At 32.3% G+C, this 61,303-nt stretch overlaps 5 protein-coding genes across 5 annotated transcripts; 1 reads left to right on the top strand and 4 right to left on the bottom strand.

The window, feature by feature from the left end:
• Positions 1–8,541: 8,541 nt before the first annotated feature.
• LOC111614212 (epidermal growth factor-like protein 8) lies at positions 8,542–9,216 on the bottom strand (the record flags this gene model as incomplete). Its single annotated transcript, XM_023355595.1, has 3 exons — positions 9,074–9,216; positions 8,888–9,006; positions 8,542–8,817 (listed from the first exon to the last, which is right to left on the bottom strand). Coding segments are annotated over exons 1-3 (538 nt in total), but the record flags the coding sequence as incomplete, so codon positions are not given.
• A 1,275-nt stretch (positions 9,217–10,491) lies between these two features.
• LOC111614209 (1-acyl-sn-glycerol-3-phosphate acyltransferase alpha-like) lies at positions 10,492–20,349 on the top strand. The gene is made up of 5 exons (XM_023355592.1): positions 10,492–10,633; positions 15,673–15,854; positions 16,752–16,847; positions 16,928–17,000; positions 17,082–20,349. Exons 1-5 carry the CDS (start codon positions 10,510–10,512, stop codon positions 17,198–17,200), a joined length of 594 nt encoding a protein of 197 aa, XP_023211360.1. The 5' UTR covers positions 10,492–10,509; the 3' UTR covers positions 17,201–20,349.
• Positions 20,350–21,408: 1,059 nt separating this feature from the next.
• Positions 21,409–40,353, bottom strand: LOC111614208 (epidermal growth factor-like protein 7). The gene is made up of 8 exons (XM_023355591.1): positions 40,229–40,353; positions 24,598–24,729; positions 24,412–24,530; positions 24,246–24,341; positions 22,668–22,790; positions 22,508–22,590; positions 22,247–22,427; positions 21,409–21,840 (listed from the first exon to the last, which is right to left on the bottom strand). Exons 1-8 carry the CDS (start codon positions 40,345–40,347, stop codon positions 21,794–21,796), a joined length of 900 nt encoding a protein of 299 aa, XP_023211359.1. The 5' UTR covers positions 40,348–40,353; the 3' UTR covers positions 21,409–21,793.
• An 8,047-nt stretch (positions 40,354–48,400) lies between these two features.
• Positions 48,401–50,538, bottom strand: LOC111614213 (adhesion G protein-coupled receptor B2-like). Its single transcript, XM_023355596.1, has 8 exons — positions 50,353–50,538; positions 50,174–50,283; positions 49,991–50,087; positions 49,739–49,916; positions 49,583–49,652; positions 49,360–49,512; positions 49,104–49,281; positions 48,401–48,856 (listed from the first exon to the last, which is right to left on the bottom strand). The coding sequence occupies exons 1-8, from the start codon at positions 50,500–50,502 to the stop codon at positions 48,686–48,688; spliced, it is 1,107 nt and encodes a 368-aa protein (XP_023211364.1). The 5' UTR covers positions 50,503–50,538; the 3' UTR covers positions 48,401–48,685.
• A 2,562-nt stretch (positions 50,539–53,100) lies between these two features.
• LOC111614211 (fibronectin-like) lies at positions 53,101–59,188 on the bottom strand (the record flags this gene model as incomplete). The annotated part of the gene is made up of 6 exons (XM_023355594.1): positions 53,101–53,117; positions 53,366–53,584; positions 53,759–54,031; positions 57,659–57,949; positions 58,022–58,177; positions 58,967–59,188. Coding segments are annotated over 6 exons (1,178 nt in total), but the record flags the coding sequence as incomplete, so codon positions are not given.
• Between the last annotated feature and the right edge of the window lie 2,115 nt (positions 59,189–61,303).

Below are 61,303 nucleotides of genomic sequence, written 5' to 3'. Positions count from 1 at the left end.
AAAAAAAAAAAAAAAAAAAAACATTTTTCCTGCTGTATATCGAACTTTTCATAACCCAAATTGGTCTTTCAAATTGAAGATTTAGAGGTTTCGATGTATAATAAAATATTTTAAATTCTATATTGTGTTGATTAGCCCATTGAAAAATATTGCCTGTTGTATAGTTGGTTATTTGAATAAAGGGCCGATTTCTGTAAATTATAAATATTCGTTGAATATTTTTCTAAATGGGTAGAGGATATTATCGAATGTACTTAAGAGTTTGCGAGACGTTGTAATTTTATACACTCAATAATGATGACCTTCGAAATTAGAAACCTTTGAAGTGTCTTGTCAAATAAATCAGGTTTTACGAACTAATATCCGGGTCGATTTGACCCAAATGTACTTTAGAAGTAACTTTAAAGTTACTTGTAAACATAATTCTTAATTATTGAATTGCATTAAAGTTTTTGTTTACATTTTTATTGAGAGTATTAATTATAAAAATTGTTGTTTTGTTACATTTTAATAAAAGCATCATACTTCTACCTTCCAAATAATGAAACGATGACAGCAATCCTTTTATCTTTGATACGAATCAACGATACGTGGTAATAGTGTAATTCTATATATTAATTGAAAGATGATTTCACTTTGTTCGACTTAGTTTGAGTAAACGTCTGGGGCTAAAAGTACGGTTTAGGTATCAAATTAAAGATCGTATTCTGTAGATGATGCCGCTGGTGAGAGATTTTAGAAAGGTGCAATTGTTCGGGCGTGACGGAGTGGCAAAAGTTCGATGTTTAATCTGAGAGACAAACATGTTGGGCGATTGCAAAACCTCTTGCAACCTCCCGCAGCTTTTCTCAACACCAACACTTTATAGAATATAAAGGAACAAGTATATTATTCTAAACAAAACAGAAAAATCGTCAAACGTCGAACAGGTAAACGGAATAACTAATGCTAGTTAAATTCAGCACTAGGAAGCAATCGCTACTGAAGGTCTTTTAACAACGCGCATTGCAGCTCTAAAATGGCGGATTTCGATGAAGCTTTTGGAGTATTTTACAAATTATTTAAATCGAAGCATTTTAAAAGTACTGTAATTCATTTTTAAGATTCAATGCTTCGTTTGGGTGGTAAATTTAATGATTTAGTATATTCAGCTTCTTCCTGCAACATAAAATAGATGATAAAACATTTTAAATATACGGGTTTTGTCAAATCTGATTTTATTTTACTAATGAGTATTTTAAAAGAAAATTAGTACAAACAAAATACGGTGTTTAAAACCTTATAACTTTACTGTCACATCATATAAAAATTAAAGCTTTTTCACCGTGGAGACAGCTATCTCTGTTGCAGGGAGAAAAGCAGCTGAAACGAGCGTTATACAGTAGATTTAACCTCAACCAGTTAAGACCGCTGCGCGCAGCTCTTTAAGAAAATGAATGAAGTAACGCTATCGAAGAAATCGCTCTGCAGCGATGCTCGCAGCGCTTATTTTAACAACCCATAATATCCTCAAATCTCAACAAAAGCGTAAAGAAACTGATAACAAAGAGAAAATTAAGTGTGATTAATTCGTTATTTATAAATGATCGCTTTCTGCGAAATAATTTTATTTCAATTTTAGTTAATCTTCTGCATGCTTTTTTCTATTTTTCGGATTATTCTCCGTTAATTGTATTTTAAAATAAGCCATTTATCTTTAATTAACATACTAATCTATGTATTTAAAGAGGGTTTGAAACTGTAAGACTTGGTTTGAATAAACGCTGGGGTTTTAGCCCCAGCCTTTTATTCAAAAATACGGTTCTGGTATCAAATTAAAGCTCTTATGCTATAGTTGATACCGCCGAAGAGAGGTTTGACAATGGTGCAATGATTCAAGTATGGTGAGTGGCAAAGGTACAATGTTAAGACTACCGAAAGACAAACAACAAACATGACGGGCACTCTCACGCCATCTAGCGATTTGGTTTTTCTTAATCGTTTGAACAATCCGTTGCTCACCACTACTGTGAATTCCTGCTTTGTTTGCTAATTACTCGTTTAATTAAAAGAAATTTTGCAAAACTTAACTGTTATTCTTTCAGTAAATTAGTTTTTTCAATATTGACCACAGCACCATCTACCACTTTTAGTGTCAATCTGTTTTTATTCTGTAATTATATGATGAGACCAAAATGTAATTCTAACCGTCTAATTTGTTATTTAATGCCGATTGATGGCTTTTTCGACATATCTACCAACTATAAGAAGAAATTCGAAAATACGATTGTTGGTGCGTTAAGAGCTTTATAACAGTCACGAGATTGCCACGAGGCGAGCGGATACTATCTCCATTTATCCGAAATCCCACCAGTTGAAATTGGTCAGTCTTAAGAATGCTAAATTGTCATGGGAGCCTCGTGGTATCACAGAACAGGTAGACTAGAATCATTGCAAATGGCCCGGAAAACACTTGCCGTACTGATGATTTTCCCTTAGAACACCAAATTTTAAATGAGCTCCATGTATTTTAATTAAATAAAACGATTTCGACTGGTTCCTGCTAGTCTCTATATTATTTGAGAAAGGGTCTCGGTTTGTCCGTCTTAGTTTGAGCAATTGGCTGGGGTTTAAAATACATTCGGTTATCAAATTAAAACTCTTATCCTCTAGATCAGGGGTGTCCAATCCGCGGCCCAAGGCAAGTTCTAATGCGGCCCAATAAACGTGTAAACAAAACCGACAAAGTTTTTTATTTATTTCAATGGCATAAACTCAAAAAAGAAATTTCACAAAGCCGTAAACCTTTATAAACATTTTATTTTTGAGTGGAAAGGAAATATTTTCAAATATTTGAAAATGTGTGAATGAGGAAAGTATACTAAATAAAGCTGGAGTTGTGACTCAAAGGAGTATAGAGTCAAATTCGGGGAAAGGAGAGAAAGACCAAAAGATAAAAAGTAGTTAAAAAGGTTAAATAGACCTTCTGTTATGCGCATATTGACCCTTAATTTTTCAAACTTTCTCACTTCTTTACTTTCGTCCTTTCTCTCCTTTCCATGCTTTTGGGTCTATAATCCTTTGAGTCCCAACTCCAGCTTTATTTAGTAGTCCCTCCAGCGTTGCAAGATTTGACTACACTTTTATTAGTTTGGTATAAAAAATATCATTTGCCGCATTGGCTACTTTTTTGACTACATATTATTTATAGATATATTAGTTGAATAAAAATGCACTTTAAAATGGTTTTTCGTCGTTTTTTATTAATTAAAGACTCAAATAAAACAAATATTTGTATTTTCAAATAAATTTTTGTTTCTCTCCTTTATAATAAATGAATTTATCTATTTCTAAGTAAAAATTGAAAGTGTCTGTAGAAGTAATTTTTTAAAATATCCTTTTTCGTAATAAAGTTTTAATACTTATTACTATAATCTAGACATGTTAATCCTTAAATATACAAGTATATTTAAGGATTGGGCCAAAATATACTTGTGCCACAAGTACAGTATAGGCCTATATAATATACTTGTGGCCCAAAACTCCATGACTTCTTCCAATGTGGCCCAGAGAAACAAACAGGTTGGACACTCTTGCTCTAGATAATTCCGCCAAAGAGATATTTGAGAAAGGTGCAATGGTTCGGGCGTGGCGAAGTGGTAAACGTACAATGTTAAGTCTCTGGAGACAAACACATTAGAGTACCAGTCCATTAACTTTAGCACGAGCAATTTTTTGTGTTTTTCAACTTCATTGTTGTAAATACCAAGGTCAAATGTACATTTTAGTTACGAAGACCATTGTTTTTGCCATTATCTCGTCAATTTCCGCACCTCCTCAAAAGCCAGGCACGCGGCTAGTTTTCGAAAATTCCGAATGTTTTCGATCCTGTTAATGTGTCTTCTCTGGACATAAACTATGATTCGTTAAACGGATTGAAAATGTTTGCATTTCTCCCAAACTGCTGCCCATTGTTAAAGGCGTATTCTGTACTTTTTGATGTTTTTGTGTACTATATAATGAGTATATATAAAACACACATACAATATTAAAATTATATTTTACTTTCGGTTTACTGATACGAACTGGAATTGCGTGTCGTGTTTCGTACATTTTTATAAATTCTCTTCTAAAGAATATTTACACCAAAATAAAATTAATAGTGAATTATTATTATTATTTTTTAATTGTTATACTTAAGAAGAGATGGCGTCCCGCCTTCCTCCAAATTGCTTAGTAATTACTCAGCCTTAATAGCCCTATAAAGGAATCTGGCCATTCGTTTGTTGTTTAATAATAAATTATTAATAATGTATTTAGGCTATACTTTGAAATTTGAAAATGTTCTAAATAATTATTATTTATAGCCTTCCAAGAACTAATATATTTTATTTAAATTAATTTAATCGTTATATATTAGTAATATATTTTATTATTAATTTCAGAACGTTATTTTATTCGTACGTTCGACGATTATATTGATTATCTGCGTAAAAATTATCCAAAGTGGAATTATTTGTTGAAAAATCAATTGACTATTTTCTATTTCTATCGATAGATGGCACAACCAGTCTGAGAACAGTCCTAATTATAAAAAACAGTAATTGATTTATCCTTTTGTCTGGCTTCAAATTTCACATTTTCTTTAATTTAGATTCGTATTCATTTTTAATCTATTTTTTTCTTTTTTATAATGCATATAACTCATTAATAGGTCCTGAGGCTGGGCCTCTCTCTGTACCAGGGGTGTCCAACCTTTTTGTTTCTCTGGGCCACATTGGAAGAAGTCTTGGAGTTTTGGGCCACAAGCAGTAATATATTATATATACTTGTAGCCCAATCCTTAAATATACTTGTATATTTAAGAATTAACATATCTAGATTACAGTAATAAGTATTAAAACTATCACGAAAAAGAATATTTAAAAAATTACTTCTACACTTTCAATTTATACTTAGAAATAGATAAATTTATTTATTGTAGAGGAGACGAACAAAAGTTTTTTCGAAAAACACAAATATTTTTATTTGGGTCTCTAATAAAAAAAAAACAACGAAACACTATTTTAAAGTGCATTTTTATTCAACTAATATATTTATAAATAATATATAGACCAACAAGTAACCAATACGCCAATTGATATTTTTTACGCCAAACTAACAAAAAGGATAGCCAAATTTGGCGCAAAGTAGCCAAATCTTGCAACGCTGGAAGGAATACTAAATAAAGCTGGAGTTGGGGCTCAAGGATTAGAAACCCAAACGAGGGAAAAGAGAGAAAGGACAAAAGATAAAGTGAGGAAGGTTGGAAAATTAAAGGTCAATATTTGCATAACAGAATATCTATTTTACCTTTTTCACTACTTTATATCTTTTGGCCTTTCTCTCCTTTTCCCGAATTTGGGACTATGCTCTTTGAGTCACTACTCCAGCTTTATTTAGTATTCCTTCCTCATTCACACCTTTCCAAGTATTTGAAAATATTTTCTTTCTACTCAAAAATAAAATATGTGTAAACTTTGTGAAACTTCTTTTTTGACTTTATGCTTTTGAAATAAATAAATAAATACATAATAAATTTAAAATTTTGTCAGTTTCGTTTACACGTTTATTGGGCCTCATTGGAACTTGCCTTGGGCCGCATGCGGCCCGCGGGTTGGACACCCCTGCTCTATACCTTCTAACATGGTTCTGGATTTATCAGTTTCTTTCCTCTCTACTCGTTTAAAGTTACTTAAACTGATTTTCTAGACTTTTAACTAATATATTTTAGTATATAAATTCTAGTTTGAGCCTGTATACGGATGTGGGCCTTAGATATGAGGCTCCCACTCCCTGGCCAAATCACTTAAATCGAAGCCTCGGATGACGTAATCGGAACATTTTTAAAATAGTTTCGAAAAATTCCGGTTAACTGACTTTTATTTGCAACATTATTAATTATAAGGAGAAATTTGTAATTATTATTAACGCTATTAACCAGAAGAAAATCGTGGAGCATTAAATAAAGATGCGGCATAAACTGACAAATGCCATTTTGCGCTTCACGGAAGTGATTTAACATTTAAAACACCCATTAAAATAGGTAATGATCGCGCGTTATCGACTGAAAATCCAGGCCGTTGTGGTAAAAGGCTGGTTGAAAAATCCTTGTTTATTCACCGAAGGTTTCTAAAGTGTATTTTAGCGTATTAAAATTAGCAAGGAATTGGATCGTATCATTCGAGTGTATAGAAACTCGATGTTTAAAAGATAATGACGGATTTATTTCAGAAGAATCTGCTTCTTGTTAAATGAAGATTTTCTGGATCTTCGCTTACAAAAAAGAAAACTCCAAAAAAACGACAGAATTTTTGAATTTTGAGATTTATTTAATTAATGCCGAACGTACGAAACAGTTACGGGTGTTTTTTTTTCAGTATTGTTAAAATTAAAATCCTATAAGTTAAAAGTACTAGGATCGCATTAGTTAGGAACAGTATTGAGCCTAATCTGTCAAAATATACAGGATAATTTTGGTTGGTGATAGTTTATACGTACGCGATTTATGCTTAATCACTATACAGAATTCATCTGTAAGTGGTCAGAACCTCTTAACTCCTCCTCTAATTTGCTAGAAGTAAACATGAAAAATTTGGCTTAGGTTTAAAGAAACTCTTTTCAATCCTCATCTCCTATAAAAATTGTGTGGTAATTATTCATATTTAGCAATTTACGAATTGTATATTGTTTAAACCTTTCTGTGTCGGTACATTTTCAGGTATGATGCACATCTGGCCTTTTTTCCATCCCTGTTTGCCGGTGTTGAAACAGGAGCTTTTTTGGTCCGGACCCTTCGGAATCTTTTGCTGGTTGGCCGGTTGCGTGTTCTTGAACCGCTCCAATTCTGAAGAGGCCCGGAAACTACTCAATGCGAAAATGAACGAGATGAAAGAGAAAAAGGTATTTTGCTTCCNTGACGTATATCCGGTGTGTCGAACTGTCGCCTTTTTATAGCGTCAACATCGGACTCGATGACCAATTAGTGCTTACTGAACCGTAGCACTATGCAAATGTGATGTGACGTGATTCCCGGCCGACCAATTAGCCATCACAAACCTTCTCGGCCCCCGAAATGTTCGGTGAAAAAAATATGGCCCGCGGGCTATGATAAGTTGGACAGCGCTGGTGTAAAGCAACAAGACTACAGGCATTTGAACATGTGCTTTACACAGCATAAATTTCGCGGTTTAGCTGGTTGGAAGCTACACACCAAAATATTGTATAACGCTTCCAATGATTCTATCCAGGACCGGTTTTGAACTGTTAGCCGCCTGCCTGCTAGATATTTGGCCGCCCTCGCCCCATTATGTGAATCACGAGATTTATAACAACCCATCGATAGGAGTTTACTGGCATGTTTTTATTATAGTTCTGTATAGTTGACGAGGAGTTTTAAAAAAATTCATTAAAATATTTGATATATTTATTCTGCTTTCCCATCTTGTATTACTTATAAATTTCAATGTTAAAACGGTGATTTACTATGTCCCATCTATGAGGGGATGCAGAAAAAATATTACAATTCTTGTACAATGTTAAAAAATAACTGTTACTTTGACATCATCATTTACAACCAAATTTAATGAATGAGACGCACAAGGTATAAAAAAAGCTCTAGAATTTATATTCCTTAAATTTACAAGTTATGTATCTTTTGTCATAAAAATTTCTTTTTCCACTTCTTTCCCAAGACTAAACAAATATTCAAGTACAAAGTAACCGGTTTCAACTTAATTATTTAACTACTACTAAAATGGAAATAAGAGATTAGGAAATTAGGGACATGAATAAAAACCATGATGGAGCCAGAATTTTACTATAAAGCTTAACCGAACCAATCTCTAGCCGAGTACAGTTGGGACTGATTTCTTCGTAATATTAGATGTAATAAAGACAGAAATTTTTCCAGTTTAATGAGTGACCGAATAGTTGTAAATTTTGGAAATCTCCGTGGACACCTGGTCCTAAAACGAATTAGTTAGAAAACAAATGACGGGCAATCTATTAAGTTTAACATATTTAGATTTTTACTGCTCTGGTGAGAAACGTTTAAAATTTATTGATACAACAATCCTGTCGCGTCCTTTGAGGTATACTAGTGATGCGACAAAAGAGGCGTTTGACATTGACCAGTATCGGCACCCCGGGTTTTGGCAGCCCACGTTCATGCACGCACTGCACACCTATCAGGACCGTCTCCGATTCCATCCATTAGCCACTGGTAAGGAGCTATTTGACTAAGTGGATTGTTTTAAGATTTAAAAAGTAAAGAATATTTTATGCTATTTTTATGTACGTTTCTTTACAAAGCTATATTTAATTATAATTTTCTTTAAAAGTATATTCATACNATGAAAAAATGTATAAAAAGTTATGATTGTTGCAAGGAACATGTTTTACCTAATAATTTTTTAATACTATTAGTTTGTGATACATAATATATTATTTTTTCTGCTATAATAACTAACTTTTTTCTGTACCCCTAAACAACCTATCGCGTACCCCTAGGGGTACGCGTACCACAGGTTGGGAATAAAACGGTAGAAGCCATATTAAAACCATGTGCGATTCTTGACATTGTTGTGTCTTGTTTATATGTCATTTCGTTTGTCAGTAGTGTCAGTATGTTAAAGTATTCAGGATCATTACCGTTCGCACCTTTAGTAAAGTTTTCTCGTGTATTAATCATAAACGAATTACCTATATCGCAGCTTTTTCCAGTCCATCCCAGAGGACAGTGGCAGTGATCCGGTTTCTTACACTTTCCTCCATTTTTACATTCTTGAATGCAGATAGCTGCGAATCAAATCGTAACAATTACAGAAAAATAATTTAAGGATCGAACCTTTGATACTTAACTAAATACCTTGAGTACAGTCGTGTTTCGCTTGAGAAACCTGCGTCCAACCCGGGCAGCAAACGTACAGAGTTTCTGTCTGAGCGGCTATTTTGTGAACGGTCCTGAGAGCCTTTTCGTACACCACTCTAAATTAAAGCATTTTAATTATACATCAAAATCGTATTATTTAAATGTCCGGCGAGGTTACCTTACCTGAAAGAGGAGCAGAGGCGATATTTTTCCTTGTCGCACACATAAGTGTACGTCTTGTATACGGGTTTACAGTAAGACTCCACCTGTTTTATGGGACGAGTGACGACTTTATTCTGCACGCAGACGTGTCTCCTGTAAACCATTAAAGAAAAAGAATATAGTAAATTTTGGCTTAATCGATCTTTTTTTCGGTATTAAATAACTTCCACCTTAACAGTGAGGGGTGGCGATTTTAATCGCCGGACCATTTTCCAAGTAGTTAACAACTCTTCTGGCCAGCCTCATTAATGCAGTCTAGTGAAATTTATCATCCCCTAGACGAGACACGCATCCGTAATTCGGGTTACATCCGATTCATTGTAAACATCGATACTAATAACAGTCGTTATCTGTTGACTAATTAAGTTGTCTAATCAATCACAGAAAAAGGGTCGACTTAAAACTTTTGCTGGATAAGCAAACGTGGACCACACGCGTGAACTCACTTGCGGGGATCTCTTTTTGCAACTCTAAACAACGAACTCGATATTAAGAGCTTTATATATAAACAAACTCGAGTGCGCTCTTTACGGACACCATGTTTATTTTATTAATTAATATATTGTATCGATTCGAACGGGGCGTATAGAAATCAACAGGGGGGTCGAACTTTCCAGGGAATGGGCACCTGTTGATTTATTATCCAAGGACGAAATTCTGATCTTTTGTCAGGAAACGCCCTTATAGACGAAGGAGAACGACCTTCGATGTTTGTTTAAAATTCAAATAATCCTCAAAACCTTTTTTTTTTTTTTTCTTTCTTTCTTTCGGTNATGTTTTTTTTTTTTAATCAAAGCAACAATTGGCATTTAGAGGGCACCGGGAATATATTGAATCTAATAACAGAGGCAATTATATTGAACTTGTTGTTTTAATAAACAGATAAATAATCTATTAAAAATACATTTAGAGAAGTCTTCGGTTTTTGCTGTCTTATCGAACAAACGAATATGAATGGACCCTAGACTATCATTGACGCGCAATTAACTGATTGCCCCTGGAAGTCGGTTTCTGACAGAAACACAGCTTCCCTATCATCAAATGTCACGGCACGCCACTGCCATGTGGAGTTTTCCGGGTTTCCTTCATGTTTCTAACACCTAAATACGGATCAGTCTCATAGAAAGTCCTCCCGGTAGGCCTCCCCTTTGGCAGATCACCCACGTGTCGCGTTGCCATAACCAAATAAACCAAACTTTACATGAATAACTGAATTTGGGCCTCCCTGAGTATTTCAACTATGAAGATTTAAGCGGTTGAAATGTTAGTACATTACTATATTCGGGTGCAATGAAAATTAATCGATTTTCCTACACATATAAGAGATTTAATTTTTGAGATTTTTGTAAAAGTAATTTACTATGGCATTTTTTTTTTTTAATAGATACGCTACTTGGATGGTAGATAATCTCATCAATCCGGTCTTCAGCTTTCACTGGGAGATTCAGAATCCAGATAGGATCATAAAAGACCAGTCGGCAGTGATCGTGTGCAATCATCAGAGTGCTCTGGACGTCATAGGTAAGATTATTGATTTTCGTAAAATGAAAATTTAAAACTTGAAATTTTGGAAACAAATACAAAATACACCAGTTTTTTTTAAATATTTCTAAAATTCTACGCGGGTTGTAAATGATTAATTGACTGACCAGTTGATTTCCTTCTCGTCATTTACCAGAATGACTGGCAAAAATGCCATTATCACAGCGTGATTGTGCTTAATTTACTGTCTGAATTTTACTAAGGTGGAAAGGTGTTTATATAAGTTTCACTTTGTCTGAATGGAAAGGCTACAATTTTCATATTGAAAGTGTCTTGCTGGTACTCCAGTTTTGGAGAATGGTGGTGTAACTTTTTAATTAATTCACTTTTTCTGCTGATGCGAAGAAAGTTCATTTTTTAAATAAATATTTATGGAATAAGCTTTAGGAATTTTGAATAGATTAGCTTCTGGAATTGAATAAGTTCCTATGAGAAATAACTATAAAGAAACTTAATACCTGTTTGTTATTCAAATAGTTTGGCAAATAATTCTATGAAATATATATATAGGCCTATATAATAAATTTGTTTCAAATAATTCAAACTAAACAATATTCTTAATAGAACTTTAATACTATATCAAATGCTTTTGAGTTTCCTTGTCGGTAGAATCTAAAATTAAACTACAATATTTTTGAAAATAAAAATTCTTTCGACTTTTAACACTCTTAATTTTCTTGCCAAATACAATAAAACTTGTAATCGCTTCTTGGATCCCCGCGTAAACCGAATTGGATTGCTGGTTCCGGCGAACACCCAGTATAATGTAGTGTATTTTTCCACTCCTAAAGTCGAACGAAATTTCACGTGTCCCTGTCGCCCACGAGACAACTCGCTACGTGCCCACCAACCTATTAAGTTCAGCGAATCCTTAAGCACGTAGCCTGGGCAAATGACTTTAATACAGACGGATAACTCGACAGTGGAAAAATCTGCTAAATTTACCTTTCCTACAGCATCGTCGAGTAGCTTAAAACGTTACGTTCACCACCTGGTAGAAATGTTAGCAGTTTTTTTGTTTTTGTCACAGCGGCAGAGAATTGTTATTTAGAGAACACTGAAGTGGCTAAACTCTATTTTAGTCTTTTGTTTTTTAACTATCATTGGAGAGAACTGATTTTTCTCGTAATTCATATTTCTATTTAGGGCGGAGTTCTTCATTTGTGGCAGAAAGTATTAAGTAAAATGTACTGTACCTAAATTTATTTAAATATTTCATTATCACAGCTTTATGTATTTGTCTAATAATGATTTAAATAAATGTCATTGGTTTAAATATAGCACAGAATTACATCTTTTATTCTACTGTGTACAGGGTGTCCAAAAAGTTACCGTGCACTGAGAAATTCAAAATGACATTAAAGTTATAAGTACGGCATTCAGTACGAGATCCGTAAGTCGCACGTCTTGCATTTACACTTTCCGATAGATGGCGTTATCGCTCTATCCACATGTTCCGGTTTTTGGAAGACTTCTTTGCCGATCGCATAAGTTTTCGCGGAATCTGGCCTACTTGATCTCCGGACCTCACTCCCCCAGACATTTCCGGCATTTTTCGTAGGAGAAACTGCAGTATGGTAGGTAAAACTTTACTTAAATCTTCTCCACTGCACAGTAACTTTTCGGACACCCTGTACTTTGCGTTTGAATAAGTAGAAAAAAAAAAAAAAAAAAAACATTTTTCCTGCTGTATATCGAACTTTTCATAACCCAAATTGGTCTTTCAAATTGAAGATTTAGAGGTTTCGATGTATAATAAAATATTTTAAATTCTATATTGTGTTGATTAGCCCATTGAAAAATATTGCCTGTTGTATAGTTGGTTATTTGAATAAAGGGCCGATTTCTGTAAATTATAAATATTCGTTGAATATTTTTCTAAATGGGTAGAGGATATTATCGAATGTACTTAAGAGTTTGCGAGACGTTGTAATTTTATACACTCAATAATGATGACCTTCGAAATTAGAAACCTTTGAAGTGTCTTGTCAAATAAATCAGGTTTTACGAACTAATATCCGGGTCGATTTGACCCAAATGTACTTTAGAAGTAACTTTAAAGTTACTTGTAAACATAATTCTTAATTATTGAATTGCATTAAAGTTTTTGTTTACATTTTTATTGAGAGTATTAATTATAAAAATTGTTGTTTTGTTACATTTTAATAAAAGCATCATACTTCTACCTTCCAAATAATGAAACGATGACAGCAATCCTTTTATCTTTGATACGAATCAACGATACGTGGTAATAGTGTAATTCTATATATTAATTGAAAGATGATTTCACTTTGTTCGACTTAGTTTGAGTAAACGTCTGGGGCTAAAAGTACGGTTTAGGTATCAAATTAAAGATCGTATTCTGTAGATGATGCCGCTGGTGAGAGATTTTAGAAAGGTGCAATTGTTCGGGCGTGACGGAGTGGCAAAAGTTCGATGTTTAATCTGAGAGACAAACATGTTGGGCGATTGCAAAACCTCTTGCAACCTCCCGCAGCTTTTCTCAACACCAACACTTTATAGAATATAAAGGAACAAGTATATTATTCTAAACAAAACAGAAAAATCGTCAAACGTCGAACAGGTAAACGGAATAACTAATGCTAGTTAAATTCAGCACTAGGAAGCAATCGCTACTGAAGGTCTTTTAACAACGCGCATTGCAGCTCTAAAATGGCGGATTTCGATGAAGCTTTTGGAGTATTTTACAAATTATTTAAATCGAAGCATTTTAAAAGTACTGTAATTCATTTTTAAGATTCAATGCTTCGTTTGGGTGGTAAATTTAATGATTTAGTATATTCAGCTTCTTCCTGCAACATAAAATAGATGATAAAACATTTTAAATATACGGGTTTTGTCAAATCTGATTTTATTTTACTAATGAGTATTTTAAAAGAAAATTAGTACAAACAAAATACGGTGTTTAAAACCTTATAACTTTACTGTCACATCATATAAAAATTAAAGCTTTTTCACCGTGGAGACAGCTATCTCTGTTGCAGGGAGAAAAGCAGCTGAAACGAGCGTTATACAGTAGATTTAACCTCAACCAGTTAAGACCGCTGCGCGCAGCTCTTTAAGAAAATGAATGAAGTAACGCTATCGAAGAAATCGCTCTGCAGCGATGCTCGCAGCGCTTATTTTAACAACCCATAATATCCTCAAATCTCAACAAAAGCGTAAAGAAACTGATAACAAAGAGAAAATTAAGTGTGATTAATTCGTTATTTATAAATGATCGCTTTCTGCGAAATAATTTTATTTCAATTTTAGTTAATCTTCTGCATGCTTTTTTCTATTTTTCGGATTATTCTCCGTTAATTGTATTTTAAAATAAGCCATTTATCTTTAATTAACATACTAATCTATGTATTTAAAGAGGGTTTGAAACTGTAAGACTTGGTTTGAATAAACGCTGGGGTTTTAGCCCCAGCCTTTTATTCAAAAATACGGTTCTGGTATCAAATTAAAGCTCTTATGCTATAGTTGATACCGCCGAAGAGAGGTTTGACAATGGTGCAATGATTCAAGTATGGTGAGTGGCAAAGGTACAATGTTAAGACTACCGAAAGACAAACAACAAACATGACGGGCACTCTCACGCCATCTAGCGATTTGGTTTTTCTTAATCGTTTGAACAATCCGTTGCTCACCACTACTGTGAATTCCTGCTTTGTTTGCTAATTACTCGTTTAATTAAAAGAAATTTTGCAAAACTTAACTGTTATTCTTTCAGTAAATTAGTTTTTTCAATATTGACCACAGCACCATCTACCACTTTTAGTGTCAATCTGTTTTTATTCTGTAATTATATGATGAGACCAAAATGTAATTCTAACCGTCTAATTTGTTATTTAATGCCGATTGATGGCTTTTTCGACATATCTACCAACTATAAGAAGAAATTCGAAAATACGATTGTTGGTGCGTTAAGAGCTTTATAACAGTCACGAGATTGCCACGAGGCGAGCGGATACTATCTCCATTTATCCGAAATCCCACCAGTTGAAATTGGTCAGTCTTAAGAATGCTAAATTGTCATGGGAGCCTCGTGGTATCACAGAACAGGTAGACTAGAATCATTGCAAATGGCCCGGAAAACACTTGCCGTACTGATGATTTTCCCTTAGAACACCAAATTTTAAATGAGCTCCATGTATTTTAATTAAATAAAACGATTTCGACTGGTTCCTGCTAGTCTCTATATTATTTGAGAAAGGGTCTCGGTTTGTCCGTCTTAGTTTGAGCAATTGGCTGGGGTTTAAAATACATTCGGTTATCAAATTAAAACTCTTATCCTCTAGATCAGGGGTGTCCAATCCGCGGCCCAAGGCAAGTTCTAATGCGGCCCAATAAACGTGTAAACAAAACCGACAAAGTTTTTTATTTATTTCAATGGCATAAACTCAAAAAAGAAATTTCACAAAGCCGTAAACCTTTATAAACATTTTATTTTTGAGTGGAAAGGAAATATTTTCAAATATTTGAAAATGTGTGAATGAGGAAAGTATACTAAATAAAGCTGGAGTTGTGACTCAAAGGAGTATAGAGTCAAATTCGGGGAAAGGAGAGAAAGACCAAAAGATAAAAAGTAGTTAAAAAGGTTAAATAGACCTTCTGTTATGCGCATATTGACCCTTAATTTTCCAAACTTTCTCACTTCTTTACTTTCGTCCTTTCTCTCCTTTCCATGCTTTTGGGTCTATAATCCTTTGAGTCCCAACTCCAGCTTTATTTAGTAGTCCCTCCAGCGTTGCAAGATTTGACTACACTTTTATTAGTTTGGTATAAAAAATATCATTTGCCGCATTGGCTACTTTTTTGACTACATATTATTTATAGATATATTAGTTGAATAAAAATGCACTTTAAAATGGTTTTTCGTCGTTTTTTATTAATTAAAGACTCAAATAAAACAAATATTTGTATTTTCAAATAAATTTTTGTTTCTCTCCTTTATAATAAATGAANGAATTGTATATTGTTTAAACCTTTCTGTGTCGGTACATTTTCAGGTATGATGCACATCTGGCCTTTTTTCCATCCCTGTTTGCCGGTGTTGAAACAGGAGCTTTTTTGGTCCGGACCCTTCGGAATCTTTTGCTGGTTGGCCGGTTGCGTGTTCTTGAACCGCTCCAATTCTGAAGAGGCCCGGAAACTACTCAATGCGAAAATGAACGAGATGAAAGAGAAAAAGGTATTTTGCTTCCGCAAATACTTTTAGCACTGTAAATCTGGTGTTTCCGACCAAAAAATCGGGATTTTTAAAAAATTTTTTAGTAGACAGTATTTAATTTCACACAATTTTAAAAAATTAGCCATGAGTTGCGTAACTTTCCCGGCTGTTACGAGATTTTATTTTGAAAATAACTTTATTATTATTAATCGTAATGAATAAATTTGTGTGTGGCGCCATCTGTTACGAGATTTTGTTATAAACGTTTTATATTATTGACTATTATAAAATGGCAAAAAGCTTAATTCTGAGAATACGGACAAATTTTTTAAAAAAACAAAATTGCAAATGCTAATAACGTGTAAAATTTTCATTAAGATGCGGAAAGTGCTACAACTCTCCCCACTTCCACGACCTTTAACCTCCAAAATTTAACAGCATCAATATTCCCTATACACAAGCTACCGTGCCGAATTTCGTTTCTTAATATTTACCCCATTTTGGGGTATTAAACGAATTACACCACACACGAGCACGGAATATTTTTTCACCTTTTTTGGGGGATGTTTAGGTCTGTAAACGTGATTTTGCAAGCAACCTGTAGGATAAAATTCGACACGATTCCAACACTTGTTACGTGTACACAAATCCGGGAATGTCAGTCGTTTAACCCGATCAAACACGACATTAATATTTATATTAATTACTTTCTCGTACGATCGTCTATCGCGTCGCGAGATGACATTTCCAGTGAGTATCCAATTACATTTTAATGTTCTGATTTAATAATTCCGTTTCCTCCCCCCCAGCTCTCTTTTTCCTTGAAAAATACTAAGGACCACACATGAATTTATAAAGTTTTATTGCGGATAACTTAATAGTTGTCTTTTTTTGTTAACAATGACGAATTCATTTCAGATCAAGTGCTGGATATTTCCGGAAGGGACACGAAATAACGAGGGACACATTCTACCGTTCAAGAAGGGTGCTTTCCACATTGCAGTTCAGTCTCAGGTAATTTTACACGATTTAATTTATATCGTAAACTTAAATAAGAGTGAATTTAAAGAGTTTTTTTTTTCCTTCTTCCGCAGTTACCAATAATTCCTATCGTGTACACACCTTATTCCAAATTCTACAATCCGAGAGAGAGAAAATTCGAAACGGGTAAGTACACGATTAAAATGTGCCTTTATTTCATTTCATTTTGTGTGTTGTCCGGGTCTAATTTCTTTGTTTTTAACAAAGGAAAGACGACAATAACTGTTCTACAGCCGATATCCACGAATGGATTAACCATCGGCGACATACCCATGCTGACGGAGAGAGTGCGCAATCTGATGATCGAAGAGTTTAGTAAATACTGAAGAATTCCAGAACCTAAATTATATATATATATATATATATATATACATACATATACATAAACATAAACACACGGAGTTATGCGGATGAGATGATTTTGTACAGGTAAACGAGAATTTTCTAGTCTTACATAAAAAAAGCACATATAAAACAACAAATGGAAAGATCATACAAGGTATTCCCAACTATCGTATAATTTGGATTCAAGATAACTGCCATTTGATTAGAGATTTTGTAATTTCGAGAACGTATTTACAGTATACAAAAAACAACAGAAAAACAAACTTTAAAATTTGCAGGTTCATCTGTTTTGGACGTTTAAATATGCAACATTCATATTTAAAATCTACCGATTCTCTTTTAAATTTAATTTTGTCAAACATTTTAAAATCCATAAATAATTCCCATACATAATTTCGCGTATATAGATATATAACGAAGGAAACATTTTACAATCTGGAATTTATAATTAGACTTGTAGAGTAGTGTTTGCTTAACTATTAAACTCCGTTGAAATATTCATATCTGGCTATTAGTGCGTTAAATTTATTATATATATGAAAGAACACTGGATATTTATTATTATTATAAATAATTTACGAAATATAAAAAATAGCGCGACTTAAAATTCGATATATACTTAAAAATTTGCAATGTACAGTACGGAGCGGTATGTTTTAGAAGCAGAAATATGATACTTTGGTGGAACATTACAAATTTTATTTGTATCTTAAATTTTGTATATTAATTTACGATCGAGAAAACATTCCGAAGTGTAGTGACGAATGCTGCTTTACACACGGAACTTTAAAATGTCGAATGGAACTCCCAGAATTGTGGGATAAAAAGTCGAAAAGCGATTTATTCGACAATTCGGAATTCCGAAAGTTCTTACTTATTGTGTTTTCGGAATTCATTATGTAAATTAATTACGAGCCATGTTTTCAAATCAATTTTTTGCATATTTAAAGAAAAAGGATTCCCATGCACATCGTTATTGTTACGTAAAAAGTTAAAATTATAAATTCCAGATTGGCATTTATGAAATCGAAATAATTTCATAACTATATTAAAATCCATGCAACCGTTTTAACCGAAAGTCACCGACACAAATGTAAAGCCGTTTTTCGAGGAGCTCCTGGCTTTCGGATATAAATCCAGAACACTCTGATCTAGAATCTACCAGGCTTCTAGATAAGTGTGACGTAATGTCCTCGAGTATGTTTCTGGAGGAGCTATGGGACACGGTTTTATGACTGTGGTGGCGAATCTCTTGGCAAGAAGTCCGTAAAAATTTCGAATTCGAACACGAGATCGAGAAAAATGAAATTCTAGACAAATTTTTTAACATTAAATATACTGAATCTCTACATATTTAAAACTTAAATCGAGCATTTCCGTTTCGTCACCATCGCCTTCGGCAGCGACTGTCGATAAAAGTAAATACTCGTTCCGGCTTATTATTATTATTGATAGATACTAGTCCATTATAGTTTAATAATATTTATTAAATCGTTCTATATTTATCATTAGCGTTAATTTAAAAGTGCCATATTTGTCGTCGTGCGAAACCGGGGAAGATCTTTGCGTTAGGTTAGCTTTCGACACGAATTTACATTCCTTTAGTGTACAAAATACAAAGTTTGCCATTCCTTGTTATATATTTTGTAAATATAACTCCAAAGTTCTAAGTATTAGTTTTTCTTAGTATTATTATTTTTTTTGTGTGTGTGTTTGTATTTTATTCGTAATTTCCACCACTAATGGTTAATTATTGTTGTTAAGTTATTGATTTTGATGTTTGTAATTGTTACGCTCTTACCAAAGATTTTTTTCCCTTTATTTATAGTCTCTAATGCTAAATAATTGCATTTATGGTAAGTGCACACCCCAAACGTGTATGCACTTCCTTCGTGAACTACTCTCGTTCCTATCGTTTGTGTTCCTAAATAGACCGCTATTCCTATTTCCATTCATTCTATTTTTTCAAACATTAAGTAGTTTAGTAAATATTAATAAATATTCCATAGTTTAACGATCATTAAGCATCTTGTATAAGTAAGTGTTTTTGGGTATATTGTAAAGAGAATTCAAATTTTTGCAAGCGTTAAGAGTGAAACACGAATTTTCATCCACGGCATAGGTTATTAATGACATAGAATCTCCCGGCATTTCCAAATTCGCTAAATTTCTCGTTCTTACTCTCCACCTTTTCCATTCGAAAAGGGAAAACTGCGACTCTCCCCCGCAGCTTCCCTCGCAGTTAAAATTTATTATATTTTTGCAAGAAATTTAGACACTTCACAATTACTACCTTTTTGTGATATTTGATTTCAGCAATAATGTGAAATCTTGTGGTTTGTAATCTATAATATAATAGGAATGTCACGTGTAAACCTGCTGTAAAATTAATTTTAAGAGAGAGAGAAATCATTGTTGAATTTCTAACGGAATATGTGGAGTCAATAAAATTTGATGTAATAAATGTGTTAATTTAAACCACTTTTATGTTAAAATTATCATCATAAATGTGCGTGGTTTTAATGATGATGATGATGCCTGTTTTGTTATACATCGCTAAAAAATTACGTTTATGTAAATTTATATAATGTATACAGTAGATTGTTAATTTGTTTCTAATGTGCCATGATGATTTATATATATTTATTTATTTAATTATACTCCATTACTTTCTTCAGTATTACCGATGCCAAAGAGAGTGTTTATTGTCAAACCAGTATTATTAAGGGTATAGAAAGCCCGCATTTAAACGCAGTGTATTTTAATGGGTGTGAATGAAGACACATATCATAGTTTAGCGTAATGTTCCGTTACGGCACCTGGCTTTAAATCCTTTATTCCTGTGTCGTGGACTTAAATATTACGAACGGGCATCGTATTGGAAATGCGGGTGGCCCGAAAGTCGGTTAACTGACTTAGAAACTGTCTCTTCCAATGCTTTTGTTACTCTGCAGGCAAAGCTTTGCTCTTTAAAAATATTAAAATGCAGAATTTAACGCACGAAAAAACCCGCCGTCAACCGACTTCTGGGCCACCCCCCATTTTTAAAGTGTCAAAATATTAAAAATTCAAAGATCTTGTGTACTCTGGTATATCTGGAAAGTGATTAAAGGCTTTTAATTAAAACTCTCGTGCGTGGACTTACTCGTCATTATCGGAAATTGGAGAAATTTTGGAAGATTTTTCCCATCCGCAAAAGATCCCGATAAAATTTTCACGAGTGGTGGCATATTTATTGAATAATAAATCGCTTCAAATATTAATTGCATACTTGTAAAATCCTAGAACTAATTGAAACTTTTGCGTCTGTTGGAACTAACAAGTGCTTTTTTTTTATTATTATTTTTCTTTTTTAGTGGAGGGTCGTCTTGGATTTCAAATTCCACTATTTTTCTCGTATATTCTCTCTCTAAAACTTTACAAATCGATAAAGTTTAAGCGCGAGAGATCAAGGCTGATAGTTATCGGATAACTAGGCGTACTTTCTTATAAAGTTACGAGAGAGTTCGGCCGGCTGTCTGGTGGTAAGCTGGCTTTTTAAAAAAGGATCGCGCCCACCTCTTAGCGGCACTTACGCGTTTTTGGGTGTGTTCGCGTTGCGTGAAATCACCATAAAGTTGGAGCGCCGATCGATGGGAGAACCGTAAAATCGGAGGAGATTTCGCGACGTAGACGAACGCCGCTTTTGTTAACAAAAAGCGGAACCGACGAGAACCGCCTCCATTTTGGGAAGGCGCAGAGCGCACGCTCCCCTTCCGGTGTCCGGCAACAAAGGAGGGATGCTCCGGTCTGGCAAACGTGTTTACTTCGAATGCGGGGAGGGAAGAAAGGGGAGAAAGATAAATATCTGTTAGTTCGGAAGTGTGATCGGTCGCGGTCGTTAGGATCAACCCGTACCAGGAAAATACGCGAAGAGATGATTGGACCGGTTCCACGAATTGTGGGGATTCGGAAAAACATTAATAGCAGAAACAGATGTTGAAATCGGATGATGGTTGGGTGGAGTCCGTGCAATTTGCTTTACCCAACTTTGCCAAACGTTCTTTCCTCGGCGCTAGAGTTTAGGAAGAGGAGAAAGGAGGAGGAGGAGGAGAAAAAAAGGTTTCGAAAACCGATTGGTATTCGTCGCGTGCGAAATTGAATCTCAAAGTTTTCCGGTTCCAACATAAAAAAGCACATTAATCAGATATACGAAGCAGACTCGACTCGGAATAGTTTTATTCCCGTCCTTATTTACAATCCAACACGAAATACGGTGCCAAGACGATGACGTGTATGGAGCGTTTATTAAACAATCACATTTAAAACGGTAAAATCATCGACGACGGTGCGTGTTCCGTAGAAATTAGTCTACACCTTTTTCGGTCAACTGGACCGAAATCGGGGGGCAGTGTGAATTAAAGGCGGAGATCTCCTCCTCCCCGTTCGGTAAATCGGAAGAAAAATGCCATTGTGTACACATATATAAACGAGTTGACAAGTAGGAAACCCATGCCGGAGGCGACGATTAATACATGAATCCGAAGACTACGACGGCGATGACGATGACAAACGCCACGCTCTTACGAGGGGGATCAACCCCTAGGCGCGTAATTTGTTTCCAACTGCTGATTGCACAAACCTGAAAATAATTTTTCCTTAGATAAAGCGTTTTCGACTATTATAATAAGGTGTCATCTTTACAACTCGTGCACAAAAGAAACGTGCCTAAAGCCGGACGAATGGGGAGAGGTATCGCGACTTCAATTGTTTACTCGTGAAAAATCGCGTAGATTATAAGCGGCTATTGTACCAGTTTGTTACTATTTGCGGTAACCCCTTCGGATTATAAGGCTCGGGGTGAAGGATTGTCGCCTTTAAAATGATTGTCTCGAAGGCCGTGTATGGAAAACAATGTTTAACGTAAGTCGAGCGATTTTTTTTTTTTTAATAGAAGAAACTAGATCGACCGAGTTACTTAGAGGATGGTTGAGACTAAGGGGGGAGAGTAATTTCCCATTAAAGCTATCAATAACTAGAGTACTTACAACTTCCCAATCTCTCCTCCAGAATTGCGATTTGTTCGCTGAGGGAGTTGATTCGATCGAAAGGTGAATCCATCGATCCTAATGAGTTGTGAGAGGGTGATGGAGGTTTTGACAAGATGGCAACTGCTTTAGCCAACGAGTCGACTTTCTTGGATAACTCGGTCGTGTTCTGTTCTTGCAACTATAAAAGAACGCGAAATACCTTTTAATCCCGTGAAATTACGGTAGAAGCGTCGAAATTTATTCAAATTTCATAAATACCTTTTCTAGTCTCGCCATCCTTCTGCTCAGATCCTCGTATCCCTGAATCAGCCTCTGATATTCCGGAAATAATCCTAAATTAACTGATAATAGCACACCGTTAAGAACATCTCAATATCCTCCCCTCTATGAATTATTTCTAGACGAATTTTGGACTTACTTTTACACCTTCTACCGTCAGACTGAAGAACAAAGCCTTCGTGACACTTGCACCTGTAACTTCCGGGCATATTTACACACGAATGATCGCACTTGCCGTTGTCCTGGACACATTCGTTGACATCTGTCAAAACGATGTTCTCCGTTAGAGACGTTCCACCGCAAGAAAACTTAGTCCATTTTCATTTGTTATAAAAAAAACAGTAACTTTTCCGAAAAATTCTCGACACAAATCAAATTATGCCAAGGGATCCTACAGTCCTACGTGCTTAACGCGAAAAATTGCAGCTTTTTTCCGTCAAAATTACGTTGTGGCGACCTGATAATGACCCCTTTTACTGAGTTCATTAAGGTAAACTTGTCCCCGCACTGAGTCTAAAACAGTAGATAATAGGATAAAACGTTTATCGTCGGTGAGGTGTGGACCGCATCGAATTCCACCCGAGATTATCCTCGGAAATATTTATTGCCTCGTAAAAACTTATCCTCCTTCCATCAGCAAAGTTGGCATGGCGTGTTTTTTAATCCCGAGACATCTCGTGCCTACTGAATTTGTTAAAAGCGACAACTTTCCTCCATGCAGAATGCCTGGTGTCGGATTTATTTGCCTGTTTACTTTCGATCTTTATCGATTATAAATATCGCGTGTAAGTGTAGACTTCTTCGATTGTCTTTGCCGAGATCCCGTGGAGAGCATCTGCAATTTCATTCATCTCGCACCCCGGGAAATTACGTACAAGTGTATTAAATTGAAATCTTAATCATCGAAATACATAAATTCTAATAATTAGAAATGCGAAAACTGTGAAGGAATTAACAAACGGAATTCCTTTGATTTCCTATCAAATCTTTTGTCGTTTGTTAAATAATATAAGGTTCCGAGGAACTACTACAATTTTGAAGATTTCCCATATGTGCTAGAGTAACGCGCGAAGTTGCATTACTTGCTTGCGTGGGGTGAAGTTTTACCAGTCTATCAAATTACTCATTATGCTAATTTGCGTACTATATACTTTTATGTATCATCGGTGACGATTCGTGATTTTAAATAATACAGATTCCCTCAAAGGAAAATCTATTGTTCTAGATCAGTGGTTCCCAACCTTTTTTCATTAGCGTACCCCGTGACATGTCATATCTCTAGATTGTACCCCTCATTTAAGAAATTTAGTGAGTACCTGTATTGTTAATTTTACATATTGTAACTTTAAATTAAAGAAAAAAAAATAAATGAAAAAATGTATAAAAAGTTATGATTGTTGCAAGGAACATGTTTTACCTAATAATTTTTTAATACTATTAGTTTGTGATACATAATATATTATTTTTTCTGCTATAATAACTAACTTTTTTCTGTACCCCTAAACAACCTATCGCGTACCCCTAGGGGTACGCGTACCACAGGTTGGGAATAAAACGGTAGAAGCCATATTAAAACCATGTGCGATTCTTGACATTGTTGTGTCTTGTTTATATGTCATTTCGTTTGTCAGTAGTGTCAGTATGTTAAAGTATTCAGGATCATTACCGTTCGCACCTTTAGTAAAGTTTTCTCGTGTATTAATCATAAACGAATTACCTATATCGCAGCTTTTTCCAGTCCATCCCAGAGGACAGTGGCAGTGATCCGGTTTCTTACACTTTCCTCCATTTTTACATTCTTGAATGCAGATAGCTGCGAATCAAATCGTAACAATTACAGAAAAATAATTTAAGGATCGAACCTTTGATACTTAACTAAATACCTTGAGTACAGTCGTGTTTCGCTTGAGAAACCTGCGTCCAACCCGGGCAGCAAACGTACAGAGTTTCTGTCTGAGCGGCTATTTTGTGAACGGTCCTGAGAGCCTTTTCGTACACCACTCTAAATTAAAGCATTTTAATTATACATCAAAATCGTATTATTTAAATGTCCGGCGAGGTTACCTTACCTGAAAGAGGAGCAGAGGCGATATTTTTCCTTGTCGCACACATAAGTGTACGTCTTGTATACGGGTTTACAGTAAGACTCCACCTGTTTTATGGGACGAGTGACGACTTTATTCTGCACGCAGACGTGTCTCCTGTAAACCATTAAAGAAAAAGAATATAGTAAATTTTGGCTTAATCGATCTTTTTTTCGGTATTAAATAACTTCCACCTTAACAGTGAGGGGTGGCGATTTTAATCGCCGGACCATTTTCCAAGTAGTTAACAACTCTTCTGGCCAGCCTCATTAATGCAGTCTAGTGAAATTTATCATCCCCTAGACGAGACACGCATCCGTAATTCGGGTTACATCCGATTCATTGTAAACATCGATACTAATAACAGTCGTTATCTGTTGACTAATTAAGTTGTCTAATCAATCACAGAAAAAGGGTCGACTTAAAACTTTTGCTGGATAAGCAAACGTGGACCACACGCGTGAACTCACTTGCGGGGATCTCTTTTTGCAACTCTAAACAACGAACTCGATATTAAGAGCTTTATATATAAACAAACTCGAGTGCGCTCTTTACGGACACCATGTTTATTTTATTAATTAATATATTGTATCGATTCGAACGGGGCGTATAGAAATCAACAGGGGGGTCGAACTTTCCAGGGAATGGGCACCTGTTGATTTATTATCCAAGGACGAAATTCTGATCTTTTGTCAGGAAACGCCCTTATAGACGAAGGAGAACGACCTTCGATGTTTGTTTAAAATTCAAATAATCCTCAAAACCTTTTTTTTTTTCTTTCTTTCTTTTGGGGTATTCTTAAATGATACGAGTTTATGGTAGAGAACGTGTTTCCTAGAGAAATCTTTTTATTTATTTATTTATTTATTATGGGAGCTTTAAACAGACATTTGGAAATGAGAAATCTTTAGAGAAATGTCTTGGCTCTTAACAGAGAGTGATGATTAGAATTTTCTTTCAATATTAAATTTGAAGTTTGCTCTCCCCTCTTAAGGTATTCGAAATTTTTCGAGTTGATATCAATTAAGTTATATGTTCGAGAGAGCAAAATAAAATAATAAATTGAAACAGATAGCACTTCATATGACTTATATGATCAAAATGTATAAAATTCGAGCAAATCAATTATTCTGATCGCTCGTCGATGCACTGATCAATCTGTTTAATCACAAATCAATATGTTTTGTCGGTCGATTCTTGAAAACTGATCGATCAAATCAGAAAATATTCGAAACTTAGCAATTGACGATGTGCTTCGTCAGTTCAGTTTGACAATTGAAAGAAGAAAACGGAATTATTTCTAGAACTACCACCACAAATTTTATCTAGAACACTTCTACATCTAGCTATAATTTCATATATTCTAAAATTCGGTTATAGCATCTATAACCGAAAATAACGAAAACGTAACGAAAAACTGAACCTTTCGGGATCGTTCTTCTTCATTTTAACTTATTACATTTGATCCTACACATAAAAATAATAAAACGATAGAACCTCCTAAATCCTTCGCTCCTCCTCCATATATTTCGCAATAAGGATTGAAGCGTGGCAGCATAAATATGCCGTAAACTCCATTTTCCGAACGTATTCCATCGAAAATTTGCCAGAATCTTAATCTTCTCCTCTTATTTTAAGGAGCGGGACTTTTATTATATTTAAATTATGACGTTTATAACTGCAGAAACAAGTCGAAACTCCCCACACTTACTGTAAATCCACAGATTTATGTAAATCGACCACCGTTTTCCTGTCGGTCCGAACGTATTGCAGGTCTTACCAATTACTTGTTGATGCTCTTCGAATGCTGCAATAATGGTAATAATAATAATGATAATATATTTTCGTTGGCCGATTCTCGTAAAGTGTCGTTTGTGTTGAATTTTAATCAGAATTTCTGCTTTAATTGCATCATATATTTAATACTTTTCGTCCTATTATGCGATACTCTGGCCGCTAATGAATGGAACGTAATAAAAGTAAAATATAAACTTTATTCATTTATCCATTTCACTTATTAATTTTCTGTTTAATTTTAATTTAATAGATATTTAATTTTCTGCATTTCCAAACTTCAAAGGCATTAATGTGGAGACTCAGTGGAGACTTCTGCTTTGTAGCACGCTCACCACTCTCGAGAACTTACTTCTCTTCGTTTGTTTATCTTCGTATTTTCAATTATGGAATGAGTAATTTAACTAAATTCTGATCGATAATTATCATATTCTTTTGAATTTAAACGCACTTTTTCGTGTATTGGCGTGTATATGCCATGCCAATTTTATACTTTATGCTTATTTTAATTTATTCTAAATACATTATTAACGCTTTCACTCTTTAGTAGATTATATTTTTATACTTTTATATATAACATAGGGAAAGTGTGGTGGTCAGTCAAAAATGACCCCAGAAATTTTGGAGTTGGGGACCTTCAAACATCGAAAAATGCAAAAAATTTGGGGGTTTTTCTGCGATTTCAAGCTTAATAACTCCTGCGCCTTTTGTCGAAAATTTGTGAAATTTTGCAGAGGCTTTTGCACATTAATAGGATTGGTGCTATTAAATTTTAGTGGTGAAAGGTCGAGGGGTGAGGAGATAGAGGGGGAATCGTGTGGAATCGGATTTAATGAAGATTTACTCGAGTCCACATATATATAATGAAAATTTTTAAAGTACTTCGTATTCATTTCATGTTGTCTATTAATGATGCTTTACAATTAAAAAGAGATCTCGTGATAGGGCTATAATTTCGCAAAATCAAACCAACAACCAATGAATGAAAGATAATGAAGAGGATCATGTAGAAATCTATTATTTATTACAATAACTCCGGTTTTCTCATGCGTGGTTATGAAAGTTATAGATACATATTGACCTTCTTTCAATATTCTTTTAGGAATTCTGTAGAAAAATACTTCACGTGTCTGTCAAAAAATTCTTCGGGCATTATAGAAGCCTTTATCTTATTCGTCATCTTAGAAAGTCTCTTCTTTTTTCTTAACATCCTTCGCCATTGTCTATAATAATAAAGCTTTTATTGGTAAAGAGAGAATTTATTATTTACAAAATACCGAGTAACAAGGTTGATGTAGGTAAAGAAATCTTTTGCCTCCAGTCAACATGCAATCTTTTTTATTTTCTTCTTTCTCCTGTATGACTCAGTTTCCAGCTTTTCTGAATGCAATTTTGATGCTAAAATGAATGTTGGTTGGGTAATACCTTTCTGATTTGACCAGGATTTTATGTCGTGTGGTTACATGAAACTTGGTAAGGGCTACTACTTTATTCTTTTATCTTGTAAAATATCGATTATATTTCTAATAATGTGCCTCTTTTCACATTTGATAAAGTTATGAGTAGAGAAGGTTTACAGTCTTCTTTTCTGCACTCCATTTTTAATTTTAGCCTTTTTTGTGGCATTTGTAAGCGAGAAAATTTATAGTACTCTTTAACTTGAAAAAGAAAATGCAGCGATTTCTTTCCCTTCTTATATTAAACGCAGGCCCTCAAACGGGAGGTTCGTTTGAAGAACACTGCGTTTATTGGAGCCTCATAAACATTTGTTACTAATTATTCATTCAAGCATTTCTTATGTATCGTGAAAAAACCTGCATTTTTAAAATCAATTTTATTGTTTAAGAAACGAGAATAAAACCTTTGTTTATTTGTTAAGATCTTATAAAGGTAAGTGACTCCGAAATCCTAAAACTAGAAGATTAATAATTTATATTATTTAATTCAAAATAGTAAATTTTCTTAGAATTAGAATGTAGCAGAAAGGAAACGATTTTCCAAAGATTGATTTCAAAGTAATTCCTATTTAATTCAATTTTAAAAAGTCTTTCTGCTTCTGGTTTAAGGTTTATTACAACCATTATAAATCGAATACCCTCCACGTATGACGTTAAAAAATAGATTCTCTCCTTTATTATAGATCCACTTTTGTTCATTTTAGTCATGTGGATAGCAAGAAAAAAGATTTGTGCTCACTACTGTGATTGATTCCTGATCGATCTACCATTCCTCTAACTTGTGAAAAATACCGCTCATTGATGTGAACCGTCCTGTCTCCCCTCTCGATTACACAATCCTTTTAAGTTTAACACAGTAGAATAACTGTCAAGTATACATAAGCATACTTAACTCGATTATTTGAAAGTATTGTTTCTATCCAAAATAGAAAAATCCGTGAGAGAATTGGGTGTTAATGAAGAAAAACATCCGTATTCAAGCGCACAATTGAAAATCGATATTTGACAACGCAAACATTACAGGCACTTCACATATAAAATAATTCTTTCCCTTGCACAATATCAGAAATTTTCCAAGATATCTAATTATCAGCCGAATAAACAGGTTAATAGGCGTTTATTGCAATAGTATATTTTGTTTTTGTGCCGTTTAACGAGGTTGGGGAGCGTTAACAATGGTGAAAATTACTTCATTATTATTAACAATTAACAAACAGGAAGCTTAATCGATTATTGTTGTATTTTATAGTCAAAAGATAAATATTTTGAACGGATTTTTATTGTATCATTGAAAAAAGACGTGACAGTGCAAAAATACAGTCTGTTGTTTCCGAATAATACGGGAGGGGTGAAAAAGTAGGTAGGCAATGCAGTTTTTATTATGGAGAAAATCTGTAAATTATGGAAAACAAAAGGAAAAAAATATTAATTATTATACGTAAAATCACAAGTAAGGACTAGAAAATAATAATAATGAACTCTATACCAAATATCTGCATTTCTCAGATTAACAATTTTTTCATCTTCTACTACGAACTGAGCTGACCTAATCGAACGAGTACACAGACAATTGCATATTTCCTCGTATTATTAGTGTTTCTTCGTAAACAACTGCCGCGAAGCAACTTAGCAAAATAGTAAAAATTTCACCAGAAATTTTCATATTCTTGTAGAATGTATGTTAATGCCCGTAAGGCTAAAGACATTGCTGTAAACCATTTTATACCTGCAAACTGTAGACCAGTTTACGCGAAGCTTGTAAACTGCTTTTAAAAGGTGGAACGATTTTCATCGGGAAGTCGATTAAATTAATATTCCGTTGGAGTTTCTATCCCGTGCCACGCCTCTTTCTCACACTAAAACCAAGGTCATACACTTCAAGGGTGATTTGAAATTATTTATAATCAATATCGTGTTTAAGAACGATATTCGATCCTTATATGTTACAGGTATAAATCTTTATTAAATCTAACACACTGCCTTCGATTCGCAGGTGAGACAACGGGGAAACACGTCGTTAACGTCAAAAATCATTTAAAATGAGATAAATTGTTAGATGATGAGTCCGTTTATAGTTGCATCTGATTTAAAATGTGAGAGTTAACAATCCTCCGCAATAATACAGTAATTCTCTACTACAGAAATAGAAACTCTGTAAACTTTTAATACAATTCTCTACTGTAATATTTTGTTACTGTTTGTGATTTTTCGGTACAGAGAGAAAGGACCCTGTACCGAAATACTATAATAACTTTTCAATCCTTTATTGCAGAAATTTATGCACCGTATAAGCTAAATAAGCTAAAAGCTAGGACCTAAAGTTACGAGGAGGCCTCGTTCTATTCTTAAAGACAGTTTATACACATTGTCTATTATTATTTAGTGAAGGAGGAAAGGTCTATGGCAGTCTTCAATAAGTGTACAAACATTACCACCCAAATTCTGCAACCTACCATAATAATTCTTCAAACTTTACCATAGACATTCTGCAACACTCTACCGTACTCTGTCTGTACCATAGAAATTTTGCGACCTTCTACCACACAAATTCTACAACTTACTATAAAAATTGTTTTAAATGAATTGTTTAAGTAAATAATATATAAGTCAAAAATACATACTAATCACTTATTTAACTCCATTATTATTTTTTAACTTTTAAAATCACCCGAAACCATTTTCAATTTCCTTAAATGAAAATGCAATTTAATGGATATTTAGTAGAAAATAAATAATCTTAATAGCACATTATGTGAAATAGTTTAACGATAATTTATAATTTAAATTATCAAATTAATAGCATAAATATTTAAAAGAATATTAATTTTAAACGTTGGACTTGCCACTATTAACTTTACATTGAACATTGTTCCAACATAAAACAATTTTTCAATTGGTTATAAATTTTATCACAAGATATAAAACGTGTAACAAATGGGAAAATTAAAGCTCCGACTGCAAAAAAAAAAGAAATTAATTCTTTAGTGTTTAGGATTGATTATTTAAGCGACTTTTTTAAAACTTCGTGTATAAAATAATAAATTTAGTCTCTTCTATCAAGAAACTTTAATAAAATAAATAAAGTGACTCTACCGAAGCTATTGTTTTAACGATTAAAAAAATGGAAATATCTTTTTGCAATGTTAAACAATTAAATTATTCACGACAGATTTCACTTCGTACATAATTTAACTCGAGGTGATCAATGCACTTAATAGGTGTACTTTAAGTTAATATAAAATTTTACTATACATAGAAAGAAGCTTAAATTCTCTTATTCGCTGCTGGAAAGCACCCATTATCGAAGTTTTATTATATAAAAAAAAAGTAATAAGAGTTTAATTTAAGGAGGACTAGAAAGAATCTACACTGCATTAAAAAAAGAAATGCACACTCGAAGCGTTACGTGTCAAAATTTTATCAGAAAGTTTCGATCAAAGTGATCTTTAACGTTTAAAGAAAAAAAAAAGAAAGTAAAGAAAAATGCAGAAACTTAAACTATTTTCTCTTGAAAAGTTGTAGAATACGTAGGCAGAATGTACCATTTAATATTCAAATTAAATTTCTGAACCTTAACGGAGGGAGGAAGAGGGGTTGATCTTCGAAAAAGGAACGTGGAAGAATTAATATCGTTAGATAAATAAGCTGTAGTGAGTAGCAGTTTGATTTTTGGCATAGTTTACTCGTAAATGTAGCCAGCTGCACTACCCCTATATATTACTTTTGTGTTATTTATCTGATACTTCTCGACATAACCCCCTATGAACGGCTTGTAAATCTGCAAACCGTTATTCTTGTCAATTCTTTAAGGAACTAATCTTAACTCGATCAAAAACTCGACTACAAGCGCGTAACGTGTCGGAGAAAGAAAATTCTAATATCTTTCTTCTCTTCTTTTTTTACTCTCCTCCTCCTCCTATTTTATACATAAAAATTTCGACAAGACGAAACTTCTCTCTCTCTCTCTTCAGGCATCTTGCCTGTTATTTAATCTAATAAATTAGAATTATATATGAAGATAACGTGGCACGGGGGTAATTTATGAACCAAAAATAAAATAACGTCGCATAAATTTCGGTTAATAAAATTCTAAAAATTACGGCATTAATTTTTAATTGAATGAATGAGAACCCAGCGGACTTTGTATCTTCATTAATTAAGGGTGTTTACATTGAGAAAACATTTCTGCTATGATGGTTCATTAATCAAATCTCTCATTCTGGCTATTGTATTTTTATTTTTCTACTTTTATTCTTTTTTTTTTTTTATTTCCTCCCCACTTTGTTGTTGTTTTTGAGAAGATTTTTATATTATTTTAACGTTTCAGAACACGAAAAACAGTTTAAAAGTTTTTAAAAATGATGCGGATGAGAAGGAACGAAGATGAATTACCAAGGAGGATGCTTATTAAATTTCTTATTTTACTTGGGGTAAATCGCGAATAAGGTTTTTATTATTTAAACGGTTTATTATTTTAATTAGTTTTCATTCCGTTTCCTGGAAAAATCGAATGATTCCGCATTTACTTCAAAAGATTTTAAGTATGTTTACAGAAATGTTTAACTTATAAATGGATTTAAATAAAATTTTCATTAGTTTAGATAGAATTAATGTATTCTCCGAGGGAAATTGTAAATAATAAAAAAAAGGAAAATGGAGGAGGGAAAGAAACGTTCATTTCATTAAAAGAAGCCATGCACTTTTTTTATTTAATTGTTTAGGTTTCTTTAAAAGTAAGTACTGATGATTTTTTTATCGTTTAGTTTCCTAGCTTAAGTACTATTTGATGCACTATGATTATTATAAAACTCTAATAAAATTTAATAACCTGATTTCCCACTGGATGCTTGAGGAACATACCAGAGGCCCCAAGCCTCGAGGGGCCCGAAATTGGAAAGGATAAAGCAAATGTACCGTTGCGTATATCATAATTTATAAATAATTCTGTAATTACATTCAGACGTTATTAGTTTATGATGTCGTACAGTTATGCGGAGGGACCCACATCTTCTATGGGTAGGAATCCCGAAAAGTTTGGAATATAAACTACAGAATTTAGAATACAAGCAAGAACTATATTTCTATGAATCCAATTTTATGTAAATACTTCTGAAATAAACTATTTCATTATTATAAAAAATAAATATAATTTATTATACAATTAACGTGTTTCTAAACTAATTAATATTATATAACCATTAATAATTAATGTATGGTAACAGAGAAATAAAAATAATTTACAGTAATTTTATGTTTTTTTTCATTTATTTATTTATTCGACAATCTGAACTTTTGTAATTTACACAGGACGTAGATTATTATTATTTGCATAGACTAATATAAATTATGATGAATTAAGTCTTGTTGAGTTCGAATAACAAATGCAAATGTCGCATAATTAGATCTACAGTACTTACAATCATACCTAATTACGTACCGATTCTTCGAATAATTCTATAAATCTATAAACGTTCAGACTAATTTATTTAATGGCAATTTTCTAATTACTTGCTTTGCATAGATCAACACACTTTTAAAGTACTCCATAAATTAACCGGAACCGAAACATTTTAAAGAATTTCTTTCATAAAATTCAATATATTCCGGTGCGAGTATTTAGAATAAAACCTTAAAAAGATGAGTGTCGTTGATTTATATCAAATCATTCTTTCTCCTGCATGCCCTATCGAGCTTCAAATTATTTGGGATTGAATTATTTGAATTTCCAAAAATATATCGACCCTAGTCTTAACCCACTACTCTGTAAATGTGTAATGAAGTCTTTCGATATCTCTTCATCATAGATAACGCTAGTTTTGTACGTAATAATGTGTCTACTCTGGTTTCTGGCTTGCTATAACCAATCGAAATTGAACAGTAACATCAAGTACAATAAGATTGACTGTTAAAAGGGGAAGTGCCAAGCTTTTCTTGTGAAAGAGCTGTTTATGACTCACTAAACTAGATCTAGATATAAAATTACGTAAAACTATGTTCGAATCTAGTGAAATCGCTTCAATATGACCCCACTTTGAGTTATCGTATTACCGTTTTAAGTTTATAATTATTTGAATATATAACTATTTGTTCATACTCTTAAATATCATTAACGATATAATGTATTAATGAGAGCAATCAGAACGGATTTAACTTATATTTAACATTGCTTCTAGCCCACTTTATTATTAACTTTATTCTAATCACAGAATTATTTGAATTATTTTCTTGGGTTTCTTGGCTTGATGTTTTAATTATTGGACTTCTTTTCTTGGGTTATTTTACATGTGTGATATGCATTGCTAAAAGAATGCCAACTGAAGAGGTTTTAAAGAATGCCAACTGAAGAGGGATTAAAGTTCCGAAGTACATCTTGACATATCAATGTACTGTATATGTATATAGATTAACATATCAAGGATAATCTTGGCTGTATATGTGATAAGCCCATTAAGTATAAGAAAATTATTATCGTTATAATTTTAATTTTATGATTAGAATAAAGGGATTTAACTTATATTGCGTTCAAAATCAATAATTATACCTTTCTTACTGAAGAATTATAACGCAAATTCTTCTTTTGATAACAATGACAGTTTTTCTGCTCGGTAATTTCAATCTGGTATCTTTCGATCTTGATCGAATCTTTCATTGACCTCGGATATACACACACACATTTATGTCTTTTCCGTTCATACACTTTTTCTAATCAAGTTTTATTCATTTCTTCCATCTGTCATCTAAAGAAATCCAACAGACTTTTCTGTTACATTACATTTTGTTCTATAACACGTTATTTACTCACGCCATAGGATATCTACCCTCTAGATCCTATCTTACGTTTCAATATTGAATTCATATCTATCTTATTGTACCTACTGTTAGACATCATCAATTCTGCAGACAGACTCTAACAAATCATTTTTTGCATATACAGTTATTAAAATACGCTCCATAAAAAAGGATTTTCTATAAAATTACTTGAGTGTTATCTTAAATGAAAATATCCCGTTTTAGCCCGAAACTTTCCATGTTTAAACGTAGAAACTTCTAACCTTTCATGAACATTATCATCATTTATATCATATATAAGTTCTTATGATACCTCTAAAATTATAATATAATCTCGATTTACCGTTTTATAAATATCGGATGGCCAAAAAGTCAGTTAATCGCATTTATTTACATGCTCCAGGTATATTTTTAAATATGAATTGTAAAGTGAATCTGTTGGAGTTATAATTTGGGTACTAAACAAGAATGATCTCATAATATTTAATTGCCTTATTTCAATTCTTATTATATTTGTCAACTTGGACTTAAATTATTATAGGACTATTAAACTGGTGTTAAGTATCAATGCAAATTGAGCAAAAGTTCTCAGAGAAAACAGACTTTCTTTAGACAGGAGGCTCAATAAAGAACGTCTGTTTTCTTTGAGAACTTTTGCTCAATTTGCGTTAATACTTAACACCAGTTTAACAGTCTATAATAATTTAAGTCCAAGTTGACAAATATAATAAGAATGATCGCATTTTAAAAGCAATTTTTGTGAACTTTGTAATTAATAGTGCACTTGAATAACACAGCAATTTAGTCATTACGATGGTTAACTGACTTCTAGGCCAACCTCGCTCAGTCTACGTTACAAATTTAGACACAGATTTGTCACGTGGATTGAACTTCTCTAATTTAAATCACCCGTGAGAGAAATTTGGACGCGATCAATCTTAACAGTGGTATTATTCCATCAAGATTTTCTGTAATAGCATTTCAAATACTTCCAGACATTCAAAATAACAATTAAATATATTTTAATCTCTACGCTGTAAAAGTAATGTTACTTAGAGCGTCATTAGCGAGCGTATTCTAAAATTGCTCCCGTACACGATTATGCACATTGACAAATGATTATGGCGTTATTAATAAACTTCTGCACGTATATAAGCAAGCAACAACACACGACACTTCTCACTAAACTATTAAAATTTATCTAAACTTATAAATCAATTTAATGCGTCAAACGCGAGTTTGATAAGGAGAAAATTAAATTCAAATTTATTTATTAAATCGTTTGATATATTTCCCGGATAAAAAAAAGAGAGAGAGAGGGAAAATCAGCAAATTTGGAAGTTAGGTCGCGCAGCTACTGAATTAATTTAAGAACAACGTACAGAGAACGGTGCAGAAGCCTCTTCCGTTAAGTTTTATCTAGAAATTTCAGATATGCAACGAGTTTGCTTTAATGAAATCGCTTTTCTCTTAATTAAACACCATTACACGGTATTTGTACTATGTGACAAGTCATGCTGGTTAAGAATTACAAATAATATAGGACTATATTTAAATATATGCTCGGCGAAGAACTTAATGGAGTTAGAATATCGAAATATATTGCCAGATAGAGATCTCATGAAGAGGGGGAAATAAATAGAGAGAGAGAGAGAGAGAGAGAGTACCTGATACATTATGTATTGAAGAAAATCGTTATATAACATATCACGTAAAATTTGGCGTTATAACATCTTCGGAATCCATATATATGAAATATTTACCAACGAAAAGAAATATCTTCTGATGATTCAATCTTACGGTTTAGTGTTACAACGGCCTATCAATAAATAAGAATTTAAAAAAGAAGAAAAAAAAGAGATGTCGAAAGGTCAGAAATGAATTTCGAATTCTTAACTGAGTTGTCTGGTCGAACAGTTGAAATGCTTCGTTCAAATTGAACTTGGTGCCAAGTAGAAGTGTAGATAACGATGATGTACGAGAACGAGGAAGCTTTTAAAGTTCGTGAAATATTAACACGGGTACCGGACTCCATTAATGAATTAGCCTATTAGTGTGCTACCATAAAGTGCGATAGAAAATATTAGAAGAATTCGTCTCGAAAGTGGGTCGGCTTAATTCTATTGAAGTGCCAAGAATGAACTGATTTTTATAAAATTAACTTAAAGAGATCTCTTCTGTTCGTTACCTTTGCCTGTCACGTTTAAGTGTTATGGATCTTTTACTGTCTTAAAATATTATAAAAGTTCTTTTTTTTTCAAGTTCTCCAATTCGATATACGCTCGATCGCATTTCAAACATCAGGACCGTAAATCTGGTAATTAAACATACCTCACGAAAATTACCGGGTATATAATTATCTCATGTTACAAGGAGTGATGGAGCAGCTATTGTTCGTGACGTACCCTAGTCGCATGTAAATATCACACGCTTAGCAACAAGCGAAAATTATAGTTCTACAATTTCATGAAGATGTAGCAAGAGTTTGAAAGAAAGTTCAAAGAAGAAGGAAACGATCCGAGGAGAGAGCAAAGTAATTTAAAATATCCTGACACTTCGAAACACTTAATTTCGTAGCTTTAATGGTTCTCCTCGCTAGACGGGGATATATTTCTACCTGGTCAGAAAATGAATAGGCCTACTGCAATTAGAAACGAATACAAAGAGCCTTTATTGCATCAAACAGATGCATAATGAGAAACATTCGGAGCTATTAGCTAGATTGGTTGTTAGATTAAGAGATATAGCTCCTCCTCCCGAATTGCTTGGCCTTGGCAGATCACGTTGCCTCGTGACATGTCAAGGATGGTCCCTATGACCACACAACTCGATCACAGAATGTCGATGATCTCGCATAAATTAATCTATAATGCTTAATAGGAAAATTAAATATGCTAATAATTTAATTGATCGACAAATTTGTTAGATCTGATACTTGCGTTCCAAACAGAAAAAACTAATGGCAAATGCGGTGTCATACACGTATCATATATATCTACTGCAGGAGATAATGTAAAGATACAAATCCACGTTCCAACTATTTAAATTCGATTATCGAAAAAATCCTTCTTTATTTTAAATAATATCACTGTACAGTATATAATCTCATATATAATTCGATTAAGCGTATATTTCAACAGTGAAAAATGGCTTTCGATCTGTTATTAAGTCATACGATATTAAAAAAATAAATTTATAGAGGTTCTATATGCAATAACCATTATAGTGAATGCTTTATAACCATATTGAAAGTCATTTAGCCTTCAACTATCCAATAAAGGCAATTTATTGAAAGCTATACATAATCCATTTGTTCAAGCTGGCAATATATACCGGTATATATATATTTTTTCTTACCATTAAAGAATCTGAATGCGGTTTGTGATGAATCATCTTGAATGACTAATGATGTTATCGATTACCGAAGCAGGATTTTCATCTATAAAATATCCAAATGAAAGAATTTATTTATATTTTTAACTAATTTTTCGTATCGAAACCAACAGAGTATGAGAAAAAATTAAGGTGTATATCAACGCGAGACATTAAGAAGTTTAAATACAAATCGATATTTATCGTATCGGAAAAACAATTCCGCAAACAACATAAACTTTCAAGCAGAGAGCATTATCTGATGTGTGTGTGTGTGTGAAATTGGGACTTTCTCGTGTTTCGGAATTCAAAGAGACTCACTCACTAAGCTAGATAAACAGTTGGTTTCGCTATTTACTGCAACTGACCTTGGTCGTTAATGTAAGAAATAAAAGCCAGTCTCGACCGAAACATAAATCAATGTTTTCGTGCATCGACGACTCCACCCACAAAGTGAATGTTTATTTTTGATTGGGGAAAGTCGATGACAGAACTCTATCGCCTTTTACCCCCCCCGTTCTCTTACAGAAGCAATAATCAAAGCAAAAACATCCTAAAGTTCTCGAACAGATATAAACAAAAAAAATTTACTGAGATAAGAAGGATTATACTTTCTAACCTTTAATGTTAAAATAATATTGTTATACCAAAAAAATTGACAATACTCCTAACTGTGCAATCAATTATAATCTATGCTAGATGTCTTCTATAAACTATCTCATATAATTCTTCTCCGTAACTTACTTCTTCGAATCATTTAACTATAAACCCTTATAAAAAATCGAATACGGTAAATTTTTTAAAATCAGTTTATTCTTGAGTTCCGGCTGTAATCTAACTGCTATCTAAAATATTAAAATGTTTAACTTAGGAGGGTTCTTAAAAGTTTAATTAACGTAAGTATGTTTCGAATTTATACTTATTCTTCCTTATTTCTCCTACGAATTTGATAAGTCAGCGAATAAGTGGATGGCCTGACAAGTTTTACTGCAAATTCAATGATAAGAGTGATATTTATTACCAGTGATACACGTTGCACAGAATAAAACGTTTTTTTTTTTTTTTTTTTTTAATCTTCGAATGAAGTGCGATAAGAAAATATCTCAGGAAATGTTAGTTAAATTAATTTAATTTTATGTATAAGTAAACGTTTAAGCTTGGACAAATGTAGAAAATTGATGAAACATGCTGATAGTAACAGATTAACCTGAATCATATATATGTATATTTAACTTGTATTTATATATTAACCGATATCAATTCTCTAAAGAAAATAAGCACAGTTGTCACAAGCTGTGAAGTGGACAATTCTGTTTATTGTTCTCATTTGATAAAATTTTTATAAGTATCATATTAAATTACAAGTTGAATAAGCTAACAATCTGCTAGTCGAATCTGATATGTTTAAGTATTATTTTAAAAATAATATTACAGATTTCAAGAACGTGAATTAATGAAAAAAAAGTGAGGAAAGATTTTTAAAAAATCAGGCAAGGTGGTTTTGATTCATAAACCGAAGTGCCTAGCACGATTTTGTATCTAAAAAGTTCTCATAGAAAAGTATAATCGCTCTGGGTTTCCTATCAATCCATAACCATCTGTTCGTATTTCTGAATCACTCCTATAACCTATGTGGACTGGAGTAACAACATCTCTGGAGAGATGCGCGATTTCTTACTCCCTGATGTAATTCATCGCTAAGAAAAGAAAAATATTCTAGCCACAACATCAAAACTATTACCTCACTTTATTCGTACTATCAGTTTAAAGATTCACTTTTCTCTCTTTAAGTTATGTCAAGAGGACATTTACACAAGCAGGACGGGCAAATTGCCTCAAACGCTTATTACGCAAATTGTATCAAATAAACCTTAATCGTTTATACAAAATTGAATTGGAAATCTAATAAAAGCTTTAAAATAACAACTTGAGATCAGCTTTGACGTTAGATATTTATAAACAGGAAGCACTGATATTTATGTTTATAATAGTAATTATATTAATTTCGCATATTAATTTTGAAAATTGATATTCTTTTATTCATCATTTATTTAAAAATCAATAAAAGCTAAATTGCTATCGTACAAACTTGTATATGTTACTTTGTAACATATTATGCATTATATTAGAGACGTATAATACAAGAAATCGTGCTTACCGATCGAATTTAACGTGTGTTTATTAGTAAAAGTGTATTTTCTTACCCCATAAGTCGATGTGTCGACTGAACTGAAGGTCTCGAAGTAGAAGTTGGATTTTTTGACGACAAAACAGGCGACAGAAGTGCCAAATATCCAATCAACAAAAACATCCATGTGATCATCTTTCTTTTNAAAAATTATGTATAAATCTGTATGTGGAAAATTCACTTGGAAAAGAAATTAATTTATAAGAATTATTTAATTAAATCTGGGAGAAGAATTTATTATATTTTTTAATTCGGAGGGCCTTCAAATGTCGAGAAATGCAAACAATTCGGGGATTTTTTTCTGCATTAATGTGTGGGGGCACGATTTTGTTCACCCGCTTTAAAGCTTAATAATTGCTGTGCCTTTTGTCGAAAATTTCTGAAATTTTGCAGGGAGGTTTGTGTATTAAGGGCATTGATGCCATTAAATTTTGGTGGTTAAAGGTCAAGGGGTGGAGATCGATAGAGCGGGTCACGTGACGCATCTCGAGTGGGATCAGACTTAATGAAAATTTTACTCGTTAATAGCATTTTTAATTTATTTTTTAAAATAAAACTCACCTCTCTCCACAATATTACAATTTTTGCCATTTTATAATAATAATAATAAAAGAAATATAAACCTTTTCCTTCCTAAAATAAATCAAAATAATAATAAATAATTAAGTATTTAAGTTTATATTTCTGCATTAAAGTCTACATAACTCTAGACAGTCATTAAGTTTCCGCATAAGCTCGAATTAAAAACAGTAAAAATTTATACCAAAATATATATAGTTACAGTTAATTATGCAGTTACTGTATAATTTTGGGTAGTTATATAGGTTACGGTGCATGTAGTTAGGTAACTTATATAACTATTGTATATATGCTATACTGTTAGCAGTATAAACTATACTGGTATATAGCCTTTAACAGTATAGTTTAGGCTATTTAGGCCTATAACTATACTCTTACCAGTACACCATATATATAGGCCTATATATATATACATATATATATATATATAACTATACTGCTAGAGTATAAGCTATACGAGTAATCACACAATTATAGTTATACAGTATAATTACTGTATAGTTACAGTTTATGCAGAAAAATGAAAGCTTGAAATAATAACTGAAAAAATGCTAAAAAATAAAACAAAACAGAAATTTCTACATTAAAGAATAATGATAAATAAAATTTAAATTTAAATTAACGAAGATTAATATAGATTAACATCATTTTAATCTTATCAAATGCATTTAATTCTTTAATCTTATATAACACAATTAAATATGGTACCAACCTCTTATATATATGTACCTTTTTATCAGTTTTTAAGCGAATAATCGAATCAGATTCTGTTTAAAAAGCACTCGGGGATGATCTCCATCCGTTTTCACAACAGAATTTAATGCTTAAAGTCATATTTTATAAGAAAAATCGCGGTCATCGCTCCTATATCTGCCTGTTCGTTAAGCCTCGTGAGTTGTGAAGCAGACGACAATCATACGAGAAAACGTCGTAAGCTGTGCGCGCGCTGTTACGTCTCGTCTCATTTTGCATACCAGTTGCTAACTTTCTCCGTAAGGCGCGCCAGCATCGTTATGTCGTGAAGCAATTTAAAATAATAAAAATAATATTTATGTTTCTTTTCTTTCATAAATATTTTTATATTTTTAGCGCAAATTAATTTATATCGTTAATAATAACGAATTTTTTTTCCGTTTCTGGCAAAGCTTGATCGAAATTCGCTATTTTTTTAAATTAATGACGTAACTCGATTAATTGTATTTAAATACGTGTTGGGTTAGCGATTGTCATCATCGTCAATATCATCATTATAGAAAATCTTTCGTGGAAATTATCATTAGTGGTGTTATCAGTTGTCATTATTATTATCTATATCATCGGTAGAAGCGAATTATTTCGCCATGCGACCGGAAAGTAGACATATCGTTTCGAATCATCATCGGAGCTAAATTGTTCCATAGATCATCGTTATGAAAATCGCCATTTTAATCATTAAGGTTAACAGAACAAAAAGAAAAAACTATTAACTTATCAATAATTCTAAATTGTTTCATCGAAACATCATCATTATCTGTGTTAAACTGTTTCATTTATCATCGTGGAGTTATCATAGATGATCAATAAATAACTTTATTTATATTATTTGAACTAATTAATAATTGAGTTATAAAGTTTATAATTCAATTATCCAAAGTCTGTAATTCAAATTGTAAAATAATTTGAATAATTGTATTATAGATTTTTTTGAAGCATCATCATCATATTGCTTTTTAGCATCATCAGATTTCTTTTCAGCATCATTATATTGCTTTTTAGCATTATCATATGACTGTTCATCATCATATTTATCATCTTGGTGTTACTATAAAATTTATAGATGATCATTTGGCAATCTTAACTGATCAATAGAAATAGTAATAGTCTATATTAACTATTAGTATTATTTAAAATTTTAGGAGTAAATTTAAAATATTCGATTAATTATCAGTATCATCATTATCTGACTAATATTATTTTATTTATCATCATAGAAGTATCAGAAATGCTCAAAAGGGTCATTTTATTTGTATTATTTGAATTAATTAGTAAATAAAATTCATATATTATACAATATGAAGTTTAATTTGAATAATTTAGTATCATCGTTAGCTGACTTGATAGAGTTTATGTAATTAGCATAGATGATCAACAGGTAAATTTATTTATATTATTTAAACTTAATTCCGAACTGATTCGAGTACAGTTACTTATAATGATATTATTACATAAAGATAAGGGTTATAACACTATCCACNTAGTATCATCGTTAGCTGACTTGATAGAGTTTATGTAATTAGCATAGATGATCAACAGGTAAATTTATTTATATTATTTAAACTTAATTCCGAACTGATTCGAGTACAGTTACTTATAATGATATTATTACATAAAGATAAGGGTTATAACACTATCCACTATCACTATCATCTGTGCTAACCTATGAGTAGATCTATATCCGGTTGACCCAATATAGTAAAAGTAAACAGTTTTCAGTCACTACAGATCCACTATACCAATTTAAGATGGCTAAACTGACTTAAACCAGTAAAATAAGCCATAAGAAATAGTAATAAATAGCATTTTAAGACGTTAGAAAGTGTCTTTAATTCAGCCAAGTGGTATAGAAATTCAATTTTTTGTCGTAGCATAGTAGATTAGATCGAAACTAGATACATTAATGAAAAAAAAAATTGCATTCTCTTGCTCGATTTGAAATTTTTAAGGATGAGGAAAATAAAACTGGTTCCGCTATAAAATTCTCGGGAATGAATAGAGGATGACGTGGTTTTATGTTGCTCAAACATTCCTTCAAACCCATCATCCAGCCAATCCCCTAACTATACTTAAACTGGATTAATCTTCTGTACAGTTTATCTCTTAAAATTTCGATAGAATTCCAAGAGATAAACTGTACAGTACAAACGATATTCTTATACTGAGATTATTTTTATTACTCTTAAACTTCTGTTATTAATATAAATTTATTTAATTTTTTTACCCCAATATTTAAATCTGTTTCATACAATATTAACTTCCTACCAACATTAAAACAGGTTAAAACTAAATAAATGTAGTTAAATAATCATAAAATCTTACTAAATAGTCAAAAACTGCATACACTTTTCTTAGTTTTAATGGGTTTTAATTGAATTTTAATCATTAATCACTCAAAATTTCTATGCAGTTTTTACAACTCGGAGCAGACAATACTAAAACTGAATCAACATTAAAGTTAAATTCAATTAAATATTTGGCTTCATTAACACTTAATTAACAGACAAAAGTTATTAACTGTGCTTTTTAATTAAAAACAAAATAAATATTTTCACTAATTTAAATCCCTTCTGTACAGTCTCTACCATTCTATCAATAGCAGGACAGGTTGACATTGGCTATATAATAACTATAGTTGAATAATTATTAAAACTTATTAAACAGTCAAAAAAAATTTGATTTTTTCCTCAAAATTTATGCAAAAATTATGCAATTTTACTAGTTTAATAGTTACAGAATTGATGCAGAACAGGTTCAACTATGTAATTAAGTCTACTAACAGAATAACAATTTTTAAATTTTAAGTTTTAATAGAGAAATTATTTATATATGATATTAAATTTAATTTAAAAACATTTAGAATATTTTAAAATAAAGAAATAATTAATTTTTAAAAGGTCAAATACCTTCTAGACTGAAATTCAGTTACTGCAATGATGTACAGTAAACTTTATTTGCTACTGACAAATTTATTGCAAGTTAAATAAACAAATTTCAATGTTTTAAATTGATTCAAAGGATATATTTCTATAAATAAATTGATTTTTACAACATGTAGAAGTAAAAATAAAGTGGTTTTATCAAATAAAACATCTCCATATATACATAAAATATTTAAAATAAAAATTATGTATAAATCTGTATGTGGAAAATTCACTTGGAAAAGAAATTAATTTATAAGAATTATTTAATTAAATCTGGGAGAAGAATTTATTATATTTTTTAATTCGGAGGGCCTTCAAATGTCGAGAAATGCAAACAATTCGGGGATTTTTTTCTGCATTAATGTGTGGGGGCACGATTTTGTTCACCCGCTTTAAAGCTTAATAATTGCTGTGCCTTTTGTCGAAAATTTCTGAAATTTTGCAGGGAGGTTTGTGTATTAAGGGCATTGATGCCATTAAATTTTGGTGGTTAAAGGTCAAGGGGTGGAGATTGATAGAGCGGGTCACGTGACGCATCTCGAGTGGGATCAGACTTAATGAAAATTTTACTCGTTAATAGCATTTTAAATTTATTTTTTAAAATAAAACTCACCTCTCTCCACAATATTACAATTTTTGCCATTTTATAATAATAATAATAACAATATCACACAATTTTAAATTTTTTGCCGGGAAAATTGTGCAACTCGTTGTTGTAATTGGGCAGTGATTAAGAATAATTACTCGAAAAAATGCTTAAATTTCTTGCTACTTTTAGAAGAATTTATGCAGTTTTTAAGTGTTTAGTAAGCACAACTATGGCTTAAAAAAAGAGGAGAAAAATTCAAAAGTAATAAAATTACACGAAAATAAGGACAGTGTAATCTTACATCAAGCTTAACAAGTCGATTTTTACAGGATTTAGCCATATAAAATACAAGAGTTCTTTGTCTCTGTCACGTCTGTAGCGGATTAATCTAGCAGTTTGAAAAATTCCTTTCCGGTCGAGCGATCTCGTGTGTTGTACTGCACACCCTTACTACTGCAGCTAAGTAATCTCTATCCCAGAATTTATGGTAACGTATAAGGGAGCTTGCAGTCATTTTTAGGGAGTCACCACGGACTTGCTAGTCAGTTGTCAACAGTAATTCGGTCGTCTGTCAGAAGAAGCTAATCGTCCAAAAGTTGTCGCCAGTTAGTTGCTTTTATCTAGATGCTGTTGTAGACAAGCAAAGAGGAAAAAATAATAATAATAACCCCTTGCTAGCAGATAAATCGAGTGTCTGTTGATGATACTAATAGCCCTATTAAGAGATTGTGGATTAAACGGTACTCTAACTTATCCGTGAACCTTTTGCACTGTGTAATCTGAGACCTTATTTCGATTAGTGTGACTTCAATTAAAATTTTTTGCGTTTTTATTACCCTTTTTTTTGGATTCTGTTTGAGTCATTCGCGTGCGAATAGTGTAACATATGGGACAGGATATTTATTATAAGGGTTTACAATGCCGGATTATTTATGTATGCCCCATAAAAATTGTATTTAATTACTTTTTATACCTAGGAATTTTTTCTAGATAATATAAATCAAGTAGGAATAAGTTTAGATTGCTCTTTCTGTTTAAAATTTATACAGGGTGATGAGAAATATATAGGGGAGACCGGGCAAGATCGGCATGTTAAGCTTTACTTAAATTTTGTGTAATAAATACTGCTGTAAACTGAAAAAAAAGCTTTGCATATTGTCTATTGGAATGTTTTCTTACTATAGAACTGGTTAAAATCAGTTTGGAAATAAAAATAATTAAAATAATTACAACTTTACAAGAAGAGAGAAATTGACGAAGTTGCCCCGGGTATAGGGGCAAGATCGGCAACTTCTCTCTTTTTGTAAAGTTGTAATTATTTTAATTATTTTTATTAAAGTTGCCCCTGGTATAGGGGCAACAGTAATGGGGCAAGATAGGCACGTATATAAAATTATGTTATTAACAATGTATAAGTTGGAATTCACTATTAAAACAAAGAAATACAAATCCAACACCCATTTAATATTATTACAACGAAATGCAAGTTCAAAGACATATATACATGAATAACAAATGCAAACATGTTTTCATTTATCATCTGTTTGATTTTTATCCTTTGCTTCTAATGTGGCTTTATGTTGCCGATCTTACCCCGCTAGTCATGATTTCGAAACATTAAGTACAACCCTGAGAACAGAATGCCAAGCCACGATCTGGCCACGTGAATAAGTTGAAGTTACATCCTTCTAACAGGAAAAGTAACTTTCGTTATCATGGAATTATAACAAAACCTGCCAATTCAATATAAATGGAAAAAAAATATTATATGGAATTGAACGAAAATGAAAATTTGCTTGATAATTCAACTACGCTTGTTGGAGAACAATAAAAACACTACACTCAACAAGCCACCAATAAAACTCAACTGCCTAACCTATAACCAAAGTCTCCTTTTAATTTGTTTTAAAAAAAAAAAGCGCTTGACAAACTTGCCCCGCATGCCGAAGTTGCCCCGGTCTCCCCTACAGTTGTGAGTCTGAGAAACAATGTTTGGTGTTCGTTATTATTATTATCTCTTCCTTATTTTTGATTTAATTTATGCATAAAAATGTTTGTTTTTCTATATTTTTCTTGCGTTTCTCCCATAATAACAACTGTATACTTACTTTTTTGCATCCCCTGTATGTACTTATTTAACTATTAACCGTTTATAGTATAAATATTTAACGATTTATTGGTTAAATCTACAAAATTTTATTAAGTTAACTTCGATTTTAATGCATTTTTTCATCGACTTAAATTCTCACTCAATGAAAAATATCATTGTATTATTGACTGCTGCTAGTGATTTATAGAAACGGTGGGATCGTAAACTTCACCCACTCCAACAATATTGTCATTGGATGTCCCGTTGAGTCGACATGTCGTTTATTTTGTGACCTCTATGGGAGTTTTGTGTCAAAGTAAAGCACCTGAAATGACTAGAATTGCTGAGTGCGTGTCATATATCGCAACGGCGTACTTCCCCCATTTTTTTTTTAAGAAAAAAACCTCAATTAGAAATAAACTTTAAAGCATTTCTGTTGATAAACAAGTTAAAACATTTATTGATTAACTCTTCGTAATGCGATCGTCTAGTGTAGTTTACAGCAAAGGTTTGTTGATAAAAAAGGGGAGCAGCAAACCATCACTCCTATAAAGTAGACAGCTCCTTACGCGTATCAATCACAACTGCTTACAGTAATTATCCTTACAGATTGTCAACTAAGGAGAAAAACCTCACTCTACTTTCTTACCACTATTAATGAATCAGTAGTAATGGCGCCGTGCCTAGTTGTCTACTAGTAATTGATTTACAAGCCGTCCCCCCCACATCCGAGCTATCAAAATATACTTAAAAAATGTTACTCTACACAGATTTAAATTCAAACTTAATGTTAAAATAATAATAATAAATGTATATCAGGAGAATTTTTCTGTATTAACGCGGTCTGATACTAAGCTAAAGATAACCTTAACGATATAAAACATTAAATTTTTCGACTTGACCCTAACCAGTATCTGCTTACTTCTACAAAAATTAATGACTGATACCAAACACCGACCTCATTCTCGCTTTCTTCGACACAGTTTTTGAAACTTGTTCGTGTCAATAATATAAAAACAAGAATTAAAAACTTCGTGTATCATATACTTTGAATTATATTTATAGTTTGATGATGCTTACTGTAGGATGATACGGTTTAAGGTCAAGTGCAACAAACTTCCTAGCAAAAATGATTAGTTGTGTATGATTATACATGTTCATATTTACTGTTTATAACGTTAGAAGTTTAATTTTTCGGTTTATATACTGAAAATTTGTGAATTTTCTTACTTATAAATCAGCTGCTTTCAACACGAATTTTCTTTTTATTTTTCCTTATTTTTTAGAATAACATGCAACAAATTCTATAAATCACAAATATTGCTTTGATGTTTCTTTTCGAGAATATAATTTCGTATTGTAGACAATCGGTTTGTACTACTTCTAAGGACTTAAAACTCTGGACCAATGTGATATGTTACGCAGGAACACTGCTATTTTTTTTTTTTTTTCGTATTGGACGTATACAACGTTTGAAAATCCATACAAGGCACTTAATTCCTGATTCGTGTAAAGAAAAGAGTATGCTTCTAAGTAACGTCATCGATGATGTATAACTTGTGGCGAGGTAAACGGAGAGTTCACTTGTTTAACTGCAGTAGTGGGTAATAAATCGTTAGATTCGACGATTTTAGCTGGCCATGAATTCACTTTATTGATCCGATGTGGCCCTTTATTCTTCTTTAACCAGTTATTCATCCTCTGACGTAGCTGGAAAGAAAATTAGAAGACTGTAAACATTAAGAAATTAATATACACGCACCCGTTCATTAGTCAGAAGAGCACGCTTGATGATATTGTTTATGACTCCGTAAAAGCTATACAAAATGTTTAAAAGCTAAAATTAAAGTTTAGATGCGATAATTTAATTATTTTAGCTTTGTACAGCACCGTGTGACGTGTACGATTCTGTTAATAAGTCCCTTTTTTATATAGATAATTCGGAGTAACAGCTTACCAAATCATCACTGACAACTCTTAGAATCAGTATGAAGAGTCCTAAGAAGAAGGAAACGACTACGAATGCCGTGATTAAGGCTGAATCTTTTTTATCAATGCCCACGATTCCCGTTGCCCAAGCTACGACTGTTAATATATATATACAAGCAGAAGCCCATCTAGACGAGAAGAATATCCTGGAATGATAATTAATTAACATCAATGTATATCGAAACCCGAAAGTGCAGTTAATCGTACAAAACACTCTACTCAACTGCGCCCTTTTCATATCTTGTGGTACAGTTATGGTATCCCTGGTTTCTGCCGCTAAAAACACTAATAAATATAACAACGCTTGAAGTATGATGAATATACAAATTGGCACAACCGTCGGAGCCATGGCGGAGCCAGAAAGATCCAACCAGCAGCTGAAAATGAGGGAGAGGAAATGCTTAATTTTATGTTAGAGAAACAAGCCTTTATCAATACAGGACTTACTTTTCGGTCGTCTTGACGTAATCGTTTCTTACAATAATCGCAGAAATGCTTGTAATTACGGTCGGAATACCTAATTAATGATAATGCTGACTTCATAACCAGGGTTATTGCCGATGTAGCTCGGTTAATTGCCTAGAAACTAGAAGGTAAACTTACCCCACCCAAGTAATAAAAGAGACCAAGGTTTAGTGAGGATATTTGGAGAAAAACACGGGGTGATTAATCGGCACATAGAAACCACTTCGAGCAACATGAATAAAAAAACGACTTGAAAAGAAAACTGCAAGAAGATGGCAGTCGCCGTACACAACGTAAGACGATATCCAGAAGAAGGCTGTAAATAAATGAATTTCTAGTCTCAAATTATGCTCGCGTTATGCTCTTATACATACCTCGACTCGTACATACATCACCAATGCTTTCGTCTGTTAAAAGTATGCAAGTATAAGCGACTATCAATGCCAGTTCAGCGCATATTTGTGCCAGGCAGTCTTGGAAAAACATCCTGAGCGTGAGGATTTGAATATAACAATTGAAGAAAGGTAAAGTAATATTGATAAAAATTTAGTGCAGTACACAATCTGTACTCACCCGAAAACGACATAGATGACTAGAGTCATACCAACCAAAAATGTAATCCAGGTACAGCAAATAATTTTTGCAAGCATGAGTGGATACAAATCGTCGTAATCGAAACTGCCCTGTACGAATTATATTCCCGTCTGTTATTTTTATTATTTTTTTTTAATATTCTAAATCTTTCTACTTACCAATCCTGCCCGGGAGATCGGTTTCGGAGCTAGAAAAAGGGGATAAAAATCATTTAAATTGACGTTGTAGTTAGGTACTCTTTCGGATATTTTCCTGTATAAACTGTTTTCGAAAATACTTTTAGCTTCCCGAGTGAATCGATAAATCATTCAGCGATGTTATTTATAGAGAATTATATACATCGAACCTCGGAACAACGGCCACTGACGGGAATGTAAAAAAATGGCCGTTGTTCGGAGGTTATTTTGTACACATTTTGCGTACAAAATAAATTAGAACAAAACAAAAACAAAAGTATTGTAGAACATAGAACACAAATTTTATTCTACGTTCCTGAAAAATAACCTCTAAACAGTGGCCATTTTTTCAGAAACGTATTTTTCGATAACTGTTTACAGGTGACCGCTGTTGGAGGTTCAACCGTATAAATTAAACGTTTAAATATTTCTTGGTACAGGAATATTTAGAATTTGGACTAAAAAGATACGTGAAAGTAGAATAAACACGATCAAAGACTAAAATATACGTAAAAAGATATGAATACAAAAATTAATGATATTTGCATAATTATATAATATTTTTATTTATTTATTCAACCAAATTTATTCTATGACCATTGGCGTTTTTCAAGGGTCTGAGAAAAACAAAAGATACAGACATATATATGATATACAATCAACAAAACAATAAAAAGAACAGAGAAAAGTTATTACGCAAATTGTATCAAATAAACCTTAATCGTTTATACAAAATTGAATTGGAANCAAGGCTTTATTTTTAATTTTTTTAAATTTAAGGAGGAAATATTTTTATATTTTTCTTACTCTAAGATAATTTTTTGAGTAATTTAAATGTCTAGAGATAAGATTTACAGTTAGAATCTACTCACAACTGCACGTCACATGTCTGAAAATTTAAATTATCTATGAAAAAAATCGTCCTACAATTTAATAATTTATCAAAATTGTTTCTAATTATATTATTTCGAGTAAATAGCATAATTTTAAGACGATAATTTGAATAGAATTATAAATTAAATAAGAACCTAAAATGAAGATTTAACATCATTTTAAGCTCGTATGTAATCTATAATTACGCTAAAATTATCGTCTTAAAATTTGTAAAATAGTTGCGGAAGCACGTAGACGAATTTATGAGTTTATCATTAATGAGATTAGTCGAAAAATTTAATTTTGAAACTTTATTCCATAACATACAGCAAAGAGGATAACTAAGCGAAACATTTTATCATTGAAATGTGTTTTTTAAAGGAAAAGAGATGTCTTTTATTAATTAAAAATTAAAAATTTTAGTTAAACGACATGAAATTGTTAACGATCAAAGATATTTTTTAATAGTAAACGTTTCATTTACCATTGAAATCACTTCCAATTCGTTTACCATTCGTGAATCAACCATTCGTTCACAATTGAATCCAATCATTCATTTACAATCGAACCGAATTACTTAGTTACCATTGAATCGAACCATTTACTTACCATTGAATGGAACACTTATTTGCCATTGAAATGAACCATGCGTTTACTATTTCAAATTATGATAAATGAAATCGTGAAATGGTAGAAAAAATTAATCAGAAAATCCCCATTGTTTCAAAATTCTTAATCTTGTAACAATTAGATTTATTTCATGAAATTATTTATTGTTTTTTTTTAATTTTATTTCATTTCGTGAAGATTTAATCCTTTAACTCCGTTAATTTAGTAATATTCGTAATACAGTATTCTTCAATAAAAATAAATTATCGAAAATTGCTAAAAGTAGTTTCGTGCTTGAACATAAGAATTTCTTTCGAGTAATTAAAAGAAATTCGAAACATAAAAGTAAATTAAATCGTAAGGAAATATTTTGTTTATGTAGTGATAAAAATTTGTAAAAATTATTTTTAAATACAAATTTTAATTACTTTATCGTAAAGAAAAATATTTATCTAACATCACTTTTTACGATTAGTTTATCAAGATCTTTTATAAATAAAACTAAAAAATATTTAGTTTTTTAAAAGAAATTTCTTCTCAAATTACACTTTTTATCATTTGTAATAATGTCAAAATTTTGATCGATTACATTTTTTATATTTATTTTAAGATGATTTGTTTTCTTTTACATAACTTGAATTCCATGTAAAAATATAGAATGTTGAAAAGCTATAAATGTGATAGATGTGTATAAATCATTACAGCTATTCAACAAGATGTAGATGTTGGAAAGGTGTAATATTCTAAATACCTGTAGTTGCAGCTTTCCAACAAACTGTATATGTGTATAGAATGTGTAATGCATTAAATCAGTGCAGCTTTCCAACAAGCTGCACTGATTTAATGCATTGTGGCTTACAACATTCTAGTCTACTTTGACTTCTATGCACATCTATAGCTTTTTGGAAAGCTGTAATAATTTAAAACTTTCACTTTTTCAACATTCTATACACATGTAAGCCTATATACTGTTCGAAAAGTGCAATAATTTAGAGAGTTATAGCTTTCTAACATTCTGTAATCTAATCTGAATTCTATTCACATCTAAAGCTTGTTGAAAAGTTGCAATTATTTAAAGCAATAACCTAAACTTAATTTCATATAAAACTACAGTAATTTATAACATTGCAACACTAATTTTATTTGAACTCCGTATAAAAACTACAGAAACTTGTCTTGTCTGAAATTCAGACATTCCAACAATAATGCTGGAAAGTTGGAAATACTTTAAATCGTTTCAGCTTATCATTATTCTACACTCCAACCTGAATTTTATACAAATTTGTAGAATATTGAAAAGTTTCAATGATTTAAACCGTTTAAATATAGGCCTATATTATTGAACTCTTTAAATGATTTAAAGTGCAATTTTCACGTTATAGAATTGCTCACTTAGTTAATTTAAACATATTTTAATCAATTTAGAACATAAAAAAAATGTGTTATAACTGGTTAGATAATGATTAACTCGTAACTTTCTCTTCAGAAATAATTAAGGAAATATATTATTTACCTTCTTTTGACAGGCTGGATTTTCTCATGTCGGTCCAAATACTGGATTTTTGAGAATTAAATAATGATTTAACACGTGGATTATTGTTTAAAGAAGGATCCACTAGACCTCCACCCGACTGGCGACATAGAGAAATGGCATCTCTCCACGGTTTCTTCTCTTCCGGAATCCAAAAACAATCTAAATCTTTTTGTATCTGCTCCGGTTTACACGTGGGATCTGAGAAATTAATTGTGATAAATTATTTTCTCGGATTTATTAGGTTTAAGCGCTTTAAGCTTAGCCGATTTACGCGACGTGATGCAACGAGAGCGAGTTTTAACTCGCTCTCGTTGCATCACATGCTGGTGCCTGTACAATTTTCTACTTTTGTAACGTTAATATAAGACTTACAGGCGATAAAATTCGTTGTGTGGTTGAAAGGCTCGTCTTCGTCTTCGTTGTTAACGTTCACTTTAATGGTATAATTTGCCCCTGGTTTAAGCCCCGTTATAGAGGTTCCGCTGGGTTTACCGATGACTTTTTCAACTGGTATCTCTTTCCCCGTGTCTCCGATTTCGTATAAAGTGATGTTTATTGGAGTGCCTTCTTTATCCATAAATTTGGGACTTACAATAGTCATTTCTCCGTCTTCGTTGATCTCGAACTGCAAAGGGCTGCGAGTATCTACACAAAATGATTTTTCTTATAAATTAATATCGCTAATTAAAACTTACGACACAGTTAACATTGCTTAACATATCTTAAATATACAACAAATTAATAAAATTTTTTTTATCAGATTTATCCGTCTATCACACTTTACAGCTATGTTAAAATTATTTACGAAGCGATTCGCCTGCGACTACAAGCGTGCTCGCCAAGCGTCTTGTAATGTAATCGAGATGGGTTGATAATGATAATAATAAGCGCAGAGCCCAAACGGTTAGTTAATACAATTTTAAACATTGAAAAAAATGCATAATTTACCCCAGTCGAAAAGAAAATCTTTTCTACTACTGTTGTTTACTTAAAAACATATTATTTTCTTTTAAAATTAAGTAATCGATTCAGCGTGTATCACACGACAGTCGCATCGCTGATCGATTTCGATGACGCGACTGTATTTGAGTGATAGCTTATGGATATTAAAATCTTTTTCAAAAATTAAAGGCTTATTTTAGAATTCGGTTTAAATTAGTAATTTGAAATAAGAATTATTAACTATTCAGAATAAAATATCTTTTATCACGCTCGTCGCGTCACGAATCGCGACTTGACGCAACGAAACACGATAGAAATTCATATTCAAATCATAGAAAGAAATGGTAAAATTTATTATTTTTATTATACTTAAAGTAAGCAAAGCAATAAATTATTAATTTCTTTTCAATGTTATCCCCATACACTTTAAAGCGCCAAAATTCTTGAAAATTTGGGAATAATTTTTTGTCTATATTTAGAATTATCTAACTTATAGTCTAACTTGAATCCTGTATGATAATACATAAATGCTGGAAAGCTTTGATGATTTAAAGAACTGAAACCTCTAGCATTCTGCAGTCTGACCTGAACTCTATAATAGTACACAATACACACAATTTCCAGCATTACGTACTTTTATACAATGATTTAAAGCACTTCAACTTTTGTATACTTCTAAACAACATTCTAATAATGAAAAAGTATAATTTTATACAACTTACACGAAAGTTGGTGGCATGAATCATAGCATAGAATAGAACAATAAATGCTGAGAAACTTTAACATTACTATTAATCAAGTATTTAACAAGCAAACGAGTCAGCGAAACTTTTAAAGATCATTAATCTTTCAACAATGAAATCCGCTTAAAGCAATTTTTATTTCTTTTCAAATATGCTTACAAATGTTTGCTTAAATCAAACAAATTGTTTCGTTTGTTTGTCATTACTGCCAATAAGTTATTCTCTAAATTGAAAATTAAACAAATATCTTTAGCGGAGGGTGTTTTTGCAACGCGCTCTACAGACTCTGAACAATTGTGATTAATTTATCTTTCCTAATGAATCTTTAACCTTTCGAATGAAAGATTCTATTAATGTATTAATGTTACAATTGTATTCGTGTTCTAAACAACTAAGATTCTCTTATACTACATGCATTATCTGTCTAAGAAGCTAGGTATGCAGATTTTCAAACTGTATTTCATTAAGTAAAATGGAGAATTCGGCTCGTTTTCAAGTAATTTAAAAAATATTTTTCCAAATTTATATAGTGTAAACCATTTGATGAAAGTGGAAACAATGGTACACACTTAAATGTAGAAGCTATTTACGAGTCTCTACTTTTAATTTAGGTAATGATAACACAAAGAGAATGGAACAGGTGAAAATGGCTTGGTCAATCACAAATAGGATCCTCAATCCCTTTTTGAAAGCCATAAAAATATACGAATTAAATCAGCAAGTAAAGAAATTTTTAAAATTTCAACAACGAGTTGCATAACTTTCCCATCAAAAAAGTTAAAATTGTGTGTAGAGCCATCTGTTATTATATGATATTTCATTTTAAAAATTTTATGAAATGGCAAGATATGTAATTTCGAGGGTAGAGTAGAGATAAGTTTTATTTTTGAAAAAAATTGTAAGCGCTAGTAATGAATAAAATCATTGTTCGATCCCACTCGAGATATGACACTTAATCCCTCCTTTATCTTCCCACCCCTTCGATCTTTAACCACTAAAATTTAATAGCATCAATCTTCTTAATATAAAAACCTCCCTGAAAAATTTCAGAAATTTTCGACAAAAGGCACAGCAAAAACAATCAAGCTTCAAAATGGGTGAAGAAAATCGTTCCATTCCCACACACGCAATAAATCCATACCTTGCATATGCAGAAAAAACCCCAACTTTTTTCGGAATTTTTCAATGTTTTGAGGGTTCCCGAGTAAAAAAATATAAAAATCTTGGGTGGAGGGGTAGGTTTTTGGCCGTCGCTGCTACATATGGCAGTCAGGAAAGTAACAAATTTGTCTCCACTTATTAATACAAACTAAATTATCTCACTCTCCTATCGTGTTTATATATAATAGACTAAACTCTGGGGCCTTCTGTATCAAGAGCCCGGTCTGAATGACTCTTCTGGTCCTTTATTTGGACCTGAGGTCACAATATCTTCTTCAAACCTCGCATTTTATTGGTGTTAATTATTCAATCAACTTGCCTGCTCTCCTGTCTCCTCCAATCAATAGAATCCTTCCAGTTTCTTGCAAATCCCCACTAATTTATCAAAAATGTAAACATTCTATCGAGGCTGGGCTTACATTTATTGTGGTCCTAAACTTTAACATATAGTAGGCCCTTTCACTCCACCAAATTATATTACATGTAAAAATGTGGGATCCTAAATTGCACCTTATTTAGCTTATGTGCAAATCCAGTCAGGTGTTCTATAATTTGCATTATTTAGTTAATTATTATTATTTTATTAACAGTGATGAAATTTTGTATTGTACAACTGTTCTGGCTTTATACTGAGATATAATTATTCATTAAACATTGAGGTATTCTTACTTTTCTGGGTTTTATATATAATAGACAGAAAGTATGGTTATCGATCAAAAACAATTGCCACCCCAAGACTTTTAGATTTTTGGACTTAAATGACCTTCAAATGTCGAAAAATGCAAAAAATTCGAGGGGTTTCCAGTATCTATGGATGTAAGTGTTTGGGGGGGCACGATTTTGTTCGCCCTCTTATAAGCTTAATAACTCCTGTGCCTTTTGTCGAAAATTTCTGAAATTTTCCGGGGAGGTTTGCGTATTAGATGGGTTGATGCTATTAAATTTTGGTGATTAAAGGTCGAGGGGGTGGAGAGATAGAGGTCACGTGTCGTATCTCGAGACACGTGACCTGTTAATAAAGCTTTTACTCGCTAATAACGAGTACAATTTACAATTTTTTTTTATAAAACTCATCTGTACCCTCAAAGTTAAGCTTTTTACCAGTTTATAATAATAACATAAAAAATCATTAAATAAAATCTTATAACAGATGGCGCCACACACAATTTTAACCTTTTTTCCTGGAAAGTTAAGCAACTCATTACTGGATTTTTATTATTCATTTATGAATAATACGTCAATTAGGCACTACAGTCAACTTATTTATACACCGATATAAGTAAAGCCATGCGGCACGAGATTACAACCCCCATATAACAAACAAAATATCAATTAAAACAATTAACCTACCACCTACAATTATTAAGTTTAAAATAATTTAAATTGATAAAATAGCATAATTTATATTGAATTTCTTAACAGTTACCTTCTAAAGTTGTTGAAGTAACTTCCTCGTAATTTCCAGTAAGACTCTCAATTACAAATGGTGCCACGGATACCACGTAGGTTCTTTCGGGCTTTAATTTTGTTATTTTATATTCTACATCGAATAACGTGGAATTTCCTTTATCTTTCGATCTTCCATTCCACTTTTGTGGAGTCCAAGTTACAGAATAGGATTTTATCTTCCAAGAAGTTTTCGGTGGTTCCCATTTAATCCACAAAGAATCGTAAGTGGCATTCACAACTCTGTAATTCTGAACTGTTCCTAAATCGACTGTTAATATAATTATCGTTTTAAAAACGAGAAAACTCGTAATAATCATTTTCTACAATCGACTATTCTCACTTGGCACATTTTTTTGGCATATGACCATCATGTCTTCACTACAGCACGAGCAGGTTACAATCCCAGCTAAAGTATTGAAGGAACAACATTTGGCTTGTAGTCCGTCTTGACTATTAAAAGTTTCGTCTCCTGGACATTTCTTTTCTATAATTTCGACTGAAATGAACAGGAATAATTAATTTGGAAGTCAGGAAATGAGTTTAAACATTTGGCTGAAGGTATTTAATATATACAGTCTGAGTTAAAATCAATGACGGATTAAGCTAAGTAGGCTTATGCCTAGGGGCCTGAGGGCAAAGAAAGCAAAATGGTTCGATTGAATGTATACGAGAGTATATTTTTACGTATCTAGAATATAACAAATTCCTAAATTAGGCTACTAACACATATTCGGAAGTACAGTAAAACCTCGATTATACGTTTTTAAGTCTCGCTTGGCATGTGTGGCACATGACTAGAGAGGCATGATTTAGGAGGACCCGAAATTGTAGAAAATAAAACAATTTTGTCTCCGCAATTTATAAATAAAATTCCATAACCACAGTTACACGTTACAACAGCAGTTTACGATATAAAATTATGTAAAAGGGTCCCAATATCCTGTGCCCAGAGGTTCCGGAAAGTCGTAATCCTCCACTGTATAAGTACTAACTTTGTTTTATGTTTGTAAAGACGAAGCGACACATGGGCAATGCCTCCCGAGAGGTCTTTCTATAGGAAAATGGTTCTTATTTAAGTGTTAAAAGCGTGAAGAACATCACGAAAACTCTACGTGTCGAGGTGCGAACCAACGACAAACTCGGTGTTCAGTGGTTTTATCCACTCGTATACTGGTGGGCTGAGATACTAACTTATAAGACAATTTACTGGTAACTCATTGTGTAACTTCCCGAGTTAATACAGTGAAAAAATAATGGCGTTATTAAATTATCAATTAAAATTTACCCTCTTCAAGTGCTAAAGATGAAACGTTAACCCAGTACGAAGTGTTTGCTATAAGAATTAAATATTCTTTTAACGAATAGAATTCAGACTTTGTCGTAGGGCTGAATAGAATTCCATTTTGTTGAATACATTCGTCGTTGGCTACAGATCTGATGAATCTTCCATTTAACACCCAATAACACTTGTACGTCACTTGATATTCCTCTTCTCTACAAGAAGGATCTGTAATAATTTAGTAAATAGTGTACAGAATTATAGAATATAAATTATTTTTAAGATCTTACATCAATTCTCAAGTGCAGTACTTCATTCAATATAGATTTCATGGTCCCCATCTCTTAAGAATTGAATAAGATAGGGCATATTTTTAAGTAAAAAAAAATCCAATGTTTATTAAAGTTTTAAGCGTCACGCTTCCTTTTGATCATCTGAGTGTCTATCCGCGGCTTATAAATTAAACTTTGATCTATTTCTAATACGTTTTTAATAATATATTACTTAAAATAATTAATTTTATTACAGTTTTTCATATCGAAAAGGTGTTGGGATTACGTATATCTACTCATTTATAATTAACTATTAAATTTAGTGAATAATTCAAATTATTGTTTAAGACAAGTCGTAATTATCAAATGGAATATTTATTAATATAATTACAAAGAGAAAAATAAGTACAAAATATTCAAATTATCATATTACAAATCACTAGAAAATGGGTGTAGCTTTGCAGTTATCAATGTTTACGAGCAAAAAAAACTGGTGGCAAAAAAATAAAAACTAGTTAAAGCTAATACTTGACACTATTTTGTAAGGAAGAAAATTAAATATTTTAATTAATAATAATGAATTTAACGAGAAATTCATTATTATTAATTAAGAAAAGGCACTTTTAAACAAATTTAAATCTTGTAATTTAAGAAACTTATCGAAATTCCACAAAACAGCATTCCTTATTTTTGAATATCTGTAGCCTATATACAATACTTAAAATATGTATGTATGTGCTGTACTGTACGTATGTATGTTAGATAAAGGGTTTTAACGTATCCGCACCAAATTTGGCATGTATATTCTTCGATATCCTAGAAAAATATTGTGGGGTCCCAGCCTCAACCACCCCTAAAGCTCTCATCATCCTAAATCCCGCTCCTCGACCACCCTAAAGCCCAACCCCTGTTAATTTAAGTTCGAGAAAGCGTTAACTTAACATTGCACGTACGTTTTAGTTAATAATACCATTATTTTATCATTCTCTTCTAACTGAACCTTACTAATTCTTCACCCACTTAACGTCCAAGCAATACCAAGAACGTGCAGTTATTTTGCCTATAAATTCAATTATCTACAGGAAATTTTCATGAACATCTTGTATTCGTGATGCAAAATTTTTATGCAGATCTCTGCTGATAATTCGTGACAAATCGCTTCACTTTTTTTTTAACCTTTACGCATCCGTTTCCCGTGTTTAATTATCTCATTATAATTAATAATTAACAAAATGTAGCACGAGCGTATACTTCTCTCCTTTACTCCTCATTAAAATTCTTGTAAAAGTAGAATTTAGCGAGGGGTAAAGGTCTGAAAGTAATCTTTGCTCCGCTTGTACAAGTGTAAACTTTTGCATTCTTTCTTTAGCGTATGAGATATTTTCATATTTTACAACCACACGTTTGAAATTTCTGCCTCTGTAGATAAAATTTTTACTTTCCTATAACATATTCGCGAATTTTAGGGTTCCTTCTATGCTCAGAGGTCGTACCAAAATGTTTCCTTTTACCTTCTCCTACTTATTTTGCAACCTCACACCTGTTATTTCTTGTAAATTTGTGAAATTTTTGCGGCTTCCTGTAAATATATTTACTCGAAGCTAGGAACATTAATTTGTGAACGTAATAATAATTAACACTGATAGCAATTATCACAATACAGTAATTGGTTATTTATGGACTTAGAAAACCATAAAATTAACTAATTACTTTAAACTTTAATAGTTTAAAGTGTTATATATTTTTTGTTGGTAATTCTTCGAATAAAATACTTTAAATTGTTAATATTTAGACCTTTTTCAGTTAATTTTTGTCTTTTTTAACAGTTGTCTAACTATACTAAACCCCTCGATATAGCGATCTCGCAAATAGAGCCACTCCTCGTAAACTACCAACCAATATTGACTCGTGAACTAAATCACTAAATGACGTGACTTTCAAACTCTAGACCTTGTTATTACATATAATTCTTGTTATTTGAAGTATTTCGGCTCAGAGCTGCATTCGATTTAGTGCCATAGAAGTCGAACAAATGATGGCGCTAAAACGAAGTTCGATTGTACTAGTGTAT

This window comes from Centruroides sculpturatus, unplaced genomic scaffold, assembly GCF_000671375.1.
Source record: "Centruroides sculpturatus isolate CEXI.00-Female unplaced genomic scaffold, Cexi_2.0 scaffold2093, whole genome shotgun sequence".
NCBI lineage: Eukaryota > Metazoa > Arthropoda > Arachnida > Scorpiones > Buthidae > Centruroides > Centruroides sculpturatus.
Note: the sequence above shows the minus strand (reverse complement) of the source record. Positions and strands in the feature narration are given on the sequence as shown.

Excerpts from the sequence above, each read along its gene's own strand:
- LOC111614209 (XM_023355592.1), top strand. The coding sequence starts at position 10,510 with ATGGTAGATAATCTCATCAATCCGGTCTTCAGCTTTCACTGGGAGATT. Across the intron at positions 15,855-16,751 it reads ACGAGATGAAAGAGAAAAAG|ATCAAGTGCTGGATATTTCC; the intron begins GTATTTTGCTTC and ends AATTCATTTCAG. Across the intron at positions 17,001-17,081 it reads AGAGAGAAAATTCGAAACGG|GAAAGACGACAATAACTGTT; the intron begins GTAAGTACACGA and ends TTTTTAACAAAG.
- LOC111614208 (XM_023355591.1), bottom strand. The coding sequence starts at position 40,347 with ATGATCACATGGATGTTTTTGTTGATTGGATATTTGGCACTTCTGTCG. Across the intron at positions 22,791-24,245 it reads TGGAAAAAGCTGCGATATAG|ATGTCAACGAATGTGTCCAG; the intron begins GTAATTCGTTTA and ends TCGTTTTGACAG. Across the intron at positions 22,591-22,667 it reads TGACGGTAGAAGGTGTAAAA|TTAATTTAGGATTATTTCCG; the intron begins GTAAGTCCAAAA and ends TGCTATTATCAG.
- LOC111614213 (XM_023355596.1), bottom strand. The coding sequence starts at position 50,502 with ATGATTTATCGATTCACTCGGGAAGCTAAAAGTATTTTCGAAAACAGT. Across the intron at positions 49,653-49,738 it reads TCTTTTATTACTTGGGTGGG|GTATTCCGACCGTAATTACA; the intron begins GTAAGTTTACCT and ends ATCATTAATTAG. Across the intron at positions 48,857-49,103 it reads GAGTTGTCAGTGATGATTTG|CTACGTCAGAGGATGAATAA; the intron begins GTAAGCTGTTAC and ends TTTTCTTTCCAG.